A 72,089-nucleotide genomic window follows, 5' to 3' on the forward strand; every position below is an offset into this window, starting at 1 on the left:
TTTTATTTTATATATTGTTTAACTTTTTTTGTAATAAATGTTGCAAACCAACTTCATCTTTACAGTCCATTGTCTCAGATCTGCACTTCTTAGTGTTATGTATTAAAATAATATTTTATAAGATAGGGCGAAGCAATTTTTATTTTTAAATCACATTTACAACAGCAGCCAGAACTGAACCAAAGTGCTCTACAAGGAAGGGTAAAGAAGCAGTTCAAATATACTGTATGTACACAGCATAAATCTGTAAGAATAACCAACCATTACATAAAAGATAAACCCACACCCACACATACATATTGATAATCATGAATGTACTTGAGCCAACATTTACACACAATGTCAACTTCTTTCAGGGTCAAATGGCAGCAAGAAGAAATAAGACTTTGATGATGACTTAAAAATGGCCTGTGCTGGAGCAGACCTGACATAATAAGGGGAGCCATTCCAAAGAAAAGCACCCGATTCCACCTTTGCTTCCTCCTCGTCCTTGGCACAACTAAGAGCCTCTGTCTAGTAGACCGCAGGGCTCTTGTTGGCAAATACAAGTCAAGAAGTTCCAAGAGATAAGATGGAGCTGATCCATTCAAACATTAGAAAACAAGAAATAGAATTTTAAAATCAATTCTGAAGTGGACCAGAAGCAAATGAAGCCGAGGTCAGTATTGGTGAAATATGGCCACACTTACGAGAGCCTTCAATAAGTGAACAGCAAAGTTGTGCAATAGTTGTAGGTGTCATAACAGGGCCTGATCAAACCTACATACAAAGAACTGCAATACAGTAATCCCTCCTCGATCGCGGGGTTTGCGTCCAAAATCCAAAATTTGCGGTGAAAATCCGCAAAGTAGAAACCATATGTTTGTATGGTTATTTTTAGATATTTTAAGCCCTTATAAACTCTCCCACACTGTTAACATTATTAGAGCCCTCTAGACATGAAATAACACCCTTTCGTCAAAAGTTTAAAATGACAAGACAGTGATGGCAGTTCTTTCTCACAATGCAAACATATCTTCTCTTCAAAGGAGTGCCATCAGGAGCAGAGAATGTCAGAGAGAGAGAGCGAGATAAAAGCAAACAATCAAAAAATCAATACGCGCTTTTAAGTATGCCGAAGCACCATGATAAGGCGGCATTTTGTAGAGGAACGTCCGTATCTTCTAGGCAAACAGCCTCTGTGCAAACAGACCCTCTGCTCACACCCCCTCCGTCAGGCGCAAAGAATGTCAGAGAGGGTGAGAGACAACAAGCACCGCGCGGGAAGCATATCTTCTATCATTGAGGAGTTTTAGTTAATATGTAATACATGCTCTGATTGGGTAGCTTCTAAGCCATCCGCCAATAGCGTCCCTTGTTTAAAATCAACTGGGCAAACAAACTGAGGAAGCATGTACCATAAATTAAAAGACCCATTGTCCGCAGAAATCCACGAGCCAGCGAAAAGTCCGTGATATAAAATTTAGATATGCTTACATTTAAAATTCCGCGATGGAGTGAAGCCGCAAAAGTTGAAGCGCGATATAGCGAGGGATTACTGTAGTCCAAATGAGATGTTGTAAAAGCTTGGATGACCTTTTCAAGACCACTGAAAGAAGGAAAAGCCTTTTTTTAAAAAAGTCTCAGCTGGTAAAAGCTTCATTTAACCTCACAATTTATCTGTTTGTCGAGTTTGAATGAGCTGTCACAGATCACACCAGGGCTCCTAACTGAAGCTTTATGATACAAACTGTATATGGCAAGGGGTCCAAGAACAACATCAGAGACACTTAGACTTTGTTAACTTTTTGACACCATGATCCCAGTTTTATTATCATTTAGTTTAAGAAGATGCATTGCCATCCAGGTTTTAATATCATTCAAGCAAGTTTTGAGGGTCTGTAGTTTCTCACTGTGATTTTAGTGGTAAATATATTTGAGTGTCATCAGCATAGAGAAGCCATACTTGTTCACAATGGAGCCTAAAGGTAACATGCATATCAAAAAGAGAACTGGTCCAAGGATGGAATCCACAAGTAAGAGGAGCTACAGAGGATGAGAACTCACCCAAATGAATAGAAACGCTCCTATTGCTTAGATAGGATTTAAACCATTTCAGGGCATTACCGTGGATGACTACAAACTGTTCAAGGTAGGATATAAGAATTGTAAGATCCAAAATATCAAAAGCTCAGGTAAGATCTAGCAGTACAAGAATGGCAGAATCTCCAGCATTAGGAGATGAGAAGAGGAGGTCATCATAAACCTTTAACAAGGATGTTTCAGTGCTGTAAGAACACCTGTATCTGGGTTGGAATTTTTCCAGAATACTATTTTAATCCAGAAATGTTTGTGTTAGGACATTTTTTTCTAAGACTTTACATAGAAAAGGCAGTTTAGAAATTTGCCTGAAATTTGACACAGTAGAGGGTCCTTATTTTGTTTTTTATAATACGTTTCTGCACCACAGCGTGTTTCAAGGCAGCAGGAACACAACCAGAAATCAAGCTAACATTAATTAAGGTAACAATACTTGGTCTGACAGAATCAAAAAAAGTCCTTAACTAATCGAGAGGGGACACTGCTGTCCAGGGTGCAATTTGTAGAATTCAGGCGTTGCACCAAATCAGACAACAGAGACGATGAGACATGCAGGCTCAAAGTAGTCAAAAACAGCTGAACACACTGTGGGAAGAGATGAACCTGAGCAGGCAGTGAGACCGATGACCTAATAACGGTAATCTTATTTACAAAAAAGTATATCTCCGTTTGGAGAGTAAGTTGGGGTATGCGACAAATGACAAATTCCTAATACAAGAAACTGTATATGGCGATTAAAGGATTTAAAATCACTAAAACATGGATTTGTAATTATTGCATCTACCCAAACAAAACATTCTTAAAGTTAAGTTTAAAATCTGTTAGTTCAGTTCCAAAATAAATAAAAAAGACGGTTTATGGAAGTGCAACTTTCAATAATGCAAAATTTTTACATTTCTTTAGAAAAACAAACGATATAATATCTATTAAGCAATTTAACGGATTTGCTTCTCTTTTTTTGATAAGTACATTCTTATAAGTTAGGGTCCCAGGGATAACAATTATGCATTAAAATTAAAAACCAGGAAAACGTTTGAAAGTTTAATAACTCCACTTGAAATTTATCAACATTATAGCAGCAGCGTAGAACAAAATTAAGAAAACACAATTCAAGACAGAAAATGGAAATGAAGGTATGAACTGGATAGTAAGCTGAATCATTTAAAAAAGTGTTCAATACAAACAATCTTAAAAGTTTCTTTTACTGAGAACTCGAAAGTTTAGACCTTCATTGTCATGCCTGTTGATTGCTTTGTTGTGTTGTTGAATATCATTTCTTTTGTAACATAATAAATTAATGTCATTAATGGAATTTTCCTTTATTGAACGAGGTTCCAGAAATAATGTCCGACATGCCGTTTAGTACACAAGTCCCGTAAAATAATTTCAAATATTTTGAATGATAGAATTCAGTGTAATAGCAGTTAGAGCAACCACATTCATATTTAGTATGGTGTTTCCTTAATCTAAAATATGTTATGCCTTCTTTCTTTTAACTAAATCGAATCCTGACTCATAAATTAGAAAACTGTTTTTGTTTCTAAAAGTAAATACGACAGTAATACCATAAAGAAAAACTCGGATTCTTGCCTCGTGATTGGAGGAAGTCATATCACGTATTTACTCGTGTGTCACGCGCCCTCGTGTAGACGCGCACCCTAATTTTTACAAAGAAAATCGCGCAAATCGTTTTGCCCCGGCGTGTACGACGTGCGTTGTGATTGTATAGGAAGCGTTTAGAGAGAGAGGGAGTGCGAGCGAGCGAGCCCAAGCAGAAGTAAACATTACATTACCTTTTCTAGTGTATGTCGCGCACCTGATTTTCTGATGCTAATTTTCAGGAAAAAATGTGCTCGTGGTACACGTATCGTCTTTTAGGGTTACAGGGTAAATCGACGTTACTAATTTTTCAACGAAAGCGATGTGACAGAAGACGGACGCGAATGCTGGGGGCGTGGCGTGGAAGGCAGGAGGCGTGGAAGGCCGAGTCTGCGACCTGCACCCGGATACAATTGCTTATTTCCGGGTGAGAGTTCAGGCTTCGTGGGTCATTTGTTCGTTTGTTTACTTGCTGCACGTTGTGAGAATCGTTTGTGCTTTGCTTCTATTACTTGAGCCATCAATGCTGTGCGGCCTTTCGGAAAAGTAAGTCTATTATAGATAATTTGATATAAAGAGGTTCAAATGTTTGTTAAACTTACAGGTGCGGAGTATTTAAAAGGTGTATTTGTATGTAATGTTGTGACTTAGTGTATGTATTTAATTTTGTTTACAAACCACAGTAACAGGAATTAAAGTACTTTCTGAATTCAGATTACGTTTGAAGATAATCCTTACTTCGATATTTGGTAAGGAGAAAGTAAAGTTGTACCACTGTGGAGTTAATATCGACACCTCACGTGGCCAGACATCTGATCGTGTCTACTGTCGTGGATTTTATCTCACCCGTATTTCTTACACCAGCCTGTCCTACCGAGGCCAGCCCTCATTTATAAGGACACCAGTGTCTCCAACTACTCGGATACAAACTTCGATACATTTTACAGTGAAACTCGCAATATGTATAATATACAATGTAAAATAAAAATATATCTTTTTAAAATAATTTTATTGTAATCATTCCATACGAATCGATCAATTTTTACAAACATAGGATTGAGATTGAAAAACAAGTCGACTCCCCCACCCCTGAGAGAGAGAGAGAGAGAGAGAGAGAGAGAGCGCATGGCCGACGGGGTAAAACTTAAGGCTTGTAAACATAGCTAAATTGAAGAGTTTAATAGACCAATAGAGATGAATGGAGAAGAAAAAGAAATGTGGAGATAATTGCTTCCTCTGTGCTTTAAGAGCTTATTCTAAAATATTATCGATTAGATCCTGCCAGGTTTAGAAAAAAGTCTGCACAGATCCTCTAACTGAGTATTTGATTTTATCCAATTTAAAGTAGTATAAAAGATCGGTTTCCCACTGAATTAAAAGAGGAGAGTTAGGATTCTTCCAGTTTAGCAAAATAAGTCTGTGTGCCAGAAGTGTAGTGAATGCAGTCACAGTTTGTTTGTCCTTCTCTACTTTACACCCATCTGGAAGAACACCAAACACAGCTGTTAATGGGTTAGGAGGGATTGTGACACCAAGGCTGTCTGAAAGGTAATTAAAAATTTTGGTCCAGAATGATGTTAATTTGGTGCAGGCCCAAAACATGTGACCCACTGAGGCTGGGACTTGGATCTTGCCCTGAAAACATTTTGGAGAGTTTTAGGCAAGACTGATGTGCTCAATATATAATTTGGAGTTGAATAATTGTATGGTTTGCGCATATGGAGCTCGAATGAATTCTCTGCATTGCTACTTTCCACTCCTTTTCTGATATATTGATTACGAGATCTTGTTCCCATTGTCCTCTTGGATATTTGAAAGGCAGGGACTGTAAAATAGTTTTATATATTGAGAGATGGTGTCTTAAGTCCTTGAAATTGAGCAATATTTTTTCCAGCATGGATGAGAGTGTAAGATGAGGGCAGGTTCTGTTTAACAAAGTTCCTAATTTGAAGACGGTGAAAGAAACGTGTAGCTGGAAAGTTAAATTTGGAGTGTAATTGTTCATAGGATGCAAAGATGTTGTCTATATAAAGGTCTCTAAGAGGTTTAATCCCAAATCTTTTCCAGATATTAAAAACTGCATATGTTTGCGAGGGTTGAAATAGGTGGTTCTCATGCAGAGATGCAACAGATAAAAGCTTCTCCATCTTAAAATGCTTTCTACATTGGTTCTATATTCTGAGTGAGTGAACCACAATTGGGTTGTTACTATATTGCCAATAACTTGCATTTATTGGGGCACAAAGCAGGGAATATAAAGAAGTACTGCAGGATTTTACTTCTAATGCGGACCAGGGGCCTCATGTATAAACGGCACATAAGCACAGAAATTTTGCATAAGAATGTTTCCACATTCAAATCGCGATGTATAAAACCTAAACTTGGCATAAAGCCATTCACATTTCCACGGTACCTCCTACCTTGTCGTACGCAAGTTCTCCGCTTAGTTTTGAAGACTGGCGGCACCCAGCATCAAAGCAATGCTACTGTTCTTGTGTGGTTATCCTTTCTTTTCCTGATGTGGCTTTATAAATACACTGAAATTAACCGCATATTGCTTATTAGTTTATTGCATCTGATTGTAATTAAGCTGTAATAATATATTGGTCCACAGAATGGTCAAATTATTCTAAATACCATAGCTGCTTTAGTGTTGTTACTCTCACTGCACTTTCTTCTTCTTCCTTTAGCTGTTCCCGTTAGGGGTTGCCACAGTGGATCATCTTTTTCCATATTACTCTCACTGCACCACTAGGAGCAGCTGATTGGAAAGAGAATTATCGGTATACAGCATCAAGCACACGCTGTCTCAGCCAACCTTTACTGTACGGACCTCGCGGTTCAGAAACAGTTTCATCCCAAGAATTCTAAACATACTCAATCAGTCTATGAACTGCTCCTTGTAGAACTGTGTAGACTTATAACTACAATTACCTCACTGTACACTTGCGACACAGTTATAATATTGCACAACCTGAGCCACTTTATAAAGCGTGTATTTACATATGATGCTGATATCATTTTTAAGATGAAATGCAGCAGGTATATGTTTATTATATAATACAGATAAAACTTTAACTTTATTTAAATAATCTATATTGTTAATAATTAAAGGACACGGTGTCGCTACGCTAGCAAGGATCTGGTGCTCCGTTCAAGGATTGTTCCTGCATGCCTCGCACTGTATGCTTCACTGGGACTGGTGTGAAGGATAGAATAATTAAACATGTATTACGAAGATATTTCAACGTTCCTTAAAAGTTCTGAAGAATCGACGTTATAAGCTTACAGATGGCTTAACGTCTATTACAGAGCTGATTGTGTGGCAATTGGGTATTTGGAGAAAGAAAAGGAAAGACAGGAATTGGAGGTTAGTATGTTTGAAAGAGACAGGACTGCTACAATAAATTATGTTTCCATGTTTAATAATATGCTTTAACTCCTCTCATCATGAAAATGATATCATGTATACATCTCAGTAGTTTAATTATTCAGAGTGCTGTAATATCATGAATGTAATGGATTCTGTGTCCTGTCGGAGGTAGAGAAAGCCGGTTTAAGAAGCACATAGTGATTCACACACATAGAGCACATAGAACATCAAATACAAAACAAAGTATTTAACATACTACTTTAGTTACGATGGGATTTGAGAAACTAGTAAATTAAAAGATTTTAAGATTAAATTTATGATGTTATACTTTAATGACCAAATAAACTATGTGATTAAAGTGGACATTTCGAGATTGAAGTTGACATTTCGTGCTTTTTCCCCACTGTGTGCCTTTTTTTCTCTGTACCCTAATATGCTTTCATATGACACTCAGACTGTGGGCTATGACTCGCCTTTTCAAGGTTACTTTGATATGTGACTCTGTTTTTATTTTGGGCACTGTGCGACTTTGTGAACTTGAGATTTCGAGTTTCTCTGACATGTAATGTCACTCGATTAGCTTCCTTTAAACCAACAAATAGTAAGTTTTTCCTTGCCTCCACTTGGTATGCACTGAAATTGTTCTAGTTTTCCTCATGGTTTTGCCATTGTCTTTTCACAGAATGCTGAGCTTAAGGGCTATTAATATTGATTTACATATTTAAAGAGGCATAATTCTGGGAGGAGTTGGGATGGGACAGCAGGCGCGTGCACATTCGTTACTTTTCACGCTGATCGGGATTTATGTAGCGGAAGAACTACAGAAGTTTGCTTACGCACAGATTCCTTCATCTGGATTTTTCTTTGTACGCACATTTCCACTTTTGTGCTTACGCCATGTTATAGTGTGAGTTCTATGCACGGCATTATACATGAGGCCCCAGGCCTGTGTATGTTCATCTATTTGTGTCCAGGTTTTTGTAGCTTGTATGTTTACTGCCCAGTAATAAAACTGAAAGTTAGGTAGAGCCATGCCACCTTCTGCCTTAGGTCTTTGTAGGGTCGCTCTTTGGATACGTGGATGTTTTGAGTTCCAAATAAATGAGGTTATGGTTGAATCTAATTGCTTAATTAATGATTTATTGATGTATATTGGAATATTTTGATATAAAAATAGATTAGGAAGGATATTTATCTTAACAACATTAATTCTTCCAGCTAGAGTGAGATGAAGGGTTGATCATCTATGCAAGTCTTGCTTAATTATTTCCATACAGATGGCAAAATTATCTTGATAAAGAGCTTTATGTTTACTTGCGATGTTTACCTCTAGGTATTTAAACTGTTCTCCAATGATAAAAGGTAGATTGTCTAATCTAATATTATATGCTTGAGAATTCACTGGAAAGAGTACACTTTTATTCAGATTAATTCTGAGACCAGAGATCTTTTGAAATTCTGTGAGTTCTGTTAAGACTGCAGACACAGAATTTTATGGGTCTTATACATACAGTACCATGTCATGTGCATATAGAGAAATTTTCTGTTCCAGTCCTATTCTGATAATCCCATTTATCTGATCAGCATTTTGACAGTGAACTGCTAGTGGTTCAATGCCAATTGCAAATAGCAGTTGTGACAAGGGGGTCCTTGTCTGGTACCACGTTCTAGTTTAAAGTAGTCTGAACAAATGTTGTTAATACAAACTGAATCTTCTGGATTGGTATACAGTAGTTTGATCCATGCACAAATGTTCAGGCCAAACCCACATTTCTCTTATGTAATGAACAGGTATTTCCATTCAATCATGTCAATTTCTTTTTCTGCATCCAATGATAATAATATTTCGGGGGTGTTTGACTCTGTTGGTGAGTGTATTACATTAAACAGGCGTTGAAGATTGGAAGATAAGTGTCGTCTCTTGATAAATCCAGTTTGGTCTTGTGATAGTACCGAAGGCAGCACTTTCTCCATCCTTTTAGATATGATTTTTGAGAGTATCTTAACATCATTATTCAGAAGAGGAATTGGTCTGTATGATGCACATTGTAATAAGTCCTTATTTTGTTTAGGAAACACGGTGATTAATGCTTGATGAAAAGTTTGAGGGAGAGTTTGATTGTCTCTAGCTTCTGTAAATGATGCTAATCGGAGGGGAGCTAGCTGAGCAGAGAATTTCTTATAAAATACTGCAGGGTAGCCATCAGGGCCTTCTGCTTTCCCTCCTTGAAGTGACTTTATAGCATCTAGTAATTCTGAGAGGTTTATCCAGCTCCTCCGCTCTAAATGTATCTATTTGTAGTATCTGTAATGTATCCATAAATACATTAGATTGTGTGTTGTCTTCTTTAAACTCATTAGAATATAAGGTTTTATAGTAGTCTCTAAATGTGTGCATTATATTTTTATGGTCTCCGTTCGTGTTGGTGATTACTGGGATCACATTGCGAACTTCTTGCTTGGGGATCTGTTGAGCTAAGAGCTTATTAGCTTTCTCTCCATGTTAATAGTAATGATGTCTGGATTTATAAATTAGTTGTTCAGTTTCTTTAGTTGTCAAGAGGTTGAGTTCTGAATGCAGAGCCTGCCTTTTCCTATGTAGAGCCTCACTTGGAAGCCTGGCATGATGTTCATCTATTCTAGTAATTTCACTTTTTAACTCTGATACTTTCTTGGTTTCTAATTTATTCCTGTGGGTGACATATGAAATAATCTGTCCTCTTGAGAAGGTCTTGAGAGTTTCCCAGAGTATTCCTGCAGAAACCTCTGACAATGTATTTGTCACTAGGAAGAAACTGATTTGTTTGGAAGTAAATTCTGTGCAGTTCTCGTCTGCTAATAGAAGTGGGTTAAGACACCATCTGCGAGGTGAGTGTGTTGGGCATAGTGACTTTAGCTCCAAATAAACATTTATCAAAATCATTTTACAGTTAAATAAGTTGCCTGTGACCATCATATATCTCCCTTCAGGATCAGGTACTACATCTGATGCTACAAATGAGACTATTCTATGTATGAGGATTCCCACACCTCTAGTTTTCTTTGTAAAGATAGAATGGAACATTTAGCCAGTCCAGTCCTTTTGCAGCCGGAACTGATCCTTGCTTAGTAAGTGGGTCTCCATGTAAAAGTACTATTTTAGCGTTTAAACCTGTTAGATGAGAGAGTACTTTCTTTCTCTCTAATTTGTGATTCAGGCCTTTAACATTCCAGCTCACTAAGTTAACTTTCCCATCATGGATACATTGATTCTGAATTTTTGATGTCATTTTGTAGTCTTAACTAGAAATGAGATAGCTTTAACCTTAATTTCCTATTTCTCCAAGAGTTATTGCCATGCAACCTATTGTTACGTTGGTTGTTCTAATTATAAGGATTAAAAGGATAGATTAGATATAGCCTGCTCTCTTTCTCTCTCTCTCTCTCCCCCCGCCCTTATCCCCCTATTTTGCCTCCCCAGGTGAGTCTGGACCCCACTTCACAAAGCAATCGGTCCTCTGATATAACTAGAGACAGAGCCAAAGTAAAACAAGCCCCCAAGCAGCAGTATTTTAGGATTAAAAGAGATATCTATTGCCAATATCGTCTAAATACTATATGCCTAAAATATAATCAATTAACAAACTATAAGCATAACATACAATCTTCAGCAATCTTAAAGTATTAAGATAATAAACCCAGGGAATGGTTTTCAAAAGTGGTCCAGGATAAGCATAAGTAAGTCTTAATGCAATAATAACAATAACAATAAACTAAGGGTATAATGTTAAACAGTCTCCTTTAGGGTAGTAAAAAAAAAGTAAATTTCTTCCACACACAAACATCTATAACTGTAATTAAAACATTAACAGAAAGCGCCTGAGTAATGAAAAGGATGTATAATTATAATACCCGTATCATTACAAGTGGACCAGACAGCAGGTTATATATCCTTAACATGCCATGACAGGATGTGACTCACTATTGTGTTTCAGATTAGTGTCGGGATCAGCTTTCTTAGTTCCTTTTCTGCTTCCTCCTAACTGGAGAAGACGTAGTAATGGCCTTGAACGTCCTCTTTCAGTTTGGCGAGGTACAAGAGGCCATATTTGATATCGGCTTGCTGTAACCGCTGTTTAATGTTGTAGAAGGATGCACGTTTGGCAGCTGTTGTGGGGGAGAAATTAGGGAAAATACGAATTTGATTATTTTCATATATAATCTCTTACTTGTGTCTGAGGAGTGCCATCACAACTAGCTTACATAGTAACCTCTCGTAGTGGATAATAAAAGACCTAGGTCTAAAGGTATTTGATCCACGTATGCGATAAGCTGCTGCTATCTCGGTATCTGATTTAAAGTCCTCTCCAATTATTTTATAGAGTAGTTCAGCTGCGAATTTCTCTGGGTTTGGACTTTCACGATTCACAGGTAGACCTTCAATTCTAATATTCCTTCTGCTTCCATCTTCCAGAGCAGCAAGTCTGTCTCCGAGTTTTTTGTATTCAGAATTGGCAGCTGTTGCTTTTCAATCAGCGGTGGATGCTAGATTTTCGGCTGTTTCAATTTGAGATGTGAATGTCTGCTTAACATCCTCCAGCTGATCGGCAAGTGTGCTCAGTTTAGACGCATTTTCCTGAATATGCTCCACAGCAGACCTTTAAAGGCCGCCTCAAAGCGAATATATACGCGTTTTTCCGAGTCTTTATTATCCTGTCGCAGCTCTTCCAGCTTCCGCCGCAGCTTCTTGCTTGCCTTCTTGCTTTTCTTTATATCATTCTTTATCTCTTGCTTGAGCTCAGCGATCATCACTATTGGTTCAGACCGATCATTTCTGCTTTCGTGCAGCATAGGTGAAGCGGCGAGCTCTATTACTGCCAATTTTCCCGGCTAGCATGGAGTAGGTGAAAGCACAGACTGCAAGGCCTTTTCCAATTTCAAATGCTCTTCTCCAATCGGCAAGCTATCTTGACCTGCGTCACTCGCACATTCACTTCCTATTTTGCTATCAACTGGAGACTATGTAGTGGATTGTGGTCCCGAGGAGCCTGGGCTTTCGCCCATCTGTTCCAGGTCAGTCACTGAAAGGCCGTACCTTGAGCTTGAACTTAGACTTGTCGGTCTGGGCCTGGAGGTAGCTTTAGTTTTCTTTTCCATTTCTTTCTGAGCCCCTTTCTTGCCGTCCATGTTTATATATGCTTGCATATATTATAGTAGAACCCTCGGGTTGGATAAATACAGGATATCTCAGGATGATAAGGAAATAATATAAATAAAACACCGTTGCTAACAGAGCTCCGCTCAAACGTCCATCTCTCGCAACAGACGAGACCAACTCCTAAAATAATATATCTTTGACCTAAAGTATCAGACAAACTGAATGCAAACCAATAGCAAATATTAATTGCTAGCAACTACCTGAATTGTCATTTCAGCCTGTCAGTGAACTCAACCGAAGTGTGTAATATCAATACAAATTAGAATATATCACTAGAAGGTTAAATATCAAATGTTTGGTAGACTTGTAATAAAGTACTGTATGGCACTATATGGCTTTGAATGGGTCGCAGCTTCATAAAGCGTCCTTTGAACTGCACATGTCTGCTCAGTGCTTCAAACCACGAGGTGCTAATTTCCACTGTATATATATACAGTACAGGCCCAAAATTTGGACACACCTTCTCATTCAATGTGTTTTCTTATTTTCATGACCAATTACATTGGTAGATTCTCACTGAAGGCATCAAAACTATGAATGAACACATGTGGAGTTATGTACTTAACAAAAAACGGTGAAATAACTTAAAACATGTTTTATATTCTAGTTTCTTCAAAATAGCCACCCTTTGCTCTGATAACTGCTTTGCACACTCTTGGCATTCTCTTGATGAGCTTCAACAGGTAGTCATCTGAAATGGTTTTCACTTCACAGGTGTTCGAGAGAATGCCAAGAGAGAGTTGACGTTGACATGTCCAGGGTTGCACCACATTGTATTCACATAGAGAGCTGTGTTAATCTGCACTGCTGTTTAGCTTTAGTGCTCATGTGGACCTTTAATGTCAACCTCCATAAAACTCGCCGGGTTCTCGTTTCACCACAAGGCATGTAAAGTGATGTCCAGGCGCTGTTTCATGTTGAATGACAGCTTTATTTCGTTGTGCAGCACGTACTTTTAGTCACATTACACTTCACACACACAGTACAGTATTTCAGTAAATTGATTCATAGATTTATATTAAATAATATAAAAAACTGTAAGGTTATTTGAGAGTGCGATGTTTCGTTGAAAAGTCTTCACATTAAGAATTTGAACACGGAGAGACAAACAGAGATAAGTGCTCAGGGTTTGGGGATACCGTTTTATGGATGTGCAAGTTTTCATTTGCTCGCCTCAGCGTTACTGCACACGATTTAAGTGAGGGGTGAGTAGTGTGACCTCCAGCCCAGTGCCGAACTTTACTCGAGTCAATCCCCCTGTGGCCGCCCGCGTGTCTTTTCTATTCAGTCATCAGTGTGTGTCTCCAGTTCATGTTTTTGAGTCCATTTTCTACTTCACATTGTCCAGTCACACAGTCACCACCTCCTACTCTACATTTTGATTATTTACCGTGTATTCCTGCATTCCAAGCTCATTTGACAATGATTAAAGAGAAAGTGGTGCAGATTGATTTACAACTCCAAATGCCACCTTCAACTGACCAGCAGAAAACTGGTAAATACATTAATTCAATAAATAATCACAATTTGAGGAAACAGAGGCCAACAACTGTCACTGTTAAACATAACATAAAATAGCATATCGCTATTCGATAATTGATTTGTGGATTAATTATTCAGTTGGGCTAAGATTTACCTCTTCAGTGTTCACTGAGACAATCGCAGCACCAGCTTTTGATCTCAATCAGCAAAATCTACCTCCCAAAACAAAGTAAACCCAAGATCATAGAATCAATTTAAAATCCACCAGCAGCTCAAATGTTTACCTCTCCTGCCCCCTCATTCACCCCACATGGTGGGTGTCTTTCTCACAGCTCAGTAATCACCTCACACACTAAATGCTGCTCTCTTAAGAAATACCAGCACAAGTCTCACCTCCACTCGGTGATGTCACCTGTGTGTCCACCTGCGACCAAACTCCCTAATTATTAAGCTGACCACCACGACCTCCCTCACTAACTGGCTCAAGTGACATATGTGTTGTTCCAAAGTCAGTCTTCTGAGGTTGTACCCAAAAAACTGAAAACCTGTGCACCAATTTAAACAAACAAATTAAGCAAATCCAGTGTCCAGCAATAGATAGAATAGACTTAGTGGAACTTTATTTGTCACAAGGTAGAAGTTACAGAAATTCTTTAAAAAGTAAAAAAGATAGATAAATAAGAAAATAAACATACACACACACTTTGGTCTGAACACAAACAAGAATGACTATGAAGCATGAAAGATAAAAAGTAAGAAAAGTTCTGAATTGGCTGTCACTGTCGGCGTGAGACATTAGCATACATTTGCTGTTGGTATAAAGGAGACCCCGTAGTGTTTCTTGACACACTTATGTGGAATGATTTGAAAGAACTCCATTTTACTGTTTCAGAGAGAGGATGTGCAGCATTGTTCTTAATGGCACTCAGTTTGTTTAAATCCTTTCCTCGGCTACAGACTCCAGGGGGTCCAGGGTGCGTCCCATGACTGATCTTGCCCTTTTAATTAGCCTGTTCATTCAGTCGGCCTCTCTTGACGTGATGTACACAGCTCAGCACAACGCAATGTAGAAAATCACACTGGTCATCAGAAAGTGATAGAAGATGTGAATTATGTCACTTCCCACATTGAAGGAACACGGCCTCCTAATTGAAAAGAGCCCGCTCTGTCCTTTCTTATAGAGTTAAATCATTTTTTCCTTTTAACACGACACACATCCATCCCTGTTACGGCGGGCAGTTAAGTAGCTTAAGTCGGGTCAATCAGATATTTATTAATGGAGAAGGGATGGTCACAGTTTAACAGAACAATACACTTTATAACTTTTAGTGACAACAAGGTGGTTTTATTAAATTTGATAGCACAATCAATAGTTATGATTGATTCATTGGGTAAAGATGGGACTGGTGGCCTTTAATGAATTGAAAAGGTTTGTCAAACCTACTGACAAAAATAGAAGTTACGGACCATCAGTTACACCTGTCAGCCTAAGCTAGCATACCCCTTATTTCACTTGCTTGTCTTCTCCTGTTGCTGCTGCGCATTTCAGCAAAGGTAAGTTCCTCTTTCATCTCCTCCCTCCAGACTTTTCTGTTTCTTAACACAAACCTGTGCACCTAATTGTACAAACCTTCATCAGTATCATTTACGCACAACAGTTTTTGGTGAATCGTTTAAATTAATTAAATTATTTATATCCATTTATACACTATTAATGGCAATTATTAAATAATAATGATTATTATTAAATAATTCCTCCCATACAAGTAACATTTCTCGGACTGCCTTCTTCCATCTCCGAAACATTTCTAGACGAAGTCGTCCTGTTCTTGTGCAACACAGTACTGAAGTATTGGTTAATGCCCGAGTCACCTCACGTATAGATTACTGTAATGCTATTCTATCTGGCATCCCACAAAAACGTATCCATCGGTTACAACTTATTCAAAATTCTTCTGCCAGGATAATAACCTGCTGTTCTAAATCTACTGAACATATTACACCTATTCTCTCTCAACTTCACTGGCTCCGCGTTCACTACTGAATACAATACCAAAAACATGCTCTGAACATTTAAAGGTTTCCACAACATCACTGATCTCCTACAGACTGACACTCCTCTCGCTCACTCAGATCCTCATCTGCAGCTCGACTTTCTGTACCACACATAAGTCTTTGTGCTGTGGTAGCTCGAGCATCTCTCATAGTGCTCCTAAACTCGGGAATTCTCTTCCTCTCATATTTGTCAGCTCGATTGAATAACAAATTTTAAAACTGCCCTCAAACTTATCTTTTCAAACCTGCATACTGATTGTGAATTTTGCAGCTCGTGCTGCCTTCTCCTTCCCGGTGTCTGTATCATCTCCCATGACTAACTTTTCCCTTCTTTAACCTCCTTGTGTTTTCTCTTTTCTTTTTTGCTTCCCCGTGTCCTGCCGGTCCATAAATAAACCTCTCAATGGGCGCAACGCCTTATTGACAAGCCGCAGTAAGCTGATGAAGCAATTGAGAACAATCGGGTGCATCTCGCCCCAATCAGCTCCCCGCGGTCGTGCAATCGCATTTTGAAGTTATGAAGTAATAGTATTATTATTGAAAGTTGCACTATTATTTATTTTATTGTTATTATTTATTAGTTTAAATATTATGCAGTTTAATGATGATAAAGTTGTTTAAAAAGTCACTTTAATGTGTCCGTGGACAGAGATTGTTAACATTAACAAAAAGTGTAGTTGGTTTACAAAACATATTTACTCTTTATTCCTTTTCTAAAACATGCTCAGTGCAATATAACGTTTGACAAGCACCTCTGGATATTTTACTAAGTCTAAATGCCTCTTTGGATGGTTGACAATATGTTGTCAAAATTACAGTTTAAGTTGTTTGCAAAATTTGTTCAATAAAAAGGTTCTATATTTTGACGGCAACTTTCATGCAGTGTGATTCGTTCTCTTCATTAGTGCCTCATTAGTGCCCCCCTCCTTGAAAAGTATCACTTTATGGGGCCATGCAAACCAGTATTAATACTTTTGTGCACATTAAAATGTTTTTTTGTACAATACTCATGCCTGTGGAATAGATTATTGTTGGCCAGTCTACTGCACTAATCGCAGTGGAAAATGTGGTTAACTTATGCATGGGGAAAAAAAAAAACTTGAAAAATACCGTGATATAGAATTTTGGTCATAATGCCCAGCCGTAACATAAACCAATAAGACAATTCTGGGACCCCCGCAGCATTTTTTGTTTAATTCAAGTAGTGAATACTGCTGACCCACAACTCTGTAAGATGGTCTTCTTGTTTCAGAGTCTGTTGGACCTTCACTCCACTCCCAAGATTCTGATAATCTGAAACGAAGAGCATTGAGTTACTGTCAGCATGTTACAAACTGTCTAACTTTACATTAACCATAACATAGAGCCTGTTCTAAAATGATATTCAAGTGTCTTTAGACATAAGTGATGAAGTTTTAATGAAGTTGTTTTCTGTTCTTTTCACAGAGAAAAAGAAAAAGCTGCTGTTTACTGGAACATCCCAATGGATGTGAAACAGGAGACCTGTGACGTGGACACAAATATCATGGAGAAAACTGTAAATATTAAGGAGGATGACTGTGAGTGGGAGTCCATCTACCTTAAACAGGAAAGTCTGAGCATCAAGGAGGAGGACAGTGAACTGCAGCCAGTGGGCATTAAAGAAGAACCTGAAGAGAAGTCTGTCAGTATTGAGATACATAACCATACAAATCTGGACAGTGTAAAAGAAGACACCCTTCATGATGGGTCTGAAGATGGATTGGTGACCAGGTTAGACTCTTCTCATAGCAGACACTGTTCATCTCCAGAGCCTTCTATCAATGTGAAATCTGAATCATTAGAGTCTGATCCAAAGAGGGCTGAGGAATCTACATCTGTTAGAGATCAGAAAAATAAGCAACCACCTTCAAAAAAGTCTGGAAAAAGTAAGTGTAAAATAAAAATGTGTAAGATTTAGGGTTGGATTTATGAGCTTGAAATGTTGGGTGTTGTGATTTTTATGAGAAACTTAGAAATGGAGTGAAAATACTTTATTTAGTTGTGTGTTTGAATATAGTGTGAGATTTCATCAATTGTAATGTAAGGTTAGCAAATTGCTATTCTTCCATTATAGAGACTTTATGCAAAAGTCCTCAGCCTATCCTGGATAAAGAGTGCTATACAAATGTCCAAGAGCAAGACAAAGGTATTGATCCCTCTGGAATTTCCTGGGTATCCATATTAATTCCTCTTAACAATGTGGTCCGATCTTCAGCTAAGCTCCGATTACACACAACCTCAGTTGTCCTAAACTACTGTAATAACACAAACAATCGGACGGCTTCTTGTCAGTCCTGAACACATCGTTTAAACATTCACAGTCCACTACCTGACCCTCCCATCTTTACAGACTGGTTGACCCTTCTTTAACAGTAATGAATTAAACAAAACTTTTTGTAGATACTTATTAGCAATGAATTTTAGCCCATTCCTTCATTCCAAACCTTTCCAATTCCTTCATCCCTGAGAGCCCTTTTCTGATCGGTTCTCTTTAGGTCAGGCCGCAGCATCTCATGTCTCTTATTGGCCATTCCAGAACACCAGTTACCGTATGTTTAACCCTTTCTGTTTTTGAATTCTTCCTGTGTTTGGGCTCATTGTCCTGTAACATCACTCAACTTTTGTTAGGCTTCTATTATCCTGATATTTTTCTGTCAGATTTCTTGATAATATTTTCAATTCAGTGACCGTTGATCATGTCAAGTATTCCAGGCCATGAAGAAACAAGCAGGCCAAACTATGTTGCTCCATTCTCCTTGATGATTTAGAATCAATGTGTGCTTTTGTATTGCCTCCAAACTTGGTGTTGCATGTTTTGACCAAAGACTTCAACTTTTGTCTCATTCATTCACAGATCATTGTCTGTTCTGGAACATCATGATGATCTTTTGCAAGTTTTCAGATGTGCAGTGATGGTTTTGCTAGATTGCATTGATTATTTTGGTGTTGTCCTTCTGTAAACTACATTCTTACCCGTTTCTCCATAAGAACACATGGACAGAGATTTTCTCAAGTCTTGTAGCTTTCTGCAGGCCCTTTGCTCTGCCTGTCTGGGTTCCTTTTCACCTCTGCTTTAATGTTGTGATCTTTGTGGGTTGCCCATTCCAGTAGTGAGTTTCCTCCATTTTTGTAGACAGTATGGCTTTCTGTGCATTGACATACATCCAGGTCTTCCAAAATTCTTTTATCACATTTGCCAGCTTTATACATCTCTTCAGTTCTTCTAAGGTTCTTGTGACATCCTTAAAGAAGTATCTGGATGAAACGTCAAACATTTGGATTACACATTGAAGCGTGGATTGGAGAAACAACTTAGACTGACATGCTGACATCATTCTTAAATCATAAAGTGAAAAAGGCTGTGTGTTCTGTGCTAGTCTGTGATCCTTCTATGTGAGTGTGCATTAAATATAACTTTTGCTCCTAAATACTTTGTATTTTTTGTTGGTAGCTATTAAGGAGCAGTGAAGCAGTTTAATAGTTTTTAACTTTTTTTTTTTTCCCTATTTACAAGGGTATTTTTTCTATTTAAAAGGTTTTTTTGTTTTTGTTTTGTGATTCACACAACAGCAGGTGTTACGCCAGTCTTACTCCAACCTTTGGATTTGTTGGACAGAGGGTGAAGGAAGCTTTTGAAGTAGCCGACAAGTCAGTGTCATAGCAATAAACAGGCAAAAGTAACTGTGATTTGTTAGCAGAAAGAAGTTCAACATTTTACATGTGATGCAGGATGGATTCAAAGTAATTGAGAAAATCTTTGCAGTTGGTAAATAAGGAAGTAGAAAAGAAGCTGTAACGGAAAAAAGAACATCTGAATAAGTCATTTAAGATTAATAACCCCAGTGCTAACAGTAGTGCATGTGAGAGCAACCATTAGGAAAGTTGTGAGATCTCTAAAAGACAGTTAAAGAGAAATTTTACAGCCAAAGACATTCTTTCAGTATTTTAGGAGTAAAAGAACAATCAAGGAGGAAGTGAAGTGCCGCATGAACAATAAAGGGGAATTACAATACACAGATGTGAAATATAAAATGCTGTAAACTTTCCATTTTTTGAAGATTTCATGTCTGAAAAAATGGATAACCTCTCAGTTGTAACAGGGACTACTAAGGAGATACTAACAGATTTGGAAATTGTAGAGAGAGAAGTGCTGCTGAGATTGAATTGGTTGAAATCAAACAAATCTCCAAGACCAGATGCTATTTATCCTCAATTAGTGTGTGTATATATATATATATATATTTATATATATATATATATATATATATATATATATATATATATATATATATATATATATATATATATATATATATATATATATATATATATATATATATCCTTTGATGGGTATTTTTAGTAGTTACTGCACCCTGGGACAATTTTTATGAACTGGAAAATGTAATCCCATTATATAGAAAGGGTGATTGGGAAAACTGAAGTATCAACAGGTCAGTAAGCTTAACTTGCATCACAGGAAAATAAATGAAATGACTTATTAAGGAAAAAATTGAGTGACACATGGCAAGAACAGGAATTTTACTTAACAGTCAGCATAGATTCAGATGAGGGAGGTTGCGTTTTACTAACATGCTGGAAATCTATGAGGAACCAATCAAAGGATATGATCAAAGTGGAACATATGATATTATTTATCTGGACTTTCAGAAAGTATCTGATAAGGTGCGACTAAACTAAAAGAAGTGAAAGTTCAGGGTGTGGTGTGCAGATGGGTACAGAATTGGCTAAACACAGGAAGCAGATGGTTATGGTGCAAGGAACCCTATCAGAACTGGGTGGTTGTAAGAGTAGTGTCTTACAAGGGCCAATGTTAGGGCCACTGCTATATAAATATACTAGCAGAATACCCGCGCTTCGCAGCGGAGAAGTAGTGTGTTAAAGAAGTTATGAAAAGAAAAGCAAACATTTTAAAAATAACGTAAGATGATTGTTAATGTAATTGTTTTGTCATTGATATGAGTGTTGTTGTCATATCTATCTATTTATATATATATATATATATATATATATAGCAAAATAGCTGCGATTGGCAGCGAGAAGTAAAAAGAAAAGGAAACATTTTAATAATAGCGTAACATGATTGACAATGTAATTGTTTTGTAATTGTCATGAGTGTTGCTGGCATATATATATATACACACACACACACAGACACATATATAAACATATATATATATATAAACATATATATATATATATATATATATATATATATATATACACACATATATATATACAGTTATATATATACATATACACACACACATATATACATACTGTATATACAACATATACATATCTACATATATACTGTATATACACATATATATACAAATCTACATATATATCTACATATATATATTAGGGGTGGGACTCGATAAAAAAATTAATCCAATTAATTAGAGGCTGTGTAAGAATTAATCTTGATTAATCGTATGTAATCGCACACGTAAATTTGCCCCAAATCGCAAATGTTTTTTTTTTTTTTTTTATTTAAAACGGTTTTAGTGGGCGACAGAATCAAATAATAGACATGGACATGAATATTGTAAACTGAAGCTGTTTTAATTTCTGAAAAAAGCCTTTAAACTGCATTTGAATTCAAAATAGAAACAAAAATATCATCCCTGGTTAAAATTGGGCAGACTTAAAAATAAAGTGGTAGTTTAAGTACTTTAAGTACATTTTCAGAATAGTATTGTCTTTAAATAATAATAACCAAAATTTCACCATAAAGTGCAGTTTTTCTTCTTAAAAAAATAAGTCAGAAACATAAAAGGTAATTTGACCAGCTTACTCTTTAAACTCTGAGTAACATTAGCCAAAATTATTTTGTACATTAGGCTAAAACAGTGTGATCATTGAACATTTTGTAATTAGATGTATTTAGAATTACTAACGGTCACGGAAGTCCAATGATCCCCAGTAAGAGCCACAAAGTCCGCTTTCTGTAATGCATCTAATTTTGCTTGCTTTTCAGTGTGCACAAAACCATGCTTTTATCAAGGCTTCGGGTAGTCGAAATGATCAGTCGTAGGAACGCGCTTTATTCCGACTCTAACATTTTTGTAGCTGTGATGTGTGCATCAGTGTAATGGATGTACCAGGAAATCATGCATTGACAAAAGTTCCCGTTTGCTTGGAATTGAAAGTGTGATTAAATGCGTTATTTTTTAACGCGTTATGGAGTACATGCATCGAAGCTTCTCAACTGTGCTTGTGCTAAGAAAGGGAAAATTTTAAAAATAACGTAACATGATTCTGCGTTAACCTAATATTTTTTCATACGTCCCAAACCAAGGAGATGGGAAGGTAAAATGAATCGGGTAGCGCGTACATACTCAGTACATCCCCTCTCGGGAAATCGAACCTCGAATGTTAGAGGCAAAGACTCTACAATTGCGCCACCGCTTATCTATGCTAAAGTATGTATTGTAGATCGGGCTATAGATATACATTTATATATATATACCCATGTATCGCAGTGGAGAAGTAGAAGTTATGAAAAAGAAAAGGGAACATTTTAAAAATAACATAACATGATTGTCAATATACAGTAATTGTTTTGTGAGTGTTATTGAATGTTGCTGTCATCAAGGATTTGATTATCATTATTTCTTTCAATCAGGCTCGTATTTGTACGATGTGTTCAAGTTACATTCCGTGTTTGTCAATCGTTGTAAAGATAAGAGGTTTCATTCATCGATTAGTTCCTTACTGCATCAATAAACAGCTCGTCTTCCTTTTTATCTGTGATGTGACAAACTGCATGCACGGGTTTTTTTTTTTTACGCTGTCTTCCTTTAGCGGGACATTGACTTTTCCACCGTGTGCTTTGTTTCCACAGTAGCTGCATTTATGAATATGCTTATCAGGCGCTTCATATTTTTTGCTGCCTTTTCAATTGTGTAATTCGGTTTTTGTTCAGCGCTCTTTGGAACTGTTGCTTTTTATCTGTGCACTGCGTCAGTTCACGTGAGCCACTCGGTGTACTTGCATCGAAGGTTCCCAGCTGTGCTGGTGCCATCTCATGCTATGTCCATGGCTGTATTTAATGTTACCTTAGTCCTGGCACTTAAACTCAGCGAAACTGCGAGAGAAAGTTTTGTGTCAAACACCACCCTGACCATCTCATCTTCCTCTCCATAAGCACAGTCCTTCACCCGTGAATATTTACCCGTGGCAGTTTGCTATTGGATTGCCGCTGACGGATGGCCTTATATGGGCAGGCACTAAATTACAAACGCCAGCGCAGCCTGTCTATGAACTTAATTTAAAGTGTAGGTTTACATCGTGCTTTGTTTCCGAAGTAGCAGAACTCGCTTCTTATTGTTTCGCTGCCTTCTCAATTATATAATGCATGTTTTCTTGAGCGCTTTTTCGAGGTCCTCCTGGTTTTCTATGTACTGCGTGATTACGTGGGAGGCGTGATGATGTCACACGAAACTCCGCCCCCACGGCGTTGAAGCTCATCTCCATTACAGTAAATGGAGAAAAACTGCTTCCAGTTATGACCATTACGCGTAGAATTTCGATATAAAACCTGTCCAACTTTTGTAAGGAAGCTGTAAGGAATCAACCTGCCAAATTTCAGCCTTCCACCCACAAGGGAAGTTGGAGAATTAGTGAGTGAGTGAGTGAGGGAGGGAGGGAGGGAGGGAGGGAGGGAGGGAGGGAGGGCTTTGCCTTTTATTAGTATAGATTGTCACACACGTGTGATTGGGAGACAGCTGAATGTCCTAAATGATAGAAATACCACGCCAGACCAGGGGGCGGCAGGGTGTGCTGACTGTTTCTCTCAATCTCTCTACATGGAAAATCCTGCAGGGTTCTGGCACCAATAATGACGTCACTTCCGGTCCCAACAATGTCACTTCTGGGTCTGATGACATCATTTCACTTACCGGCCTTTAAAGCTGGCATATTACCTCCATAATATCTGAACTATTTTGGACTCAAACCTCTGAACATCTCTTTTCAATTTACCTCAATTTTGCAGCCGGGAAACAATATACGGGTGGATGCCCCAAACCTTTATGATGTCTGTGACTCATCTTTGTGACAGTGGCTTTTTAATATCTGTTGAATTTTCTCAAATCTATTGCGTAACTGCACAGTATATTCTAATATTGGTAGAGGGAAGAGCTTCATCTTCCCATCCTGCTTTTAAAATATTCAATATTCCCTGAGGTTGTCATCCTTAACAATTTAAAAGGAGAGAGCCCTGTCCCTGCTGACCACCTTGCGGAGCATTTGTTTGAGAGTCTGATTAAATCTTTCTACTAGACTATCGATTTGTGGATGATATACCGCAGACTTTAAATGCTTTATTTTAAGTAACTTGGCCATTTCCCTAAATGTTTTCTGACGTGAAAGGTGTCTCTTGGTCTGTAAGGACTTCTTTAGGGATTCCAACACATGCAAAGACTCCTACAATTTCCCGTGAGATAACTTAAGACATGGCTGAGTGCAAGGCAACAGCCTCTGGGTATTGATTAGCATAATGATATAAATGATTTGGATAGGAATAAAACAAGGTGGTTAAATTTTCAGATGATGCCAAGGTAGGTGGATTTGGCAGGTAATCGAGAATCTGTTGAATCATCACAATAGAGGGATTTGGACAGTATACAGGGTTGGGCAGATTTGGTGAAGATGAAATTTAATTTAAGTAAATTCAAAGTATTAAATGTAGTAAGTAAAAATGTATGGTTTGTATACACAATGGAAGGTCTTATGATAAAGATTTCTGAGTTGTAGTGAAATCATCACCACCGACTCCTAGAGAGTTCAGAAGCCATTAAGAAGGCTAAGAGAATGTCAGGTTATTTAGCGCCCTGATGTGTGGAGTACAAGTCACTGGAGGTTATGCAGAGGCTTTATAAAACACCACAGGCCTCATCTGGAGTACTGTGTGCAGTTTTAGTCTCCAGGCTACAAAACAGACCTAGCAGAGGTAGACAAGTCCAGTGAAGAGTGACTAGGCTAATTCTAGGGATGTCAAGGTATGAGTTATTGTGCCGATGCAGGTTCTGCTCCATGCTCCCATCTGTCTTATGGGAGCTCTTGAACCCGACACCGTCGGTAATGTCACCAATGAGCTGGACAGTGACGCACAACAATGTAGCAAGGGGATGGTGCAAAAAGTGCAAAGTGCTTTATTAAAACAACAATCAAAATCAAATCAGTGTTCAAATAAGTAAATGCAGCGTTTCTCAAAAATCTTCAAATAAGTAATCCAATAATTGCTGTGAATTGTGGAGGTTAAAAACAATAAATAAATTCTTAAAAACAAGGTTAAAACAATGTCTTTCTACTGGTGACTCCCCTGCTTCTCCTGTCCAGGCTATGCACCAGGGGAGCCACCCTACTTGCAGCTAACCTTCTTTCTGCCTTCTCCTGTTGGTCTGTTCACCTCACTGATCCCTGGCTCCGGTGGGCTTCACCTGACCATGACTTGGGCTTCCCAGCGACCAGGGCGCTCACGCTGGGGCTTTCACATACCAAGTCCCAACTCCCACTGCTTTTCCGGCCTTATGCAGCAAGACATCCTCCTTCCGGTCACTCCCGCTCCTCAATAATGCTCTGCAGGAGCGACCACTACCGCCTGCTTCCGGGGTGCTGGCCAAACACCCAGGCTCACTACTCAGCTGCAGGTGTTCTCTACTACAAGCACCTTCGCTCGTTCATGCACCAGCTCTTTCCTCCCTACTTCCTGCCTTTTCTCCTTCTCAACCTCCGTCCATTTTTTTTTTCCTCTTTTTTTTTTCTTCCCTTTCTAGCCACCTCACCCTTCTGTTTATCACGGAGAAATGGATCAGATGTGGCAATTGGCAGCTCCCAGTATCAATTACGGATGCACACGACTCCTCACCTGTGGTCTTATGTGAGGACTGTTTGCGTCATTAATCATGCAGGAACCGCTCTGGCCACACATGCCACGCCCCCTCTCTAAGCCACGAGTGCAGCGATTATTTATTTTAAAAAGTGGCCTTTTTGACGTGAGCTGTGGACCTGCTATGCCACAGTTATCAGAAAAGTTTGAGTTCAGACTTTTCAGTTTAAGCAAATGGAGATTAAGAGGAGGAATGACTGAAGTATTTAAAATCATGAAGGTAATTAAAGCAGTCGAGCTCTACTTAGCTGATAATTTAAAAAGAGTTCAACAAGAACAGGAGAACACAGTTGGAAAGTTAAGGGGAAATTTTACATTAACATCAGAGAGTTTCTTCACCCAGAGAAACACAGACATGCGCAATAAATTACCAGGTAGTGTGGAGAGAAGGACTTTAGGGACCTTCAAAACTCGGATTGATGATGTATTAAAGAAACTAAGTGGATCAGATAAGCAGATTGGGATAACTTGCCAGTTCTCAGAAATTTGTTTGTAAAATTTCCACTTTCTGTTTACACAAAGGAAAGTAACTTTGCAAGGCTCTCTCTCTTTGTTTATCTTACTCCTCTGTATGAGAAGGGGGTCTCTGGCCATTAGACTCACAATACATCAAGGCAACTCATGTACTCTTAATTTAAGAAACAGAATAATACAATGTGTTGATAAACAGAAGGATTATTTAAATTTGATAACTGATTATTTGTTGACAGTGAAGAAAGGACGCAGACAGATGAGACTTACAAGCATATCTCAGAAGAGATTGCTTCTTTACTTGCTGTTTAGAGTTCTAATTTGTCTTGGCTCAGATAAACAGTTTTATCATACCGGGGCCTTAAAGATCATTTCTGATGTCATGTTGAGTTGTTGCTGCTGTTGTTCCATGTTCAAGTAGAGGACTTTTCTCTCTTCAGAGTTCACTCTTTGTTTTTGCTATCTGTTCCTTTGTTCATGGTGTGCTGTGATTCTGTCTTTCTCAACTCATTGTTAGGCACTTTACTATTCCCTCTGCACCTCTCTGGCACAAGAGGGTAGGTACTGAAACTCCCTTCTTGTAATAATGGCTCTTTTTAAGTCTTTAAAGACTGCTCAGGGATTAGAACAGAGGTTGGGAAGAATGGCTCTTAACACTAGAATTACCAGAGCCTACGAAAAACCTCGTAATTCCGTCCCACCTTAAACTGCTTCTTAAATCCCTTCACACCTCTCCGCCAGCGTCCTTTGTTCTCTAAATGTGCTGATAAAGAGAAGCTAGGAGCAGCCGGCTATTCCATCCCCCCACCAATTTAGAACGTGCACGAACTTCTCCCAGCTCATGCCTTGATTGAGTATCTGGGAGTGAAGTGGAGTTTTTGAGGTGAAATAATAGATCGTTTTTTGGAACACACGCATTTCATATCTGTTCCGTTTCTACAGTAATCTGTGTCAACACATTGTTAAAACAGAAACGTTTTTTATATTCTAGTAGTAGATGACAAAATGTAGGCATAAACTATATAATGTATGAAGCCTGAAGTCCAAATAGCAAAGAAACATTTTCACAAGAATAACACAATTGCACTTTTATTCAAACATATAACTGCAGAAACAAAAAGCCGCCTTAACATGCGACATTGACACCAGTTTACTGTAATTGATTCCGTGGTTCAATAGACTCAGCACCCGCTTGGGAATCAAGGGGTCACGGGTTTGATCCTGCGCCCCTCCGTTTTGAGAAGTAAACTGCTCTTATTCTTACTGTTTTAGAATAAAAGCATACATTTGATTTCAGTCTGGAACTGCCGGTGCAATTTATGATCCTTGTAAAGGTTAGCTTTTTTTTTTTATTCACTTTTCATTCTCTCAGTCGCGTTCAGAATCAATCCATACAACCCCATCTGACACGGCTGTTTTCACTAAAGGCGCTATAGCTCTGCAGTGTACCACGATGCATACTAACGCCAAACCCCCACCCGGTTCTGACACACAAACGCTGGCGAAGCTGCCTTCTTCGTATCTCACCGTCACTTGCTTTTATTTTTATTCAGTTTTATTGAGTGTTCCTGCCAGTCCCGCATGTTGCTGTATGCTTTTCTTTTGTACTCCAGGACATGCAGAGGAAAGAATGGTAAAGACCAGTAACTTCGGCGCTATATGCAATCATCAGACACTCCCCATCTGCCCATGTCGTTCAAACACAGGAACATATATTGGTGTAAAAGTATAACAAAAGTGCACTTTTATTCAAGTGCACTTTTCCATCGCCTTTTCCTGTAAGAAGCAATGTACACACTTCTCTCTATGCTGTGGTTTCTATTACACACCTGAAAGAAAGAGACAATATATGTGAAAATATCCAGCATACAGCAACATGCGGGGACTGGCAGGAACACTCAATAAAACTGAATAAAAAGAAAATCAAGTGACGGTGAGATACGAAGAAGGCAGCTTCGCCAGCGTCTGTGTGTCAGAACCGGGTGGGGGGGGCGTTAATATGCATCGTGGTACAACACAGAGCTATAGCGTGTCTGTATTCTGTTTCTTTTGTACCCAAGGGCGCGCAGAGGAGAGAATAGTAAAGAGCAGTAAGTTCGGCGCTATATGCAATCATCAGACACTCCCCATCTGCCCGTTGTTTTGTTATACTTTTCAATACTTTTATACTGCTCAAACGGGCATGCTCAAAAATACACGTGTAATGCCACGAAAAGTGCATGCAGACACTTCATTTCAAAACAAAACAAGTGCACTTTTATTCAAAACTACCTGTATAACCGAAGAAAAAAGAAAGCAAGTTACAGTAGGCGATTGATACGACAGCTTGCATGGTGCAATGCTAAGAAGTGCAGATTTTCATTCCGTGCTATATAAAATCATCACATTCAAATATTAACAGTTCCTACACACCCAAGGACCGTCCTTCCTACATTTACGACACGTGTACTTGTTGCCGTGTACACACCTCTCTGTGCTATGGTTTCTATTACACTGAATGAGCACCTGACACTGTACTTTCTTCCCTGGGGAAGGTCCCGCATCAGAGAATTTCCAGTTCCTGCATAAATTCACACCGATCTGGCGCTGTTGGTTTTCAAATAATATTGCATTAGTGCGATTATATTTTCACATATATTGTCTCTTTCTTTCAGGTGTGTAATAGAAACCACAGCATAGAGAGAAGTGTGTACACTGCTTCTTACAGGAAAAGGCGATGGAAAAAGTGCACTTGAATAAAAGTGCACTTTTGTTATACTTTTACACCAATATATGTTCCTGTGTTTGAGCGACACGGGCAGATGGGAGTGTCTGATGATTGCATATAGCCGAAGTTACTGGTCTTTACCATTCTTTCCTCTGCATGTCCTGGAGTACAAAAGAAAAGCATACAGCAACATGGGGGACTGGCAGGAACACTCAATAAAACTGAATAAAAATAAAAGCAAGTGACGGTGAGATACGAAGAAGGCAGCTTCGCCAGCGTTTGTGTGTCAGAACGGGGGGGGGTTTGGCGTTAGTATGCATCGTGGTACACTGCAGAGCTATAGCACGTCTTTAGTGAAAACAGCCGTGTCAGATGGGGTTGTATGGATTGATTCTGAACGCGACTGAGAGAATGAAAAGTGAATTAAAAAAAAAAGCTAACCTTCACAAGGATCATAAATTGCACCGGCAGTTCCATACTGAAATCAAATGTATGCTTTTATTCTAAAACAGTAAGAATAAGAGCAGTTTACTTCTCAAAATGGAGGGACGCAGGATCGAACCCGTGACCCCTTGATTCCCAAGCAGGTGCTGAGTCTATTGAACCATGGAATCAATTACAGTAAACTGGTGTCAATGTCGCATGTTAAGGCGGCTTTTTGTTTCTGCAGTTATATGTTTGAATAAAAGTGCAATTGTGTTATTCTTGTGAAAATGTTTCTTTGCTATTTGGACTTCAGGCTTCATACATTATATAGTTTATGCCTACATTTTGTCATCTACTACTAGAATATAAAAAAACGTTTCTGTTTTAACAATGTGTTGACACAGATTACTGTAGAAACGGAACAGATATGAAATGCGTGTGTTCCAAAAAACGATCTATTATTTCACCTCTAAAACTCCACTTCACTCCCAGATACTCAATCAAGGCATGAGCTGGGAGAAGTTCGTGCACGTTCTAAATTGGTGGGGGATGGAATAGCCGGCTGCTCCTAGCTTCTCTTTATCAGCACATTTAGAGAACAAAGGACGCTGGCGGAGAGGTGTGAAGGGATTTAAGAAGCAGTTTAAGGTGGGACGGAATTACGAGTTTTTTCGTAGGCTCTGGTAATTCTAGTGTTAAGAGTCAGTTCAGGGCATCCATGTCCAATGCTTTATGGAGAGGAGCTTACTGGTCAAAGAAAGTTTGTGAACTGTTTGCTCTGCACAGTGTGGTCGGCTTCTCACACCAAAAGGGCGCACATTTTCAGCTTTCAGCCCACACGAAGAAAGCATTGTCTGCTTCTTGGCTCCCCAGAGAGAACATATCCTCAGTCTTCATCCACCAAAAGGGCAGAAGAGGTGAATGCAACTACCTTTAAAGGAGGGTGTAGCCCCTGGTGATTGAACTAAAGCCCTTTCTAGTTGCAGATCCAGGGCCTGCTTATAGGCTTGTTATTTTTTCCCTCACAAACAGGCAGGTTCATTTCTCATTTACAACCCTAAGATGAAAGTCAATTTGGGTGTTGATTTGTTTGAAGGACACTCTGAAAAGCTGCAGCCTCAACTCTGATTTACACCTTTTTGTTTAGATGAAGTACAGGGCTGATAACTGGTATGAGCTGCACTTCAGCCATTCATGCAGGATTACAGGGTGAGGGGGTGCAGCTGACTTTCTGCCTCCTTATTAAATCTTCTGTCTTAACAGGTCTTGAGTGCCACTAAAAATCCTATTAAAATGGCGATGCCCACTTTGACCTGCACAGTCATGGAGTATCTGGTGTTGTGACATAAACACTTGATGTGTAGCCTGTGCAGCTCCCACTCCTAGGACTGGTGTGGCAGGTGGTCTGTGTGTCTGAGTGACCCTTGTATGATGTCTGGAGATTTGTGCTGCTGACCAGAACTATAAAGCGTAATTGTGACATTAGTGACCAGTATTTTGATTATTTAAATTTTGCTTATTTGTGATGAGCAAGACAGCATTTTTCATAGTTTTGTAGAAAAAAAATGCTATAAATTAGTTTCAGTCTCATATAATTTCTTCTAGTTTCTTATTTTAAAATACTAGCACAGTGATTTGTTCATTTAGTAAATTGTGCATGATGGTGAAATGTTAAGTCCTTCTGTTTTGATCACATTGTGTATTTAGGACTCTCCGTTCACTAGATATGCTAGGCCTTACATCCATCTTTTTTGTGTGTCTTGTTGCCTTTGTTCATTGAACATTACACCCGGGCATGGGTGCCACACATTTTATTGTTATATATGTATTTAGAAATATTTGTCTAATTGTTAGTTTCTCTTTGAAGAATATGAGAAAATAAAGCAATTTAGTTCTATATGACATTTTCTTTTCCTTCTGAAGTTGCTGTATATAATTTTAATTTAATCCTTTTGCCTTTGTTAATTTCCTTAACAAGCAGTGGAGCAGGGAGATAAACACTTTGCGTTGCCTGTGCAGTTTTACCACTCCTCAGGTTGGCATGACTGGTCTGACTCAGTGGTCCTCCCAGTGATGTTGTGTGGAGATTTGTGCTCATGACTGGGTTAGTCTAAGAGGAGGTGGCAGACAAAAAACAATCCATGAATGGCCCTCTCGCTCGTCTTGATCCATTCACACAACTTGTAGAGATTAAATTACCTCTCATAAAGGCTTCTACAGTGGCATACAAAAGTTTGGGCATCTTGGGCAAAATGTCTTTTACTGTTTTCTTTTACTACAGCTAAGTAAAATATGACCTGATCTCCAAAATGCATAAAGTTAAAGATGACAAATTTCTTTAATATTTTAAGTAAGATTACTTTTCTATTTCCATCATTTACCTTTTTAAAATAATGAAAAAGGTAAAAGGGCATGAAGGAAAAGTGTGGGCACCTGTATGGTCCTTACTTAGTAACACCCCGTTTTGCACGAATCACAGACTGTAAACACTTTTTGTGGCCCACTAAGAGTCTTTCAGTTCTTATTTGGGGGATTTTCACCCACTCATATTTTCAAAAGACTTCTAGTTCTGTGAGATTTTTGGGCCGTCTTGCATGCATTGCTTTTTTGAGTTCTAGTCACTGTGAAGCGCAGGGCTTGTACAGCTGCCCTAACCTGACAGAGACAGGAGCAATACAAGTTTCTCCACACAGCACACCTTTATTTACAGGTGAGAAGCGCTTTCTTCGCTCCTCACAAGAGCACAATGTGCACAACACCACGCACAGTCTTTCTTGCCTCCAGTCCTTTTAACGTCCACTCCTTTTCACAGGTTTTTTCCTTCTTCCTCCCTAATTTTGCCATTGAGTAGTGGTGAATGGCCCCTTTTATTGGGCACCCAGATTGACTCCAGGGGCCTCATGCATAGCGCTGCGCGTAGAATTCACACTAAAACATGCCATACGGACAAAAGCAGAAATGTGCGTACACACAAAAAAATCCAGATGCATAAATCTGTGCGTTCGCCAACTTCCACGTTCTTGTGCTCCATAAATCCCGGTCAGCGTGAAAAGTAACTCGCGTGCACACGCCTGCCACCACTCCCCAACTCCTCCCAGAATTACGCCTCTTTCAATATGCAAATCAATATAAATAGCCCTTAATCTCACGGTTCTGTGAAAAGACGATAGTACAAGTAAAAGCACGGGGGAAAATAGAAGAATTTCAGAGAATACCAAGTGGAAGCAAAAGAGAAACTTACTATTTGTTGGTTTAAACAGTTATATAAACAACAAAAGAAAGTTGATTGAGTGATGTAGAGTGGCGGATAAACTCGAAAGTTCAAGTTTACAAAGTCGCACAGTGCCCGAAATTTAAAAGAAGTTGTCAGATATCAAAGTCGCTGTGAAAAGGTGAGTCATATCCCACCGTCTGAGTGTCCTATAAAAGCTCATTAGGGTACAGAGAAAAGAAAAAAAATAGGGACACGGTGAGGAAAAAAAGCTTGAAATGTCAACTTTAATCTCGAAATTTTCACTTTAGTCACATAGTTTATTTTGTCATTAAAATAGAACATCATAAACTTCATCTTTAAATCATTTAATTTGCTAGTTTTTCAAATCCCACTGTAACTAAAGTAGCACGTTAAATGCTTTGTATTGTATGTGTTCTTCTATGCACTCTGTGTGTGAATCACTGCGTGCTTCTTAAACGGGCTTTCTCTTCCTCCAACAGGACACAGAATCCATTACATTCATGATATTACAGCTCTCTGAATAACTAAAATACTGAGATGTATACTTGATATCATTTTCATGATGATAAGAATTAAAGCACGTTATTAAAAATGGCGCACAAGATTGTTCCTGTCTCCTGCAAGATGCTTGCTGTGCCATACGCAACCTTCGATGAAATAATTTATTGCAGCAGTATTGTCTCTTTAGAACGTACTAACCTCCAATTCCTGTTCTTCCTTTTCTTTCTCCAAGTCACCAATCGCCACACAATCAGCCCTGTAATAGATGTCAAGCCATCTGTAAGCTTAGAACGCCAATTCTTCAAACTTTTAAGGAACATTGAAATATCTTTGCAGTACATGTTTAATTATACTATCCATTTATCCATCTAGGGTCAGGCCAATCCCAGCAAGAATACAGCGCGAGGCAGGAACTTCGCTAGCGCTGTGACACCGTGTCCTCACATATTAAATTATTAACAAAATATATTATTTAAATGATATTAATCCAATGTCCTTCTTCCTGCAGCACCTCCTGGTGTGGCGGAAATGCTGCTAAACAGGGCCCAGTTAACATCCAGGCACCTCCTGGGGGTGGCAATGGGCTCCAACAAGGTTGAGCTTCTATGCTTCAAACCTGTGGCCCCGTTGCAAGCCAAGGGGGCTGCCCTCTATTGGTCTGGGGGAGACAGTATCCAGAATAAGCTCTCCCCCCCTGTCTTTCTGTGCTGAAGGCATCCCAGCTGGGAATGGGCCCAGGCAGTCTGTCACACCACAGATTGTCGTTAATGTTCAGATCAAGGAACAAAGAGCCATGACAAAACCTTAAGCGTGGGTCTCTTGAGGAGTCCATTGTGAATTCTGGGGTGCAGTTCTGATCATTATCCTTTTGTAGAAGCCATACTCTTTTCATTTTTAGCTTTTATAGATGGTGTAATGTTTGCTTCAGAATTTTCTAACATTTTATCAAATCCATTCTTCCCTCTACCAGTGAACAGTTCCCGGTGCTCCTGGCTTCAACACAAGTCTGAGACATGATTGATCTTCTCCCATCCTTGACAGTCAGAGACGTTTTCTTGTCTGTGCCCTTTTCTTCCAAACACACCTTTGCTCATTTGGCCAAAAAGTTATTTTTTGACTTCATAAGTTCACATGTTTGGTTCCAAAATGCATCAGGCTTGTTTAGATGTTCATCTGCAACCGTTGAATTTTGTGGTGAGGACACATGATTTTTTTTTTCTTTTGATGGTTCTTCCTTGGAGGTCATATTTCTGGTTGTGTTGCTGCACAGTAGAACTGTGCATCACCACTCCAGAGTTTGACTACAAAAGACCACCAGGAAGCTTTAAGACACAGGGGTTTAGATTTGCCATTCTAGCAATGCTATGAGCAGTTGTCTTGGTCTTCCTGACCTTAACTTGATTTCCACCATTACTGCTAATTGCCATCTCTGAATAAAGTTACCAACTGAGGAGGTGGCTACTTGAAAACTCTTTGACATCTTCTATAGTCTTTTCATGCTTTGTGACTATAAATTATTTTATTCTTCACAGTGTTACACAGCTGCTTAGAGGAACCCATGGCTGCTGATTGCTGGGACAAGGTTTGAGGAGTCTGAGAATTTATACAGCTTCGAATTTTGCATCACCTGGCCATTCCTAATGATGATTGTAAACAAGCCAAAGCCCTAAGGAGCTAATTAGGGTCTGACGTCTTGGGGAAGATACCTGAGACCTCCGATCTCTTGGGGTGCACAGACATTTCTGGTGTACTCCTCCTTTTTTTACTCTACAAATCAAAAATAAGACACAAATCTTGTTTAAAATGCAGAAAAGAATGTTTTATGTTTAACTTTATGGCTTTTTGATATCAATTAATCCGATGTTGACTTAACTATTCACAGTAACAGTTATTTTCATCAGGGGGGTCCCTACACAATTGCATGTCACTGTATATGAAATGTCATGAAAGTGTACATCTTGGGTAATGCTACGTCTGAAAAGAACCATCCTCTCGCCAGTGTATATCGTGCATACATGTTATAGGACTTAAATGATGGAATCCTAAACTTTCTACTGTAGAAAATAGTGGTGTATCTAAAATGATAAATTGCAATTATTTTTGATGGATACTCTGATTTGTTCTGTCCTGTCCTGATCATACGTCTGGTTCTTTTCAAACATTGCCATTATTGTCAGCTAAGACACATTTGTTTCCTTAGCAGTTTTCCTGCTTTCACTTGATTGTTGAAAGTCGATGTGGTTAGCCGAGTATTGTACCTAAACGTTTCTTATCAAATTAGTAGCGGGAAATGTCTTTGCTTTAAATACACCACAACTAACAATTAACTTTTTCATTTTAAACTTTATATATAAAATTCCTATCACATTTTAGATACTTTAAGATATTTTCAAACAGCAGTTATTTTCTTCATCAGTTTCTACTCTGTGCACTCTGTCAGTTGTACGTGTGCCCTCAGTTTAACATATTCCATGTCATGAAATTGGTGGACCAGTCAACCAACTACAAGCCGATTTCACAGTAAAGAGCAAAAACTGGGCAATTTTAATTCAAGGCCAATTCATTTGTGTAACACTACTGTTTAATTCAGCTGTATTTCTTCTTTGTAGCGCTCTTCATTGAGTGCAGGCTTGGACTGCTTGATGTTTGCAGCCATAACAGAGATCATAATTAGATACATGAACACACACATTGGATCAAATTAACAATAAAACCTGGTAAATTTTAGCTTTGTCAACATAAGTAAGTCCTGATAGTAGATGCCCTTTAACATTATAATGGTGAGTATAAATGTCACCAGCGTGTCACAAAGGTTACCAGTCCTGGTGTCACCTGCCACTCCCCTGTAGAGCTGAAACACCAACAGCTGCGCTTTTCATCTATTTTCTCATCCTCTATTTTTTCTTCGAGGTCAATGCAGCTTCTGTAGGCCTGTGCACTGAGGCGTCGCTCATCCATTGCTCTCTTTTGCTTTGGTGAATGAAAGAAGACATTTTGTTGTTTGTTTTGGTGTCAAGTGGTTTTAGTTCAAGTGTTGGATAAATGTCAAGACACATTCTAATTATTAAAGGTGCACTTTTCATACTTGGCATGGCATTCTGTTTTATATAGTACCCTCCATAATGGCTGAGACAATGAAACATTCTTCTTGCATTTACTCCTTTAACCCACCGTTTAAATTGGAAATTAAATAATTCAAATGTAATTAAAGTGCAAATTACTGATTTTCGTTTCAGGGGATTTGCAAACATTTCAATCACACCTTGCAGAAATGACAGCACTTTTTCTGAATCGTCCTCCCATTTCAGGGCACTGTAATGTTTGGGACAATTGGTGCCAGAGGTGTTTGTAATTCCTCAGGTGTGTTTCATTGTTTTAGTCTTGCAGGCCTAAGACACCTCATTTTTCTCCTTCTACCTTTGGTCTCTGTAGTTGCCATTGTTCAACATGAGGGCAAGAGCTGTAGCAATGAAAGTCAAAGAAGCTGGAAAATAATAATGAAATCATTAGAGACATCGGAAAACCTTAAGATTACCCAATTCAACTGTCTGGGATATGAATAGCAAGAAAGAACACACTGGTGAGCTCAGTAATCATAAAGGGACTTGTAGGCCAAGTAAGACCACCACTGCTGAAGACAGTAGACGTTGCTGTAGATTTAATTTTGATCAGGACTTGCATACCCTGATGGTAACGATATTGCATGTATCTCTGTACCGTCTTAAGTATACCATCCCATACAGATAGCATTATGTGACTCAGAGTGACAGAGATTCCTCACCAGTTCACACTGAAAAGCCGCCATCGCCAAATAACCCACAGCTGTTAAGACCTATAAGAGAAAAGGGATTGTGTGATTTCTGCATGGTGGTCTCTGTAATGAAGACTGCAGTTCAGCACACACTTTAAAGAGAGAGACAGTAGGGAGTCTAAATCAGCTAAGTTATCATCATGAGCCAAAATGTCATTGTGATACATCAAAACTCACTTCTTGTGTAGCCTGTCAAACATCAGAATGTGAAATGTGCAATGAAATGAGATTTTCTATTCAGTTCTTCGTTTTTCCGCTTGGAGTTCCTAAAATGCCAACACAAATAAAGTCTGCATGGGACTTACAAATGCTCAAAACTTGAGGGAACTTTGAGCCAATTTAAATAGCAAGTTCTAGTTTTATAAATCCTAACTTTTGCATAAGAGACAGCTTTCATATATGTGGCTGAGCAAAAGGAAGCTTTATAAATGTGTCCTTGGTGAGAAGTTGTAATAAAAGGACATAAAATTAAGTGTGTTTTCCAAGTACATCAAAAGTTTTACAATTGCTTATGCTGATCAAAGGTTGTTCCTAATTTCAGCCATCATGTATTTAATGTGAGTTAATGTTGATAATAAGGCAGCAATTTGAAAATAAGTGCTTTTTTTTCCTTTTTGTTTTAAATTTTACACAGGAAAGAAAGATCACTGCAGTGTGGAATGTGGCAGAGAATTCTCTAACAGGAGTGCTCTTCAGAAACACATGAGAGTTCACACGGGAATGAAGACATATATCTGTAATGATTGTGGTAAACAGTTTTCACAAATAGGCCATCTTCAGAGACACACTAGAGTTCACACTGGAGAAACGCCGTATTGCTGTAATGAATGTGGCAAACAGTTTTCAGAGATGGCCAGTCTACAGAAACACATGAGAGTTCACACGGGAGAAAAGCCGTATTGCTGTAATGAATGTGGCAAACAGTTTTCAGAGATGGGCAGTCTTCAGAGACACATGAGAGTTCACACGGGAGAAAAGCCGTATTGCTGTAATGAATGTGGCAAACAGTTTTCAGAGATGGGCAGTCTTCAGAGACACATGAGAGTTCACAACAGGATAAAAACAGTAGAAGTTCAAAAATCAGTCCAGAAAAACAAGAACCCTTCAGGACTCAAAAATGAGGTTCAGTCCTGTCCTGAAAAGTAAGCAAACTAAACTATTGTTGAGAAATGAATCTCGAAGAGAAGCCATATCGCTGTTTGGAATGTGGTAAACAAATCTGTCAGAGCAGTACACTTCAGAGACGCACCAGAATTCACACCGGACAACTAAACTGTCCTGACTAAAGAGTGAGGTTCACTCCTGCCTGGACAGTAAGCACATGTAACTGAAACAAATCCATCCTACTTAGTGTTGTGTCAGAAACAAATCAACATGGAGGAGAAATAGAAGTTTATATCCTTTTTCCTTTTCCAGAAACAAAATAAAGAACAGGGCGTCATATAAACGGCTTCTCACCAAAGCCCCTACAGCCTCCACCATGCGCCTAGCTCTGTTTTCATAAAATACGTATTACCTATAGAACTATTTACAATATATTATACACATTTCATCAGAAAAAAGAAAAAAAAACACTTTACAATATACATAGCTTCACACAATAAATAATAGTTCAGCTTTATAATATTGTATATTTTGCTATTTTAATATAACAAAAAATAAAAAAAACATAACTTGACAAAAAAAGAACAAACAGCTTCTCGCCAATGCTTATTAAATAATAAATCAAATCAATTACTAATAATTATAAACACAAACTATTAATACAAAATCAATAAAATAAAAATTTAAATCCAAAATATACACATGATCATGCGGTACACCACATTGAATTATGTTTTAATATTGTGGCAGCGCACTAAAAGAAGACATGCTTTTTAAATTTTATTTTGTTTTTGTTTGTTTGCTTTTGGTAATATAACATGCAAAACTGTATATAAGAACTTTGGGGGAGCCTGAGGCTGCCTGCCATCTGTAGGGAGTCACATTAATTAGCATCCGTACTCCAAAATATGACACTTAAGTTTACACCAACAATTGCTTTGGGGAAAATTCATAACTAAAAGATACAAAAAAATTAAAAAGACAGAATACACTTTGCTACACAAATTGCAGTAGTGCGTGTGGCAATAATTCTCACAAATCGGAATCTTCTGGGCCACAAAGAATTCAGACTGGGTGCCACCTCCACTGATCTACACCAGGGGCTGTCAACCCTTTGTCATGGTATACCACCCCAAAAATATAAATGTTCTGAAATACCTGCATTTTATTTTGGTGTTAAATTGTTAATTACTAAACTGTTTTTATGTTAAACTAAAGGTGGAATTTATTTTTTCACCCAGAAAATGTTCTTTCAGAGAGCTTTTATAAAGTACTAGTAATGTTAACCTGTCAAAGACATGTTTTAGAATGAATTTCAAAAGGATTTAATATGTTATGACTGATAGGCACTGACAGTGTGTCGCCATGAGGAGGTCACTTCAGCTGTCTGTGGTAATACTGGAAAAGCAAAAGAAATGCCAGCAATTGTGTCTCCTCAGCGTCAGTAAATTTTATTATTACCAGTAACCGCGCACTGCACGATAATGTACAGTGAATACATTTGACTTGACCATTCCCAGTTTTCATCCTCTTTCTCTCTACATTTACCATTTGTTTGCTCAGAGGTTGATGTGCTTGCTGCTTCCTGAGCAGCTTTTCTTTTCTCCACCCTAGCGGCCCACTGCATCTCTTCTTTCGTCTGCATCTTTTTGCGTTAAAACTGATTAAGTTAGTTTTTGTGTTGCAATTACTTAACCCTACTATTACTCTAGGGTCGGTACCGACCCGTTTTCAAGTTTTAAATGCATAAAAGTACCACATACATTTTGTTTACTGCATCAAGGCTTTTTCTATTTTTCTGAAACTTCCATTTAAACAAAAAAAAAAAAAAAAAGGTAAATTATTTCTCTAATCAGAAATTCACTGCCTGTGGTCTTACCGGGTCGGCCACGACCCAGGGTACAATAAGAGATCATAAAACAATAAATCCTGGCCAAACTTAAGTTACAGTATAAACACACTCTCAGCTCACTCTGGCCCCCCCCACACCCCCACACAACTCTGTCAGGTAGCAGGCCTCTCCCATCCCCCGAGCTGTAGTCAGGGGCTTATCTCTTCACACCTCCCCCGAGTAAAAAAACAGAGACAGCCCAGACAAAACAGACCCAGACCAGTTCAGTTTGGTGATTGTGACTGGAGAGAAAGCATCTAATTTGCAAAGGTAAAAATGGCCAGATTCACAGCACTCCAAGCTCTGGATCATATCCTAGCTGAAGGACAAGTTACAGAGTGGCACAGCGACACTGATAAGGTGGACTCAGAGGAAGAAGACATTGTGGAGTGTCAGTCAGAAGACACAGACACAGAGTCTGAGGAGGAGATCACCTCTGAAGCAGTTTCCCCACCAGCTGAAGTACTACAGTCCAAGAATGGCAGCATCTCCTGGAGGTTAGTACCACCTGACGAGACTCGCAGGACAACTGGCAGGGCAGCTGCTGAAAATATCATCAGAATGACTCCTGGGGTCACAAGGTTTGTCATAACAAGGATAAGGGACATCAAAACAAGTTTTGAACAGTTCATGCCATCATTGCTGAAGAAAATAATACTTGACATGATAAACCTAGAAGGACAAAAAGTCTACGGAGACACATGGATTGACTTTGATGAAGAATTCCTGGATGCTTATATTGGAATTCTTCTTCTTGCTGGAGTATACCGATCCAGCAATGAGGCCACAGCCAGTCTCTGGGACACAGCAACAGACAGAAATATTTTTCGGGCCACGATGTCACTGAAGAGCTTCCACATGATCTCGAGAGTCCTCAGGTTTGACAACTGAGACATGAGAGCAAGACGTGACAAGCTTGCTCCCATAAGGGATGTCTGGGAGAGATGGGTGCAGCGCCTGTCTTTGATGTTCAATCCAGGAGTGGTCAGCAGGAAGATGAAGAGCTTCAGCACCAGCATCCTTCCCTTTAGCCAGCCCTGCCACAGCCAGCCCTGCCACAGCCACAGACCCAGACCCAGAGAGGCTGCGGATTCCAAAAGAAAGCTGTCAGGTCTGCCCAAGCAGCAAGGACAGAAAAACCAATTCCATGTGTGCCAAATGCAAGAAATATATTTGCAAAGAGCACACTAAAAATGTCACTTACTGTCCTACTTGCACATAGTGTAAACATACAGTAGCAATCCTGCTCCTGGAGAGCTACCACCCTACCACCGTACTACTAATTCTATTGGTTTGATTGTTTGTTTGATCTACATTTTGTAATTTATTTTGTATTTTATTTTGTCTTACTTGTTTGGCTTTGTCTTTGTAATTGAATTAAAGTTCAACTTTTGGAAAAAAATACTTTTTTTGCCTTCTTCTTGAAGTAAATATATATGGGTCAAAACCGACCCTAACACCACAGATGTTACTAATATTAATAATATTGATATTGATAGTAATATTATTAAAATAAAAAATTGTCATTTTTTTTTTTTTACAGTTGTGTTCTAATACCCCTCAGTAATAGTCAGGTAACATATAAACCTTAGATTTATTTGTATAATTCTCGTGAGGTTTATTTTACCAATTTTTTTGGACTGGGCCGTTTTATTGACATCATACGTCTCATCTTCAGAGGGCCACACCAAAAATTTTAAAACCAAATTTTAAAATCTTTTCATGGATAAGGAAGCCTAACAAGGTAACCAAGAGGTAAGGAAACAAACTGGATGATAAAAAAATGTTTGAGGGTTGAGGGAGGCTGATTTAGGACGCGGGTCGGCACCGACCCGCCCAAGATAACAGATGGGTGGAAATGCTAGGATAATAGTAGAGTTAAGTACGTTTTATTTAATTTTTCAGTTAAGCTGGCACTTAAATCTTCAATCTGCCTAAAGATGGATTAGTGAAGGTGAAAGGGAATGAGAACGGCGCCCATACGCATGCGCCGCACGGCCGTCCTGCTGCGTTCTACCAAGAGTTAATTCTACAATAAAATAAAATTAAAAAGAGTAATAGAAATCATCACCCTGAATTCGGATAGCAGGCGCCATGTAGTATATGTGTATCAAATTTCAAGTCAGTAGGTGAAACGGTTTGCGAGCTACAGGTAATTTAAAATCCTTTGACAGACATACGAACAGCCACGGTAGTGTATTATACAAGAAGATTATTGTCAAAAAGTTTAGTAAAGTCACGCCTTTTGACCAGAAGTGGTTTCCTGTTCAAGATAGACTTTGCATTCCACTGTCTTGGTTTACCTACAGTGTGCTTACTTTATTGTTGTATATTATTTGTTGTTTTGAATAAATTACAATAACCTGCCTGTCATCTCCAGTCTTTTGATGGATAGATAGATAGATAGATATTTTATTAATCTCCAAGGGGAAATTAACATAATCCAGCAGCAGCAGCATACAGATAAAAACAATATTAATTAAAGAGTGATAAAAATGCAGTGCAAGTTAAAAAAAAATGCAAGGTGGAGGTGTAACAGTCTATAATCTTGTATAATGTTAACATGGAATTGAAGAGTCACATAGTGTGGGGGAGGAATGATCTCCTCATTCTGTCAGTGGAGCAGGACAGTAATAGCAGTCTGTCGCTGAGCTGCTCCTCTGTCTGGAGATGATCCTGTTCAGTGGATGCAGTGGATTCTCCATGATTGACAGGAGCCTGCTCAGTGCCTGTTGCTCTGCCACGGATGTCAAACTGCCCAGCTCCTTGTCTGCAATAGAGCCTGCCTTCCTCACCAGTTTATCCAGGCATGAGGCATCCCTCTTCTTTATGCTGCCTCCCCAGCACACCACCTTGTAGAAGAGGGCGCTCGCCAATACCATGTGATGGAACATCTGCAGCATCTTATTGCAGATGTTGAAGGACACCAGCCTTCTAAGGAAGTATAGTCGGCTCTGTCCTCTCTTGCACAGAGTATCAGTATTGGCAGTCCAGTCCAATTTATCATCCAGCTGCACTCCCAGATGTTTATAGGTCTGCACACAGTCGTCTCTGATAATCATGGGGTCCATGAGGGGCCAGAGCCTCCTAAAATCCACCACCAGCTCCTTGGTTTTGCTGGTGTTCAGGTTTAGGTGGTTTGAGTCGCACCATTTAACAAAGTCCTTGATTAGGTTCCTATATTCCTCCTCCTGATGCAGCCCACGATAGCAGTGTCGTCAGCGAACTTTTGCACATAGGCAGGACTCCGAGTTGTATTTTAAGTCCGATGTATATAGGCTGAACAGGACCGGAGAAAATACAGTCCCCTGCGGCGCTCCTGTGCTGCTGACCACAATGTCAGACCTGCAGTTTCCGAGATGTATATACTAAGGTCTGTCCATTATCCATGGTACCAGGTATGAATCTGCTCCCATCTCTGTCAGCTTGACACTAAGGAGCTGAGATTGGATAGTGCTGAAGGTGCTAGAGAAGTCCAGAGACATAATTCTTACAGCACCACTGCCACTGTACAAGTGGGAGAGGAATCGGTGTAGCATATAGATGATGGCATCCTCTGCTCCCACCTTCTCCTGGTATGGAGATGTTCGAGGACGTGGTGGACCTGTGGCCTCAGGTGGTGAAGCAGCAGCTTCTCCATGGTCTTCATCATATGTGACGTTAGAGCGACAGGCCTGTTCCAGGCTCAGGTTGAAGATGCGCTGTAGAGGACTCCCCAGCTCCAATGCACAGGCCTTCAGTAGTCGTGGAGATACTCCATCTGGACCCACTGCTTTGCTGGGCTGCTGTAATTGTGGGTGGGGGGAAACTCTCTCTTATGCTGGTATCAGCAGAAGGATGGGTGGAGGGTGCAGTACTCTGAAGTCAGAGTGAGACTGGGTTAAAGTGGTCAAACCTGCTGAAAACGTTGTTCATCAGGTTTTACTCTCTCCACGTCTCTGTCGATGGTGGCACCCCGCTTTGAGCTGCAGCCAGTGATGATCTTCATCCCATCCCACACTTCCTTCATGCTGTTATTCTGCAACTTCTGCTCCAGCTTTCTCCTGTACTGCCCCTTCGCCGCCCTTAGCTGGATTTGGAGTTCCTTCTGCAAGCACTTGAGCTCATGCTGATCACTGCCTTTTAAAAGCCCTTTTTTATCTGGTTCAAAAGGCCCTTGATGTCACTTGTAATCCATAGCTTGTTGTTAGCATAGCAGCGTACTGTTCTTACTGGAACTACAATGTCCATACAGAAGTTGATGTAGTCAGTAGTGCAGTCAACAACCTCTTCAATGTTCTCACTATATGATCCTTGCAGGATATCCCAGTCCGTAGTTCCAAAGCAGTCTCTCGGAGACTGCTCTGCCTCGGGGGACCACTACCTGAATGAGCGTGTGATTGTAGGTAGCTCCCTCACTCTTGGTTTGTATTGAGGCTGAAGCAGAACCAGGTTATGATCTGCTTTCCCAAGTGCAGGCAGCGGGGTGGCGCTGTATGCGTCTTTAACGTTTGCATACAGTAGGTCAATAGTCCTATTTCCCCGAGAGTAACAATCCACATACTGGGAGAACCCGTCCTCGAACCGCCGCCTTATCATGTGGAGGGGTTTTCATGTCCCAATAATCCTAGGAGCTCTGTTGTCCAAGGCTTTATGCCCCTGGTAGGGTCACCCAAGGCAAACTGGTCCTAGGTGGGGGATGAGAAAAAGAGCGGTTCAGCAATCCTCCTATGAAGAACAAAAAAAATTGGATGGTGTTTTCCCTCATTTGGATGCGGGTCACCGGGGTCCCCCTCTGATGCCAGGCCTGGAGGTGGGGCTCGGCCGGGCACAGCCCGAAGAGGCAACGTTGGTCCCCCTTCCCATGGGCTCACCCCCTGTAGGAGGGGCCAAGGAGGTCAGGTGCAGTGTGAGTTGGGTGGTCGTCGAAGGCACGGATCTTGGGGGTCCGATCCTCGGCAACAGAAGCTGGCTCTTGGAACGTGGAATGTCACCTCTCAGAAGGGGAAGGAGCCTGAGCTAGTGCGTGAGGTCAAGAGGTTCTGTCTAGATATAGTCAGACTCGACGCACAGCTTGGACTCTGGAAACAATCTCCTTGAGAGTGTCTAGACTCTCTACCTCTCTGGAGTTGCCCCCGGTGAGAGGCACCGAGCGGGTGTGGGCATACTTATTGCCCTCTGACTTGGAGCCTGTTCATTGGGGTTTACCCCAGTGGACGAGAGTGTAGCCTTCCTCTGCCTTCGGGGGGGGGGCGGATCCTGACTGTTGTTTGTGCGTATGCACCGAACAGCAGTTTGGAGTACCCACCCTTTTTGGAGTCCCTGGAGGAGGTGCTAGAGGGCATACCTTCTGGGGACTCCCTCGTTCTGCTCACATGGGCAATGACAGTGAGACTTGGGAGGAATGTCCCCCAATCAGAACCCGAGTAGTGTTTTGTTATTGGACTTCTGTGCTCATCACGGATTGTCCATAACGAACACCATGTTCAAGCATATGGGTGCTCATATGTGCACTTTACACCAGGACACTCTATGCCTCAGTTCGATGATCGGCTTCATGGTCATGTCGTTGGACCTGCGGCCACATGTCTTGGGCACTTGGGTGAAGCGAGGGGCGGAGCTGTCAACTGATCACCACCTGGTGGTGAGTTGGCTTCAATGGTAGCGGCAGTTCGTAGCGGCAATCCCGAACCCGTTGATGGACACCAGCGGTGAGGGATGCCGTCAAGCTGAAGGAGGAGTCCTACAGGACCCTTTTGTCCTGTGGTACTCTGGAGGCAGCTAATAGGTACCGGCAGGCCAAGCGGAATGCGGCTTTGATGGTTGCTGAGGCAAAATCTCGCACATGGGAGGAGTTTGGGGAGGCCATGGAGAACGACTTCAGGATGGCTTCGAGGAGGTTCTGGTCCACCGTCCAGCATCTCGGGAGGGGGAAGCAGTGCAGTGTTAACACTGTATATGGTGGGGATGGTACGCTGCTGACTTCGACTCAGAGCATTGTGGGTCGCTGTGGGGAGTACTTCGAAGACCTCCTCAGTCCCATTAAAATGCCTTCCAATGAGGAAGCAGAGCCTGGGGACTCGGAGGTGGGCTCCCCCATCTCTGGGATTGAGGTCACCGAGGTGGTCAAAAAACTCCTTGGTGGCAGGGCCCCAGGGATGGATGAGATACGCCTGGAGTTCCTCATGGCTCTGGATGTTGTAGGACTGTCTTGGTTGACACGCCTCTGCAGCATCGCATGGACATCAGGGACAGTGCCTCTGGTTAAGTAGACTAGGGTGGTGGTCCTCCCATTTAAGAAGGGGGACCGAAGGGTATGTTCCAACTACATCCGCGGTCGCGGAACAGTGGACCAGCTCTACACCCTTGGCTGGGTCCTGAAGGGTGCATGGGAGTTTGCCCAACCAGTTGTTAGACCGTGTCCCTCGGGAAATCCTGTGGGGGGTAACTCTGAGAGTATGGGGTACCAGACCCCCTGATAAGGGCTGTTCGGTCCCTGTTCAACCATTGTCAGAGCTTGGTCCACAATCCGGCAGTAAGTTGAACCTGTTTCCAGTGAGAGTTGGACTCCGCCAGGGCTGCCCTTTGTCACCGATTCTGTTCATAACTTTTATGGACAGCCAGGGCATTGAGGGGGTCTAGTTTGGTGGGCTCAGGATTGGGTCACTGTTTTTTTGCAGATGATGTTGTCCTGTTTGCTTCATCAGGCTGTGATCTTCAGCTCTCTCTGAATCAGTTTGCAGCCGAGTGTGAAGCGGCTGGGATGGGAATTAGCTCCTCCAAATCCGAGACCATGGTCCTCAGCCAGAAAAGGGAGGAGTGCCTTCTCAGGGTTTGGAGCGAGATCCTGCCCCAAGTGGAGGAGTTTAAGTATCTCGGGGTCTTGTTCACGAGTGAGGGAAGAATGGAGCGGAAGATCGACAGGCGGATCGGTGCGGCGTCCGCAATGATGCGGTCCCTGCATCGGTCTGTTGTGGTGAAGAAGGAGCTGAGCCCTAAGGCAAAGCTCTCAATTTACCAGTTGATCTACATTCCTTTCCTCACCTATGGTCATGAGCTATGGGTAGTGACTGAAAGAACAAGATCGTGAATACAAGCAGCTGAAATGAGCTTCCTCTGCAGGGTGTCTGGGCTTTCCCTTAAAGATAAGGTGAGAAGCTCAGTCATCCCGGAGGAGCTCAGAGTAGAGCCAGTGCTCCTCCGCATCGAGAGGAGTCAGATGAGGTGGCTCGGGCATCAAATTAGCATGCCTCCTGGACGCCTCCCTGGTAAGGTGTTCCGGGCACGTCTAACTGGGAGGAGGCCCCAGGGAAGACCCAGGACACGCTGGAAGGACTATGTCTCCCGACTGGCCAGGGAACGCCTCGGGATTTCCCCAGAAGAGCTAGAAGTGACCGGGGAGAGGGAAATCTGGGCATCTCTGCTCAAACTGCTGCCCCTGCGACCTGATCTCAGATAAGCAGAAGAGGATGGATGGATAGATACTGGGAGATGGCAGGTAATGTTTTGTCCAGCGTCACATGGTTAATGTCTCCAGAGATTAGCACAAGTGCCTCGGGGTGCTGTGTTTTTAGTTTAGCAACAGCAGCATGAATGATGTCACCTGCTATCTCCACATCCTCCCGAGGAGGGATGTAAACAATAACAACAATGACGTGTCGAAACTCTCTGGGCAAGTAATAGGGACGCAGACTTACGGCCAACAGTTCGATGACCCTGAAGCAAGTGGAGATTTTGACTTTTACATGTCCAGAGTTGCACCAGGTTGTATTCACATAGAGAGCGAGTCCTCCTTTCTGTTTCCCGCAGGTATTTATGTCTATGTCCACTCTAACTGTGCTAAACCTGGGTAGCTCCACGTTAGCATCTGGGATGCTAGTTGTTAGCCACGTTTCACAAAACCACAACAAACTGCATTCTCTGTAGGTCCTGACATTTTTCTCCAGCACAGCCAGCTCCTCGATCTTATTTGGTAATGAGTTCACATTTCCCAGGATCACAGAAGGCACTGAAGGCTTGCATCACCACTTCCTCGTTAGCTTCTTAGCCTTTAGCTTAGCGTTGGCTCTGCTGCCACAATACCGTCTTCTTACCTCGTCAGGTAAATAGGGAACCACACCGGCACGGGCCTTTGTTCTCAGCGCTAGAAGTTGACTATCTGAATAAACGAGTCTCGGTGTGTAAAAATCCATGTCCAAGTAGTAAAAAGTGTCCAGGAAACGTGTCCACATCAAAGAAAGTGGTAGGAGTGATCATAGAGAAAAAGGCATTCAGCTTTCAGTTGGCCAAACCCTGCAAATTAGCCATTTTCCAGAGGTCCGTTAAACCCCTCTTTTACATGGTCCTTTGAGCCGAAAGCTAAATCGACCAACTCGAGAGTAAAATTGACAAGGCAGTGTGTGCGGAGGAGCCTAACCTCATCTCTAGTGCACTGGGCATCGATGTAGAAGAGAACATCTGAGCTGACATCTCCACATTCAGCCAAACACCAACTCACACACTGCAGACAACACATCTGTGGGCGCCGCTACGGCCTTTCAGACAACAGGCTCAGTGCACTAAGCTTAAAGTACTCGGCCAAGGCTGCTGAGAGACGAGGATTCCATCTCACCTTTTGAACTGGGATGTGAGATACTGTCCTTCCAGAGGTAACGTGTTGTCCATCACGAGCTCCAAGCAAAGCACAGATAGCAAACTGAGAAATGCAGTGAAGTAACCGATCAGTTAAATCACATCATGGCAGCAACACATGCAGTGTGCATACAGCTTTACTCCGACCCCTTGTTTTTTCCCCCCATCAAGACAAGTGATGAAAAGAAATGTGCTGAACTGGAGGAGATTAGGATTTTGTAAGTAATGAGCAATGTAATGAATTTAATTTCAGTAACTTTTCCCAGCACTGGTCGCTTGTGAACTTTTGTTTTTGTTTCTGGGATATCAACACTTAAACAATTGGTGGAAATAAACTGAAGTCTTCTTAAGCAACTGGCTAAATAAATAGGCAGAAACACAATGATGTTTTATTTTTCATCTTCATATCATTTTAAAGACAGAATTATTGGCATAATCAAAGTTCCAACTAATTTGCATTGTTGTGTGGCTCAAAAGTATTAATTAATTTAATTAATTAATTAATCCTACTTTCAGCCATTCACTAATTAGTGTTTTACTGTTCATTCATTTGTTTCTGTTACACAAAACTGTTCAATAAAGAAACCAAATTAATTTAATATACATGGGCAACTGATTATTAAAACTGTTTTTTATTACAAATAGTCCCCGGGTTATTTCTGTTTTTAAAAAAAAATATTAATTTGCTTGAGGAAATATGACAAATTACAATTAATACATAGTGACTTTCGATTACAAATTTGAACTGGGAGATTAATTGCAGTTGAATTTTTAATCAGTTGTCCTCCTGCAAACACATAATTTAGAACCATTACAAATGATGAAAATCATAACAATTGTGTACAATATACAGAGCCATTTCTTGCTCTATGAAGTCTCTACTGAAGCAGAGGGCCATCGAAGCCACTAAGGCCCCCCAAGCTGTAAGTTCAGCCTCAGTATATTTGGGGAGTATGAACATCACGCGTCTGTTTGTAGCCAGCTAAGCCCCATCATGTGTGTTTAATGAAGCACTTACAGTATATGCTTTAAATTTAAACATTTGATTTAAACAAAACTCAGCTGCAGTAGCAGGAAGGCTTTGGCTTGTGTTTGTGGGGTAATCAATTCAAAATCAGTGATTATCACCAGACAGTCGTGTCTCGCGATGATTGACGTCTACCGACAGGTATGAGTGGAAAGCTGACAGAGTCAGGAGGAAAATAACAGGAAGTAAAGTCACATTGATACCTTAGATGGCATGAAAAACATAAAAAGAAGAAACCTGAAGAAAGACTATGCAAAGAATGAAGGTAAAGGATTTGTTAACGATGATGCAATGGATCAGAGGTGGGAAAGAGGAGAAGTAAAACAACTTTGTTACTGTGCTTGAGTAGAATTTTCAGGTAGGTTATCTGTATCTTTACTTGGGTATTTTATTTATTTGAGACTTTTTACTTGAATCTCATTGCATTTAAAAGGAAATAAATCTGCTCCCTACAACATAAATAAATCAAAAAAACATCCGCAACTTACTAAACACATAAGGTAATCTAGATCAGTTAATTTTATTAAATTATTTGCATGTATATGTGAAATTGAAGGACTATTCCATTATATTTATATGCACAATGTATGTCTTTCATTTCTGTGTATAAAAAACATTAAGCGCACGGGAGAGAAGTGAAAGGAACAGCACAGGCAGCAACTGTGATGATTTAAACAGCGAAGATATCGTCAAACCAAAGTGAAGCAACGCTGGGCTTATTAATGATATCGAAGATACAAGGAGGTCAGAAAATACGCCCCTTACAAGTGGTTGGCACAAAAACGAGCCTTGGTGAATGCGTTGCCTTTTGTCTCAGTCATAACAACAAGAGGTGATGGCGTTTAAAATTCACCTTCCGATATTAAAGAAACACATTGGAGAGAAACAACTGAAGAACTTCTGGTTTTGCAGGAATAGTTGGCATTCGCAGCAGGGTGTCAATTAAAACACTTGGAAAGTAGATTTCAGATCCAAACTCGGATATGCCGATATAGACGTACATATACGTGTGTGTGGTATGCAATAAAAAGTTAAAGTAGAACGAGTCTTAGATGCCAAATTACACATAAAGGAAAATAGATAACGTTGCAAAATCTTACAAAAATATGAATTTGAAAAAGACAATACTAAAGTTGGTCACTAGATGGCACAGTTGTTACTACAGGCACTATTGAGAAGCGTTTCACAGAGTTAATGAAATTACAAATAGTAACAAAAATAACGTTATTAATAAATTAAATATTCTGAGCTAACGGTGCCTTACAAGAACTGCAGAAACAATAAAATTTCTCAGAAATATACTGTAATATAATAACTTTTTAGTTCTAAAATAAATCATATATATACATGCAAACAATTTAATACGAACAAAATTCTTATTTTGCAATTCTTATTCCATTCTTATTTGCAGTGGTGATGGACAGGCTGACAGATGAGATTAGACAGGAGTCCCCTTGGACTGAGATGTTGCTGATGACATTGTGATCTGTAGCGATAGTAGGGAGCAGGTTGAGGAGACCTTGGAGAGGTGGAGATATGCTCTAGACATGAGAGGAATGGAGGTCAGTAGGACCACCAAGACAGAGTACATGTGTGTCAATGAGAGGGAGATCAGAGGAATTGTGAGGATGAGTAGAGTTGGCGAAGGTGGATGAGTTTAAATACTTGAGATCAACAGTACAGAGTAATGTGGATTGTGGAAGAGAGGTGAAGAAGAGAGTGCAGGCAGGGTGAAGTGGGTGGAGAAGAGTGTCAGGAGAGATTTGTGACAGATCGGTATCAGCAGGAGTGAAAGGGAAGGTCTACAGGACGGTAGTGAGACCAGCTACAGTATGTTATATGGGTTGGAGACAGTGGCACTGACCAGAAAGAAGGAGACAGAGCTGGAGGTGGCAGAGTTAAAGATGCTAAGATTTGCATTGGGTGTGACAAGGATGGACAGGATTAGAAATGAGGACATTAGAGGGTCAGCTCAGGTTGGGAGACAAAGTCAGAGAGGCGAGATTGCGTTGGTTTGGACATGTGCAGAGGAGAGATACTGGGTATACTGGGAGAAGGATGCTAGATAGAGCTGCCAGGGAAGAGGAAAAGAGTCAGGCCCAAGATGAGGCTTATGGATGTGGTGAGAGGACATGCAGATGATGGGTGTAACAGAGCAAGATGATGAGGACAGAAAGATATGGAAGAAGGTGATCTGCTGTGTCAACCGCTAATGGGAGCAACCGAAAGAAGAAGAAGAAGATATAATTTTAAAGAATTACTCAGAATTACTGACATAACCATTGAAACTGCTGACTAATTTACATTGTTGTGTCGGCTAAATTATTAAATATACAAATAAATACATAAATAAATAAACAGAAATCCTTTGACTGATTAGTGTTTCACCGTTTGTTCATTTGTTTCTGTTACACAAAACTGTTCAATAAACTAACAATATACAGGCAATTGATTATTAAAACTGTTTTGTATTAGAAAATATTCGTTGAGTTATTTCTCCTTTATAAAAAAAATATTAATTTGCTTGAAGGAAATATGATAAATTGCAATTAATACAAAGTGACTTTCGATTACAAATTTGAACTGAGTGAATTATTGCAATTGGATTTTTTAATCAAACAGCTGTCTTTATGCAAATATATAATTTGGAACCATTATAAATGATGAAAATCATAATAAATATGTGTAATATATACAGAGCCGTTTCTTGTTCTATGTGGACTCTGCAGATGCACAGGGCTTCCTACGCTGCAAGTTCAGCCTCAGTATATTTGGGGAGTATGAACATCACCTGTCTGTTTGTAGCCAGCTAAGCCCCATCGTGTGTTTCATGAAGCACTTACAGTCTGCTTGATAAACAGCGCGTGCGTCAAACTGCTGTGTGTCTGAGGCACCAAATCCTAATCCCCGATAAAAAGGATGAGGCAGACCAGAATTAAGGTACAAAGATCTCAATTAACTGCTGACAGTCGCAAAGGAAGGAATTGTTACAATGGCTTTGTAGAGCTAAATGTTTAGTTGCAGACAAATATTTATGTGTGGTTTCTGAAACAGAACAAATACAATAACATAAAATAACTCACAAAATAAAGGCTCAGAGAGCCTAAAACAGGTAATGCCCAAAAAGGTCAGTAGATGGCAGCAGAAATTAACAGAGCACTATGAGGTGCTGTCGTTGGCAAAAGGCACTAAATAAAGCTTAGCAAATACGTTAGCGCTGCACAGACTCCGACAAATCACGACTTAAACAACTATTACCAAGTCTGTTTTCTTGAAGCTCTTATGTATTAATAAAGAAGCAACATTTTTTATTGTACTTATACAGTTTTGAACGTTAAACTGAATACACTTTGACATAAAGGATTGTATGAACATGTTAGTAAAATAACGTTACGAGCTTTATCATTACTTGCAAAATCATTTCTAATAAAATAAACAGCAAAGCGTAACTTGCATCAAACAGACGCACAAAAGTCAACAAACAATTGAATAAATGCGGGTACGCGCAGACTCTTGGAAGTCCAGTGTTTTCCGCGTATCAGATACAGAAATAACACGTGCGCGCGCTCACGTGATGACGCAACAGACAGCGTGCTCAGACTTTTGTACAATGCTTAAAAATTAAACATTTGATATAAACAAAACCAAGCTGCAGTGGCAGAGAAGATCTGGCTTGTGTTTGTGGGGTAATCAATTCAAAATCAATGATTATCACCAGGCTGTCTTATTACGCTACGAGTGACGTCTGCCGACATGTTTGATAGAAAAGCTCGCTGACACCGCATATCATGAGTAGCTTATTGGATCGGCAGGGCTTGAATTGCCTAGTGATGGGCAGAGTGAAGCCTCACGAAGCATAGAAACATTTGAATCATTTGTGTCGGAAATTTGACACTCGCCACTCTAGTGACTCCTCCTGGCCATTTTGATTAACATTACACAAACTCATGATCAGCTTCAATGACGTCTGCTAAAACTCTTACTGATTTTACTTTGTCGCAGCTACAGACTGACAGCGAAGAGAAGGGTTTGTCAGGGGCTTCCAGTGTCTGATGTCTAATATATATATATAAAAGAATGTACTTTACGATAGTAAGAGTTAAACAAAATAAGACGCCTCACTCTTACACTTTTCCACTGTATCATTATTACTGCTACTGTTATTAGTATTATAATTAACCCTCATCTTTCCTTGAGATCCAATTTAATTTTGCGACGTTTGGGGTTCCACAGCCATAACGTTGTAGTTTTAAAAAAAGCAAATTGAAAACAAGCCTTGTTATTCATCTTTAAATATTTTCTTTGTTCTGAATTAATTCAAATGGAGAAGATGGAAAATAAAAGTTAAACCCTCTACTTTGCCGTAATATAGGTAAGCACATTTGATAAAGAAAAGGTGAAATACTTAAATCACAGATGTTATTATTTGAGCAAATATTGAAATATTTCATTTATTAATACTTTACAATATTTTGTGGAGCACAAAAGTAACGAGTTCGCTACGAAGAAAAGACGCCATCACAGCTGATTGTGGCTCAATTGACTAAGGTGGCTGCTTTTCAAATTCTGCGCACAGTGCAAACCCGAGTTCGATCTGAATTAAAGAGTCGTCAAAATTAATAACGATAAAAAAAAAAAAAACAATCAGGAGTGAAATCTTTATAACCAATTTGAACTAAATAATTTTGAGAGATAATGTGGAAGGATCGCATAAGAGATCAGTTCGGGAATCATCCCTACTCAGAATCGCGATGACTAATTGCGTAAGGCAGCTCACATATTTACATTAATTCATCTTCTATTCATTGCCATTTGACGTCCATGAACCCCTCCATTGAATAAGGTGATAACAAACCCACTGTGGTAGATCCAAGGTGAGCATTGATTGGATCAAGTGATCCACGTGCTGCACAGCGAATTGTACAGCAGCTTATTAGGGCCACGGTGAGGAATAAAAAAAATAAAACGAACACAGTGAAAAAAAAAAAAACTAAATGTCGAGAATAAAGTCGACATGTTGACTTTATTCTCGACATTTCCACTTTATTCTCGCCGTTTATGTCGAGAGGGAAGGAGAAACAAACATATAAAAATGAAGTTAATGGAAGACTCAATACAAATGTATTTTAGAAGTGGTTTCAGTAATCAAGAAACTCTTTTAGCCCATGAGCACAGAATCATAATTAGCATAAGGAGTTTGAAGAGACTGTGCCGAAAATTTCATCTCTTTAGACGGAGGAATCATACCAATGTAGATGAAGTGTCTTCTTGTTTGAGACGTGAAATTGCCAGTAACGGACAAATGCAGGGATATCGCTGGTTACATCTGTGAGCAATCCAATGAGGGTACGTTGTAACACAAGACGTGGTGAGACAGTTGATCAAGCTGATTGAGCCCGAAGGCGTGGAGTTTAAGCGGGCACGACGGCTGAGAAGACGGCACTATCACACCCAAGGTCCAAATGCACTGTGGCATATGGACTCTTAGATAAACTGAAGCCATATGATATTGCATTTCACGGCTGCATTGATGGCTTCAGCCGCTATGTTTTGTGGTCGGAGGAGTATACCACTAATAATGACCCGAAAGTGGTTACAGATTATTTTATCTCAACTGTTTCGCGGACTACGCGCAGACAGAGGCACAGAAAACGGGCATGTGGAACAAATGCTTATATTTTTAGGAAGAAATCACGACGACAGTTTTGCAGGTGAAAGGAGTTTCATTTATGGGCGCAGCACCGCAAATCAGCGAATTGAATTGTGGAGGGGAATCTTGAGGAAGCAAAGTGTGCAGTTTTGGATTAACTTGTTCACAACCCTTCACGATGACGGATGGCGATTTCTTGGATAAAAGCCTAATACAGTTCTGCTTCCTCAGCCTTGTTCAGGTAATATTCTTAGATTAAAAAAATGAAAATAAATAAATATAAACACAATTTTATGTGGGTATTAATAATTGATTGTATTTCAAAATGTGTTTTTGTACCTTTTTCTTTATATTTGTAATTATTTCTTCATTTATGTATTTCAGTGACACCACACATAACAAAATTCATGAAGAAAAAAATTAGCAACAAAATTGCACATCATGACACATTTGAGTATTTATGTTGTCCTATTATTGTGTTTTTATTTATTTGTTGTTACAATTCAAAATACATTTATTTATTTAGGTAGGCATTTAGTTAGTTAGTTATTTTATTTTGTCTGAAATATTCCTTCATAGCCTGTAACCATGCTGCCATTCATCTGTGCTGATTGAACCATATAATATGTTCATTTTTAACATAATGGGCCAGTTTCAAGGATTTGGATTAAGCCTAGCCTGGTCTCATTGCAATGCAAAGCAGTTTTCTTTAGTCTAGAACAGCAGTTCTCAAACTGTTGGGCACGCCCCCCTAGTAACAAAAAAGGGGGCACGAATGTTGCCATATGTGGTGTAATTTTGCTGTTTGTAGGGAAATTTTAAACTTGTAGCGGTGTATTGGCACCAAAAAATATAGGAATAATTTTTATTAGGGTTTAAGAAAAACGTTAGGGGGGCACGATTAAAACTGTTCTGAAAACTCAGGTCGCAAGTACTTAAAGGTTGAGAAACGTTGGTCTATTATTAGACTTAATCTGGGACCAACAATCCAGAATATGTCAATAACAATAGTAGTCAGTGTTGTCTTGTTTATGAGTAAAACATTGAACTGTTACTTATTTATTTTGTGCCGTCTGAACTCAATGAGGTTGAGAGAACATGGAATTTTCACAAGCTCAGACCTAGGACAGGCCATGGTGTCACTGGAGGTTGACCTGTTTTGATGCACAGTGTTCCTGAGATGTATGGTGGAAGTGGACATGGAGGAGCTGGCTTTGTGTAAAGGGGAGTGCACACCAAAAAGCCAGTACCCCTGTGATGAGACAGTTTTTGAGCTCTGCTGTCTTCTGATGGAGGAAGAGGGTTGGAAGGCTCCTACAGATGCCTTTTCTGCTGCTGAACTGTACACCTTGTTGAGAAATGAAATACTGAATGAGATATCTGACTCGTCACACTCTCGTACATGTATCAGTGATGACAAAAAATGGAGCAGAGCTCAATTATTAAAGAAGATGATCTCTCTAATGACATGCATATGGACACTGTGAAGGAAAAGTTACTGTATAAATCTGTAAAGTGCTTGAAACTATGCCTGCCTGTTTAACATGAATAATTTATACCCAGCACATTACTATATAGACTTATCATATGACATGTTAGCTTTTTATTTTGTCCTCTGATAATAATTTACATATAAGAAGTCCTGTTTAATGAATCAGATATTTGCCAATCTGTTTAACTATTTTGGACCTTTAGATAATGTTACGCTCTAGGAATGTTTAAAGATTATACCTTTTCTCTGTATTCTCATTGGTGTAACTGAAATACTCCCTTGACTGTAGTGACGTAAATGAACCAAATTCATCAAAGATGCTGCACTGTTCAGATATGCTAGTCTGTCATGATGTATTAAACAAGAGCACGTGGCCGCTCCGTCAGCCTGATGTAATAAAGGACATCCATCTTGACTCACAACTATTCTTTATTTACTGAATATTTTCATTTTGTGCACACATACACTGGCCACTGGTTAAGTCTTAAGGTTTTTAATGCACAATTCATATTAGCATTACCCGTACTAATGACATTGAATGTTTCCACCACTTTCAACACCTAGAGAATTAGTTATTTATAGTAATGTTTACACTGAAATGAGAAATAGTTGTCTGTAGTATGTTTGTTAAATCTGATAATAAGTTCAGTATTGTGTCTTTGGTGGGTATTGACAATAAACATCTGGCACTTGAATAACATTTAATGTATGATTTGGTGACACCAGAATATACCAGTGGTTAGATGACTGAAGAATGTGCATGAGATGGAAAGAACAATGTGTTTTAACAAAGTATTTATTCGTGTTCAGGTAATATACCATCAGAAATACAAACTGTTCACGAACATTGAATATAAATTATAAAACAGTATTAGCCTTTGAACAGTCAGTCTTTTCTGATAACAGCATCACAATTTCCACAGTGCAGTGAATGCAGTTTAGTTCTACAGTATAAGATGAACAATAAAGTCAAATTAACAGACGTACTCTGCACTGTGCCTGGTTTAGAATATTCAGTACACTTCAAAACTTTAATCACAAGATTTAGAACATAATGTGAATGTTTATTTCACAAACTTGGATTACAGAGTCACAGAGTATTAAATGTTATTGATGCTGAGCATTCACAAAAAATGAAAAACCAACACTTATAACTGTGCAATATATGTTTGGCATGATTTAGCAGGATAATTGCTATTTAATTACTGAAAGTCAATAAAACAATGTAAACTTTAATAAAGGTGAACAATGAGGAAGGGGCACGCAGCCCCCCAAGTAGTATGTGGATGTCTTAGTATGCAGCACTTGAACATTTTCACAACTTTACAAAAAGTCAAACGTTTGACAGAAGTGTGATAACAGAATAGATCAGCGGGTCTCAAACTGGGGGGCACTGCAGCTGTACAAGGGGGGTGTCGAATAAATGAACAAGACATCAAAATTGTATTTCAAATTTAAATTTAAAAGCATATAATCACAATGAATGCATTATAACTAAAATTAAAATAAAACATTTCTAAGGCATAGATCAGGTGATAATGTGGCGCGACTGCACCACGTTGGCAGCGTAGCCAATATTGTCAAATTGAGTTCAATAATTTACTGCGTGTTGAGTTATTCTCACGATACAACTAACAGCAGTATAATATTTGTCGGAGGAAAATACGTTTGTCCCGCGGAGATTGACTTCATCGGTGTCCTCGTTTACGAGATTTTTAAAAATTAAAACATATTTAATCGTTTCTTTACATAAAAAAATAATTAAATAAGAATAAATAATTTATTCTTTGTTTTTGGGATTAGGATTACGACCAAAAACCACACAAGGCATTTTAACAGTTATTAAAGCACTTTAAAAAAAAAAAATTGCAAATATTTCATCGAAGTTAGCCGAACACATGCAAATCTTATGGAAGTAAAAATGAAAGGCTATCGCGACACTGCACGAGTATCATACCTTTGTTAGTTGTATTGTGGGTTATTCTCATCTATTTTATATAATGCAGGGGGCGCAGAATTATTCCAGGTAGAAAAGGGGGGCGCGAAATACGAAAGTTGAGAACCGCTGGAATAGATGAAGAGTATCCACTTTATTTACACAAAGACCATTTCTTACGCTGGTATAAAACACAGAAGGAAACTCTGAGTACTTTTAATCGTTATCTTCTCGCTGAAGGATCAGCCGACATGTCCAACATACTCAGTGCAGTGAAAACACATTTAAACACAACAGTAGCATTATCTGCCAAATTCACATCTGAACCTCTGCAAAACAAGGTTTTCTTTATATTATTTCTTGGTGTAACTTCTGAACTTACGCTCAATCTCATTTTGTTTTGGTGTTATACTCTGTCTAGGAATTTTAATAACCAAGACTTTTATTTTTGACATTCTTTTGCCTTAAATCTATGTATACTTCGGTCGTCCGATCCTAATTCAGTTCTGCACAAGTTCCTTATGTGTAAACTCTATTCAAACTGCTTGATTGACAAAGGTTTTACCACAGAATAATTGGGTGTCTACACATTGTCCATCACCCAAATGTGACTGTTTAGGACATCATTGAATTCAGCAACAAAGTCTTGAAAATTGTCATAATTGTCAGATAGCTGCAGGATCATCTCACATGTGTGTCCTATTGGCCGCCTTGTAGAAGAAGACATCGGCACAAAGGCGACAGTGATGTTTTCTGACACAATCACATCTGACCCTGTACAAAACCTCAAAAACTTAGAAAGTTTTACTTCGTCTACTTCCCTGATATACCTTCTAAGGTGATGCTCAATCTCTTTCTGTTTTGGTGTCATTATCACTGGGAATTTCAACATCTTTCACACTTTTTTGGATTTTGGTTTAAGATCGGTGTACATTTTGGTCAACTGGTCATAATTAAGTGCAATGTGATGTCCCTCCAGCTGTCTGTCACAAACATTGGCTTCTGTACAAGTTCTTTATATGCAATCTCCCTGAGAACTGCTGGAAGCCCTTTTTCTACACTCATAATTATCTAGAACATCTAAAATGCCATCAAACTCAACAGAGGAGAAATCTTTCAAAGCTTGTTTGAAGATTTCTTGCTCTTGGATACTTATAAACCGCAAAACGTTTTCAATTAGGTCGCTGTAAACCATTCCAAATAGAACCTCCTCCAGAAAGGGAAGTGCAAGCTTGATTGGAATGAATTTGCAATCTTTGTGTCCTCTCCAGAAAATGCGGTCAATAGCTTTCCAAGTGTCAGCCTTAAACTCGTGTCTAATGAATGGTACTTTGAAAGTTGTTCCAATTGTGCACCGATCATAGAACTCCTCCCTAAAAGAACTGCACACGTCTCTAACAAGCCCTGATCCACAACCAGCCTCTAAAGAGTTAACCTGTCCAGTGTCACCTGGTCTGGTCAAAATCTCTGGGCCAGAAAAGGATTCAGTCATGTCACTGAGGCTGTGTGCATAGCGTATAGTTATTATTTGTGACTGTTTCATGTTCTCATTGGATTCAGCCTCATACATTTCTGTGTCATTTAGGTGATCTTGAAGATCTGTACATGGACCAAATGTCATTTCAGGATCAGACACATTATCTACAGAAGATCAGCATGTATTTGGTAAACAATTTCACTTTCCTCCATCATCTGATAATGGATGTCATATTGATCTGTGCTGAGTGTGTGATTTGGACTGACTTGGTTTTGATCAGAAACAATAAAAACATCAGGCACATCCTGAGGGTCACAATCCTCAGTAGTAGTCAGCCTGGAATCACCACAGTCCTCAAGATCACTAGTACTGGCTTCAACATCTGACTGCTCCTTTGTTTGTTTGGCAAGGTAGAAACGCAGCTTTTGTAGTTTGACAATGTCATATATTAAACCAATTGTGATGTGATGATCAAGTGAAGTTTGTTTGAAGTCCCAGATATCAAATATGAATTCAGATTCATGCCCTTTGTTTGAGACACCATCAGGGACAAAAAGACCCCTTGCCTCTTTCAGGATTTCAGTGAATCCAGCACTGACTGGCATGGTGTGCCCCCACCTTGTTTTGCTCTGACCTGTTTAGTTTCCCCCTTGTTACTGTGTATCCACCCTAACTCTGTGGTGCGTGTTTTTAGCTTTGGTCGGGAACGGGACTGAGAATGTTGAGGTGTCTCTTCACTTTCATTGTTTGCCTTCCTTAACTTCATTTTGTCACGGAGCTTCTGAAGAAGGCCAGATTTTCATATTGTGGTGGTATTTTGATTTCTGCAGAAATTGAAAGTGCAAATCTGTGTCCATAGGAGGGAATGTAATTGGACAATGTTGAATCATCCATGAGCAAGACAACATCTCGGTCAATCTGTGAGACAAAATAAAAACATTAATGCTAAGTAATCCATAAGTATATTAAATACATATTTGTTAAAAACATAACTGCCTTGTAAAATAACACTTCAAAAAAGGATATGTGTCAATCCTTTATATCAGGCTATGCACATTATATTGTAAATTTAAATATAAATAGCAAGGTAATCTCCTGTAGGATCTAATTGAATCCATCCATCCATTCATTATTCAACCCGCTATATCCTAACTACAGGGTCACGGGGGTCTGCTGGAGCCAATCCCAGCCAACACCGGGCACAAGGCAGGAAACAAACCCCGGGCAGGGCAGCAGCCCACCGCAGGGCACACACACACAACAAGCACACACTAGGGACAATTTAGAGTCGCCAATGCACCTAACCTGCATGTCTTTAGACTGTGGGAGGAAACCCACGCAGACACGGGTAGAACATGCAAACTCCACGCAGGGAGGACCCAAGAAGTGAACCCGGGTCTCCTAACTGCGAGGCAGCAGCACTACCCACTGTACTCTAATTGAATTGCCCTGGCATACACTGTAATCAAGAAGCTGTTCTGTTTAGAAGCACTGCGATGATGGGTTCAGACAACATTTTTAAAAGATATTATGTTCTTTTTATCTCTTTAAAGGAGAATTAAATTGGTATGCAGGTACCAGTTTGGTTTTTTTTCTTTTGTTCTTTATTTCACTTTATACAATTTCATGTATTAGGAATTTGTTAGTTTTCACATACCCCTTGGGGTCTGAGCGCAGGGTCAGCCATTGTACAGCACGCCTGGTGCAAGTGCAGGTTAAGGGTCTTGCTCAAGGGCCCAGCATAGTAGAGGATTTGAACCAGTAACCTTCTGGATACCAGCACAGATCCTTAGCCTCAGAGCCACCACTCTGCCCTGCAGTTTACTTTAACTTCAGACTTAGCTTTACAAATAAAATAAAACTAAATGGCTCCAATCTGATCTCTATTATCACATACCTTTTGTTCCTCAGTTAGAGTCAGGACATCCTGGGAGACACCTCGTCCTCTAAGAAACTCGATTATAGACAAGTTTCACGTCAGGGAGATCAAACTTTACAGCTGCAGTAGACCTTCAGAATTTAAAGAGAACAAAGTTTGAAATATGTGTATTTGGGTTTGGGGAGAAATGCAATAACATCTGAACTTTCAACACAAGGTGGAAATGTGAACTCATAAACATAACTATAAAATGTACCAAAATGTGAAAAAATGTAAATATCTTACTAAAGAACTTCGAATGCCATATGAAAATGCTAAATGGCTTACGATGATAACTGGACTTGATTAAATTACTGGAATATCCAATTCAAGAACTCCTAACAGAACTAACGTTAACATTACTTACTGAAGAAAACGTATTTACTGTAAGTACAGTAGGGGTTTGTTATGCTGTGCTTAGTTTACATGGACTTCAGTTCTGTTTCTCAATTTGGGCTGCAGTTTCTGAAAACGATTAAGCTTGGTGATTCACGATCAATATGTGGTGTGTATACGTAACCTATGAGATAATTCTTTGTACAGCGGCCACTTTACGAATAAACAAGTACTACTTAGTTAACGACGCCACCAAACACACATACAAAATGCATTATCGGTAGATTAAAAAGCAGTTGATTTGGAATAACATTATATGTTTTCATTATTAGGCCTTTGCTGGGATGAAGATAGTTGTGAAAAGTATTACAAAGTAAACATGATATCATCCATCCATCCATTATCCAAACTGCTATATCCTAACTATAGGGTTGCGGGGGTCTGCTGGAGCCAATCCCAGCCAACACAGGGCACAAGGCAGTAAACAAACCCTGGGCAGGGCAGCAGCCCACTGCAGCATGATATCATAACCTAATACCAAAATGCGACTAAGTATATAAATAAACACAAAATCAGACATGTATTGTTTCTGAAACAAACATTATATAAACGACAGATGCAGGCCATTAAAAAAAATCAGCTTTTCCAATGATGACATAAAAGGAAAGTGAGATGGTACAAGAAGGTTTGCATTCCATTGATTCCCTACTCAAAGTTTGCACGTTCTGCCTGTGGACATGTGGGTTTCTTTCCATAGTCCAAACACATGTTGAATGAGCATTGTGTGTGTGTGTGTGTGTGTGTGTGTTCATCTTGTGACAGACTGGCACCCAGTCCAGTTCCTGTCTAGTGTCTGATGGTTGCTGATAAAGGCTCTAATTGCCTTGCAACCCTGTTTTGAAGAAGTAGCCATGAAAAGTGGATGGATGGACATGATAAAATAAAGAGAATAAGCATGTACGTCACATCACATTTACTCTTTCTCAGATACAAAGACCTCAGTGGGCCAACCTATGTGTAAATCAGTGGCGACTGCCCTAAGACTACAAGGGAAGCTCCGCTTCCTCTACTATGTCAGAAAATAAATGCTCATATATCACTGTCGTATTTATATTGGTTTTAATAAAAGTGCGCTAGAACGCATTCAACTTCATGACTAGCTCGTTCAGAATCAGGTATTTATTGTAGATTGTTTGACGCGATTTTCTTGTCATACATTTCTGTGCAGCACAGCGCGTTAAATCCTCCTGAAGCCCAGCTTCACTGGAGCTCTATGGGAAAGCACAGAGGAGCTTTTTTCACTGCAGAAGAGTCGGATGGTAATTGGATAAATGCACCAAAATCGTTCTCTGGGAGTGAATGGAGCAGTGGGTGGGCCAGGACGGTGGGCTGCTGCATGATGATTGGAGGAGCTGTTTAAAGGGCGGAACCCCTTTTTTGATTGACATCATGTCTTAAGTATACATCACTGTAGTGATGGGCGGAGTGAAGCCTCATGAAGCATCAAAACGTTTGAAGCAATTGTGTCGGAAATCGTATCGAAGCTTCGAAGCATTTGACACTCACCTCTCTAGTGAACCCTCCTGGCCATTTTCATTAACATTACACAAACTCATGAGCCACTTCAATGACGTCTGTTATAACTCTTATTGCTTTTATTTTTTCGCTGCTACAGACTGACAACGAAGAGAAGGGTTCGTCAGCAACGTCTAGTGTCTGATGTCTAAAAAATATATATATATATATATATATATATATATATATATATATATATATATATATATATATATATATATATATATATATATAACGCCGACAAGCAGAATGCATTATACGATAGCAAGAGGTAAACAAAATAAGATGCCTCACTCATGGATTCCCGGCTCTTTCAATTAGTATTTACTTTTGCACTGTGTCATTATAGTCGCTCCTGTTATTAGTATTAGAATTAAACTGCATCTTTTCTTGAGATCACATTTAATAGCCTGAAATGTTTTCTTTGGTTTGACTTAATTGAAATGGAGTAGACGGAAAATAAAGATTTATCCCGGTACTTTGCCATGATATAGGTAAGCACATTTGAGAAAGAAAAGGTGAAGTCCTTAAATCAGTTGTTATTATTCGATCAAGTATTGAAATATTTCATTTATTAATACTTTACAATATTTTGTGGAGCACAAAAGTAACGAATTAGCTACAAAGAAATGACGCCGTCAATGGCTCAACTAACTAAAGTGATTGATTTTCAAATTCTGAGCGTAGTGCTAGGCCGAGTTCGATCCGACTTAAAGACTCATCAAAATTAACAATAATAAAAAAAAAGATCAGAATTGAAATCTTTATAACCAATTTGAACTAAATAATTTTGAGAGATACTGTGGAAGGATCACATAAGAGATCTGTTCGGGAATCACCAAAATCGCCATCAAAATGCGATGTCTAATTGCGGATGGCAGCTCAATTAATCAATTTCTATTCATTGCCATTTGACGTCCATGAACCCCTCCATTGAATAAGGCAGTGGTTCTCAACCTGTGGGGCGCGAAGTAACAAAAAGGGGGCCGCGCAGATGTGAAAAAAAGAAAACATCTGTGGGAACCAAAACAAATTAACTTAAACTACATTCTGATAATAGAACAATAAATACTGTATAGAGTTAGATAAATGTCGATAAAAGTTAAGTAGGTATAATCAAATATGCATCTACATTTCAAAAAATGTTGGGGCGATTAAAACTGCTATGAAAACTCGGGTCGCAAATACTTAAAGGTTGAGAAACGCTGGAATAAGGTGATAACAAAGCCACTGTGGTAGATCAGGTTGAATTTGCTCTGCTGCACCAAACATTCAAAGGTGTCAATCCGGAGCACATCAGAGAGGCTGAGAGACACGGCGCAGATCAGTCACCGGCACACAGACACACACACGGGACACTCCAATATGAGCAGTGCACATATCAAGGTCGGCATTAAAGATTGAGTGCTGAGGCAACAAAAAGCATCGGGATAAACACATCTGGACCTTCTGTTGAAAAAACATTTGCTTTTAACAACAGCATCCCTCCCTCGTGAACACATCTTCAAGGTCCGGACAGGTGATCAGTAAAAAGTTTTTTAGTCACAGCACATTGCAATAATAAAACATTTCCTAAAACATATAGTTGTCCAGTCTGTATCATTCCTAAGCAATCTTCCAGTAATAGAGGCGCAATCCCAGTTACTAACACATTAACACTCAAAATAAGAACACATTCCACCTTATCAATTTAATATTTAAAAATTTAAACCGCTAAACCCACCATCAACAACTACAAAGACAGTTGAAATCGTTACTCAAATATTTTTTTTGTTATAGACATAAAACAAGATGCACATTTCCATTTGATATATCTTTACTGGTGTTCTCGCCTTGCTCGCTTCCGGTCCACGCTGGAATTTGCTGTTTAATAAAAAAAAAAGAAAATCAGACTCTTTTGGGTCATAATTCACAGGGGGTGGACGTGGAATCCGAACCCACGTACGTTTTAGTATGAAGCGGTAACGCTACCGCTGCACCACTACTATTTTCAGGAAGATGGTATATAATGTATGTTTTTTAATGTATACATGTATGTATGTAGTGAAGACGAAAACAATTATATATAGATGTATACTATATGATATACGTTCAGTGTTGCATGAAAACGTTGCATGAGGTGAAGAATGGATATTTATGAGAGTATTATAGTGAGAGATGTGTCGTCACTCGTATTGCTAAAGCTCTTCTTTGCAGCATTATGCATTCAACAAGTCGGCGTTTGTATGATGTATAATTTATAATTTTATTTTTCGCCACAACGTATTATCGGGCACGATCATTTAACATGTATTGATCATCTACAAACTTTCATTTCAATGGGAATTCTGTTGAGTTTTTTAACTCTGTTGATGCCATATGTAGCCTACTTCAAACCGGAGCTCGTTGAACAAATAATGAGTGGAAGCTTTGCGCAGAGTACCGAGATTGCGTCATGACGGGCTTTGAAGGGTCTCCGAAGCCTCAGACATGCGTACTAGTGAGATGATGACGGAGCTACCGAAGCCTCAGACATGCGTACTAGTGAGATTGGATCATTTGGATCATGACAGGGCTTCGAGGGCAGACATGGTCACTGGTTACTGAATCTTTGTGAAGCCTCAGCACACTGAAAGGCATTGACCTCTATATTTGGAGAGTCTATCTGACACTTAACTCTCTAGTTATATTTTGTAATTCGTATTGACATTACGTATTTCAGTTGATATGGTTAAGCTACAATTCAGGTAGTTGCTGAGAATTAATTATTGTTCTTGTGGATTGCTGTGATTTCCTTTGTCTGATACATAGTGTCAAAGATATATTGTCATATATTAACTTTATATATATATGAAAAGATTAGGTAAATCGTTCAACCTTTTTATGGAACACTTAATTTTGTTCAAAACCGTACGTCATATAGTATACATCTATACATATAATTTTTTCGTCTTCATTAGGAGAATACAACAATGATACTTTCGTTTCAATTAAACCATTTTAAAGTGTAAACAACATAATTCATCCACCGCAGTAAGAACAGTAGTAGTAGTTCAGTTGTGCAGAGCTCGTTAATTATCCGGATTAGGTGGCTCAGTGGTGTTGTCGCTCAGGTTCGCGTCGCTGATCCTCCTCTTGTGAAAGTTTTTTTTCTATTCCTCCATTTAACATTGGATATAGCTTGGACGGATAGCGAGCGAATCGAGCTATCGAGGGAAGGTTGGGCCACCGTATTCGGGCAGGGGGCACACGCCCCTAATTATATTGTGTATGTAAAGAGTTTCACTGTAAAACGTAATAAACTTCATATTTGTGTGTTTGGAGACCTTGGTGTCGTACTGAATTTGTATTGTAGAAAAATAAACTACTGTCCATTATGCCTAAATGTGTCTTTTCGTGTCTGATCGCTTTACGGCACTTCCAACTTGGGACAATTCGCTATAAACAGTTTCAGCCAATCAGCGCCTTCTAAACATGCAGAGTGTCTGTGTGAACCTTTATTGTTGCAGCGCAGCATCTTCGTTTCAGTCAGTCATTGTCCTGTTAGACTATTTACTGTTAAGTGCTGCTTGAGCTACCGTTTATAGTACAACAGGTGGCCTACGTAGTTCTTAAATTGATATTGAAATGCACACACAGGTCTCCTAAATTATTTATTGAAATGCCTACATTTACAGTGTCCGTTTTAGGAAGTCGTAGTTTTTACTTTTACCCATTATGAGGAATTATTATTTCTCAGTGTCACATATTATTCGTTACTACTCGCAAGTCCCGCTTCATTGAGATTCTGTTTTATATTCTGTATAAGCAAACTTTTTAAAAGGAGCGTTGATTAAACTGACTATAGCAGACTTGTCACCTTCTTAAAATGAGTTTATTGATTTGATATTGACAATTCATCATAAGGTCAAACATCAAGGAGGATTTGAGTTTGCATGGACTGCACTCTTTCTTTTTTTTCGTGACATCGTGTCAGTAGAGAGTGCGTCACGTTAACAATGCATTCTGTCCTAAATGACAGCGCACATGCTTTTTTATATTTCCTAAAGGCCAATGTGTCTCAATTTGCTCATTAATATATGTAATGTATTTTAGTGAGACTGTGGTGGGTTGGCATCCTGCCCAGGATTGGTTCCTGCCTTGTGCCCTGTGTTGGATGGGATTGGCTCCAGCAGACCCCCATGACCCTGTATTCGGATTCAGCAGGTTAGAAAATGGATGGATGGATTTTAGTGAGAATGATTATAAACATATTACCCATGTTCATTTCCCATGTAGATGTGTAACGCTGGGTGAGAATAAATAAAAAGTAACAACACATATAATAGTTATGTTACATTGTTTATGATTAACAACATTAATCATTTATCTGAAATGTTCTACTTATACAGTCGATTTATTCCACTTCTGAAGGTGTACATTGTCGGTATTCTCCATTACATTTGCTCCCGAGTGTAACGTGTGCCAGTGTAACCGAGGGATGGCAGACGAGCTCACGTAATGGGTGACAAGGCACATTCTCATCCTGATGCCCAGGCTCTTGTCATAAATATTCCCATCTTGTGCTTTTTCTCGTTCTTGCAAGTTTACTATTATTATTGGACATGTAGAGGAAATGTGTGTCTTATGTGTATGAAAGGAAGGACGGTAAAGCCTTGAATGAAACTGAGTGTTGATGCTTTGGGTAACAAGACAGGTTAAGGAGCAGGGAACGTTAAATGTGACATTTACTGCGGGGGATTGTGTAACTGGAAGATGGTTTAAGAATACAGAAACGACAAAAACTTAGTCTTTCAATAATTCTATTTACGTCAATTATTTACTCTGTTGTGCTGCACTTCGGAAGATTACTTATTTACCCCCCAGGGCAGCCTTTGATAAGTTGAATTCACAAGTACAGGATGTTGCTGACAAAGTCAGGTGATTTTTTGAAAGTTTGGCTCCAGATGTGCTTATCCAGCTGCTCCTTCTTGTCAGTACTTGAGTGATCTTTACGTTCACCTCTGGATGAATTCGCAAAGTTTCTTTACAACTTTTTTGTCTCATTAACGCAGAAATCCCGAGGCTTCCCTAAAATTGCAGAAGACACTGTTGATGGCGCTGATTCTGTTTTAAAGACAGTTGTGATTAGTTATGCAGAACTCACTTTTACTCACATTGCTTTTTGGAAATCAATAATACAAATCAGCTACAGATCTGGGAATCACTGAATAGTAAAAACGTTTAATGAGGAATGTCTTGCGCATATACTGGTGTAATGACCACGTCGGCTTAGTGAAGCATTTCTTAGCCTCTGTGATATGATCGACATCGGGTAGAATAGATTCTGGATTGTTACAATACGTGCTACCTTACGCAAAATATGCTCATCGATTTGTTACAGATTCTTGGTGGACACGATTCAACACCGAGGAAAAAGGTGCTCCATGTAAATCGTTCATAATGTCTCCAAAATATATTTGTTAACTTTCAGACAAGTACTACTTAACTGTTTTATACAAATTTTTTATTTCAACATATACGAACCCCAACTAGGATTTGAACTCGGGTTAGCGTATTTTATCAACATAGCACAGACAACCGCTTTTACGCTTTGAGCCAAAGCACTTCAGCAGACTAGTTACTGACCAAATCGACTGCTGACTGCGCGGATATCAATGACGTCATTACGCTAGCGTATTCAAAATCACGTGACGGGCGCATTTGAAGCAAGCCTCGAAGCGGAGCTTTGATCTTCAGTGCTTCGATAGCTCGACACAGTTTCGAAACCTGAGTATTGAGCGGCCCATCACTATACATCAGCACTACAGTGATTCGAGTTCAGTCCCATGCGGATTTGCAGGAGAAGTTGTACGACAAACTGCTGCACTCTGTATTGTTTGCTGGTGATATAAACCATTTTTCTTTGTACAAATCATTCTTTAAATAATAAAAAAAAACATATTATAGCATTCTTGACTTTGCTCCTTGTTTCAGCATTGTAAAGTTAGTTCATTCATATGATTAAAGTAGCTCGTGGAAGGGGAAACTAGCCAGCTAGCAAGCTGTGCATAATGGCAGACGGTGCTAATATTGTTGACCTGCTTTTGGCAAAACCATTTAGTAGTCTTCCTTACGAGGAGAAACTCAGAATTAAACGGCAGGGCAGACCAACGCCCAAGATTGATCTGGTGCAAAAATCAGGAAAAAATAACAGGTCTTTTCAGCTCTCCTGGTATGACAAGGTGAACTGGCTGACTGGAAGTGCTGTGACAAAGAAAATGTACTGTTGGCCATGCTTCTTGACGAAACCTTCTCAAGGAATGGGATGTGTTTGGTCAAACATGGGTTTTGGGGATCTGGGTAACTTTGACAGGGCATACAAAAGGCATGAAAAGTGCAAAGAACATGTGAATTCATGTGCAAGGTTAAGTTGTCTGGGCAGGGTCAGGGTTGAACATTCAATCAATGAAGGTCTTGACATTCAGGTGGCAAAACATAATGAAACAGTAAAAAAAACAGGGCCTTCCTAAACAGTCTCATTGATGTGACTTCCTTGCTTGGCCGTCAGGAGCTGGCATTCAGGGGGCATGATGAGAGTAGTGAATCAGCAAATAAGGGGAATTACAGGGAATTTACAGAAACAGCTAAATATGACTCTGTCTTGGCCACACAATTTCAGTCATCAGCTGTGTTTTCTGGTATGTCCCACTCAATCCAAAATGACTTGATCTCTGCTCGCAGCCACTGTTTCCGATCATATAAAAGGTGACATTCAGACTGCCCCTTTTTTGCATGGCAGGTGGATGAAGCAACTGACATATCTTGTCATGCCCAACTGTCTGTCATTGTTAGATATGTGGATAGTGCAGGTAAAATTCAAGAGTGCTTCATTGGATTTTTGGATGAGTCAGGGGGTCGAGATGCTCAGTCTGTGTTTGAAGTTTTAAACAAGAACATGCAGGGCTACAGTTTTAGAGAAAAACTTGTGGCACAAACGTACGATGGGGCTGCTGTCTTTGCTTCATCTCTCAATGGCCTACAGGCCAAAGTTAAAGTAATAGCCCCTAGTGCAGTGTTTTTGCATTGCTATGCACACAGATTGAACCTGGTGTTGTCCCAGGGTGCTAAATGCTTGCCTGAGTCAAGAATATTTTTTGCATCTCTCTCTGGGTTCACCACATTTTTTTCAAAGTCCACAAAAAGGATGCCTTTTCTTGAGTCTGCAGTGTCTTCAAGATTGCCCAGAAACGCTCCTACTCGATGGAATTTCACATCACGGATAGTTAGCACTGTGGCAAACAATTATGCAGACTTTTGAGAAGATTACCCAGGATGAGAGCATGGATGATGACACATTAAAAGGTGCCAAAGGCTGTATAATGAAACTGGAGGATTTTGAGTTTGTGTTCATGATGTACACATATAAACAAATATTCTCTGAGACAGATGTTGTCTTTGATATTGTCCAGCAAAGGGCTATGGATGTTCTTTACTGCAAAAAAAAGAATTGGGTCTCTCCTTGCTTTTGTCAAGGAGAAGAGGTCAGAGGAGGCTTATCAAGCAGTTCATGCAAAAGCAGCAAATCTCACATCAGACCCTCGAGATGAACCTATTAGAAAGCACCGTCTGTCACAATTACAGGATCCCCAGGACTGCTACAGAAGTTTGTACATGGCCATCCTAGACAATCTCATGGAGCAGATTTCTCAGCGTTTTTCAAATTTGGAAAGCATGAGCTTCTTAGAATTAGTCAATCTTGGGAAATTTGATGAAATGAGACAAGTGTTTCCAGAGGAGGCATTTGAAAGTGTTCTGAAAAGTGATGGCCATTTCTTTGACTCAGGGAGACTGAGATCTGAACTTCAAGTACAATATTCAGATCATGACTTACAGGGGAGCAGGGGTAAGCTGTGTGATTTCTTGGTGTTTTTAAAGACATGGAGTTGGATAGTGCAATGCCTCAGCTATACAAGCTGTTGTCGTTAGTGGCAACAATTGGCGCTACATCAGCAGGTGTAGAGAGGAGCTTCTTCTGTTTAAAACGGGTCAATTCATACATCCGCAACACGATGGGCCAAGATCGTTTGAACAACCTTGCTCTCCTGGCCATTGAGAGGAAACTGGTTAAGTCCCTGGAAAAAGATGGCCAATTGGTACGACAGGGTCACAGACCATTTTCTGCAAAAGGAACGGAGGGCAGAATTTACGTACAAATAACATAATGAATTTTATAATGAAG

The 72,089-nt window shown here is 39.6% G+C and overlaps 1 protein-coding gene across 1 annotated transcript; it reads left to right on the top strand.

Moving 5' to 3' along the window:
* The first annotated feature begins 4,147 nt into the window (after positions 1–4,147).
* Positions 4,148–38,019, top strand: LOC120534751 (zinc finger protein 22-like). Its single transcript, XM_039762332.1, has 4 exons — positions 4,148–4,224; positions 17,232–17,692; positions 37,508–37,621; positions 37,721–38,019. The coding sequence occupies exons 1-4, from the start codon at positions 4,202–4,204 to the stop codon at positions 38,017–38,019; spliced, it is 897 nt and encodes a 298-aa protein (XP_039618266.1). The 5' UTR covers positions 4,148–4,201.
* Positions 38,020–72,089: the final 34,070 nt, after the last annotated feature.

Source organism: Polypterus senegalus, chromosome 8, assembly GCF_016835505.1.
Source record: "Polypterus senegalus isolate Bchr_013 chromosome 8, ASM1683550v1, whole genome shotgun sequence".
Classification (NCBI taxonomy): domain Eukaryota; kingdom Metazoa; phylum Chordata; class Cladistia; order Polypteriformes; family Polypteridae; genus Polypterus; species Polypterus senegalus.

Bases quoted from the DNA above. Each gene is read 5' to 3' on its own strand.
- LOC120534751 (XM_039762332.1), top strand. From the start codon at position 4,202: ATGCTGTGCGGCCTTTCGGAAAA. The intron at 17,693-37,507 runs GTAAGTGTAAAA...AATTTTACACAG, and splicing joins TTCAAAAAAGTCTGGAAAAA to GAAAGAAAGATCACTGCAGT. The intron at 37,622-37,720 runs GTAAACAGTTTT...AACAGTTTTCAG, and splicing joins ATATATCTGTAATGATTGTG to AGATGGCCAGTCTACAGAAA.